Consider the following 72089-nt stretch of genomic DNA (forward strand, 5'->3'; position numbering starts at 1 on the left):
AAAGAGCCTTCCACTTACAGGTGGACGCAAATGAAAACACTTTGAGTGGCGTGTTAGCTCAGGATCATGGGGGAAAATTGGGTCCGATCGCCTATTACAGCCGAAAAAAGTCCACGATTGAACAGGGATTCGACCCATGCACTCAGCACGTGCTGGCGGTTCACTGGATGTTGACAGCAACTGAACCGATTGTAGGTTTTCAACCTATCGTTGTGCACACAGTGCACACACCAGTACAGATGTTGTTGCAGGGTCGAATAAAAGGTGTGTCGTCGCAAAGGTTAGCAAGATGGCTAGCAGACATACAGGCACGTGACATCACGACAGTTAACGACAGAATATTGCCTCACTTATTGGGAGATGTAGAGGGCCATCCACACACATGCCAACCTAAACAGGAAGCACAGAGCCCGGTTCATGACCAGGAACTTCCAAATCAGACACAGGTGTACATTGATGGTTCCCGATACTGGCATGATGGCAAATTCCACACAGGTTGTGCGGTGTGGGCTCCTCACTCTCCCAATTCAGACACTAACCAATTGCTAATCAAACTATCCGAAAACACATCTGCGCAAGAAGCTGAACTCATTGCATTACTTGAAGCGATCAGATCACATCACGAACCGCTGTGTGTATACACCGATAGTCGATACGCTTTTGGTGCTGTCCATGATTTTATGGCTCAGTGGCAGTTGAGAAAATTCCTCACGTCTGCCGGAACGCCAATAAAACATTTTAACATCATAACTTTGATTTGGCAGGAGATTAAAACACGCGATTCTTCACTCTCCGTTGTCAAAGTGCGCGCGCACATTAACAAGAATCCCGATGAGCATGAGAAAAACAACAACATTGCAGATCAATTAGCAAAATTAGCAGCACAAAAGGGAGATGTATGGCAGCTTGACAGATTGATTGTTCCTGGTGTGAGTGCGGTTCAGACTGTTCCTGTTGACTTGAAACAGTACCAACAAGAACTGTGGAGTTCTGATGGAGAGCTGACACCGCACCTGCAGCAGGACCAGCTAGTCAAGGTCACTGAAGGCATGGTTTTGAGAGACGATAAATACATTGTTCCAGAAGCCCTCCAGAAACCAGTGATAAAGTTGTACCACGAGTATGCACACGTATCCGCTCCAAAAACACAATAGCTGATACAAAATAATTTCTGGTGGCCACAAATGGCATCAGACATTCAAAGGTGGTGTGACACATGCATCGTATGTGCCATCATCAACCAAGGTAAGCCTGGCCGTACAAAGCTGTGTAGACCAGAGCCACCCAAAGGACCTTGGGAGTCACTTCAATTGGATTTTATAGGCCCACTACCCAGTGCCAAAGGGGGGTATCGTTATTGCCTTGTAATAATTGACAAATTCTCCAAATGGGTTGAAGCAATTCCTACTCGCAATAACAGTGCAAACACAGTGGCACGTGTGTTAGCGAACCAAATTCTCCCACTCTGGGGAGCACCAATCCAAATTGAATCTGACCAGGGCACACACTTCACAGGTCAGGTGATGAAAAACATATGCCAGATGCTGAACATCAAACAAAGATTCCATGTTTCATACAGGCCGCAGAGCTCTGGTATGGTGGAACGTGTTAACCGCACCATAAAAGAAAGCATCTCAAAACAGGTTGCGCAACACAGAAACCAATGGATTGATGCCCTACCCACAGTCCTAACTGTACTGCGGGCAACCCCTTCAAAAGCCACAGGTATCAGTCCATTCGAACTCATGACTGGAAGAGTCATGAAACTGCCCATTGACCCAGAAATTACCCCAGCAGACCTGGGGCCTCTCGTGATTGCAACTCAACAATCTGTGTTAAAGCAACTACGAGAGAGGCTGGAAGTGCTACATGCACACACTGCTCTGAAACAGCAGCAGTCAGACCTAACAAATGATGCACAATTCAACCCAAACTCTGAGGTGAAGTTCTCAGAGGGAGACATGGTAATGATACGTGTTTTTGTGAAGCAAGGTGCGTTCACACCCAGATGGCATGGCCCGTATGAAATTAAGGCTGTATGCAACAGCTGTGTGGCTACAACCATAAAAGGGAAACTGCGATGGTATCACATGTCTCAGTGCAAGTCATTTAAAGGTACACAGAATAAATGAATAACTGTCACTAACTTTTCTTCTTGCCTTCCAGGTCGACTGCAGCGATCCCATGGAGGCCGGATGAAAGGAAAGTGTCCGGGCCCACGTGCATCAGACTGGGCCAAAGGGTTTCACTCGCACACAACCTGAAATGTGGGAGGTGGGTGTGGAAATATTCCAAGGGGCCTTTCACACCAAAAATCACAGTCGCACCCAAAGAGACAGCTACATGGCCTCCCGGTATAGTACCGGATCCAAATTGCACACCAAAAATCTGCTGTAGTACAGGTAGCACCCACCCACCTACCGGAAACATTTCAGGATACACTAGAGCACCAAAATTCATGCACAACCTCACTGCCTGGTATCAGCTTAAAATAGATCCAGGTGACACAATAGGCAGCATGTACACTCTACACGAAAACAACAATAATGGCACAGACCCAAAATTATGCTATTATGTTAAACATTAGGAACCTGCAACATATAGGTGCACACATACAGAAACACATAATGACACACATATAAGATTCAAAGAGTTAATGTACGATCTCACATCGTGCACACCTAACGAGCCGAAGCCAAAAACTTTTGTGTGGACCAACCGAAAAGAAGGAACGTATTGTGTCGGAGAATGTACACATAGCATAGACAAGTTCACCAATCCACACAACTGTTCTTGGACTGTTATGTATTGTTTTAATTTGACCACCTGCGGGTACACTAAACCCAAAATTTGTCCAGAATTACACCCAATTCCTCCTGGCGGACTGATTAGAGGAAACATCAACAAAACTTTGTTACATGACGTAAATTTGGTAATGACACACGTAACTTACAACATTTCCAACATACTTTCTGCCTATACAAAACACTGTAATATTAATGATGAGTCATATGCATGGCTACAGTCATGAATCGATGATTTAATTTCTGATTACAAAGACAGACTTGCCGTCCAAATTCCACCTACTCGCTCAAAACGAGACCTGCTCAGCAGTATGGCCGGCTTGTTTGGATCAATTAATTCAGCAGCCAACACCTACAAAATAACGAAACAATCCCAATTCTCCACATGGTTGACAGACCAGATGGCCACTGGTTTCCAACACCTCACCAATAGCAATGATAACATTATCAAAGCGGTTCGTTCTGAGGCGCAGGCGCTTCTGACGATCAGCCACACATTGTTCAATCAGACCCGTACCATCGAACGTGACTTAGCCTGTAGATCATATGCACAAGATTTATTCACTGCCACAAGACAAGAAATTTTAGATCTTCGCCTTCACCAGACCCCTAGACATGTTTTAAATGATTTAATTGAAGTTTTAGATTTGCATAGATGGTTCTCTTCAGAAAAAATTAAAAATGTCAAATATTCAGAACTGTTATCCACAATTATGATGTATACTGGAAACGAATGTATTGGTTGCATTGGATTTTTTGCCACTTTTCCTTTAATACACCCAGATCAAGTTTATCCAAATTCCACTACTATTCGCTCTATTGGCATGGTAGTTAAAGATCAGGTAATTAAATGGGATCACCTCACGGGATATATGACTTTGAAGGGTACTGAGACCTTGTTTACCAGTCGCACTTGTTGTCATGAAACTCACAATTATGTTGTCTGTACATGTAACACATTACAGCCTTTCTCCTCCAATGATAGCAAACTCATAAATGTTGAATCGTTGCATGGCCATTCAAATGCTGTTCAGGTGTCTCATACACAGTGGTGCATCATCAGTGAGATGAATTCGTTCACATATGGAGGACTGACCTGTCCTGCTAATCACTCCTTTTGCTTGGAAGTGACAGAGGACTTTTCTATGGGCCAGATTGACATCCTCGGAAGGATGCCAAAGGACGCAGAGGTCTCTCCATGGTGGGACGACACCTTTTATGAACACGGAACACAAGCTTTGGTCGACACGATGGACTTGGTACAGAACATCGTCCTCCAAAAAGAGTACCACCTCTCTCAAGCGCAAGTGGAGACGAACTTGGCGCGAAAGACTGCACAGATCCTGTCTAGCTCATCTACTCGATCGGCACAGACTGCATACACCTGGTGGGACTGGGTACTTCGAGGTTGTGCGGTTGGAAGCGCACTCATCTTCTCCTTCACGCTATTCCAATGTTGCTACTTCCGACACCTCATCAGATCAGTAAAAGCATCCACCAACACCATCTTAACTCTCAGCCCCTTGAAGCTGCCCACCTTACAAAGACTGAAGTGACACCGCAGGAAACCCTGTGAGTGGCCCACGGTGCCAAAGGAGGGAGCTGTAAGGCTGGTGCCGGTATGTCTGATCGACCCCTCAATGTGACAAAAGGCCCTCCTAGGAATTAACACTTGAACTATCTCTTGAATATGTAACTCCCTCTTGCATATGTAACAGGAACTTTGGAGACGCAGCACACAGTGCAGTTCACACTTCACCCACACACTATCTCCCCCACATCCCCCTCCTCCTCACCTGAAATACACTGAAACCTTATGCAATGTTATGTGTGTACGAAAATGTAACTACTCATGTTTGGTGTCTTTTAATGTGTCACAATGCGCCTGGTGACATTGTCTCATTCTCCCAACTATGATGAAAAGCTAAAAGAAGTTATGAAATGTGAGAAAAGTGATGTGTCCCATAATAGCCTCATTCAAACTACCTCCTGTATGTAAAATCAGGCAGACCTCACAGTGTGAGCCCCTGAATAGACAACCAAAATCTAATTATAATGACAGACATCACCATTTGGTAACAATTGAATTATCTGGGTATATAAGGAAAACGAGCAGAAAAGTTCGGGGAGTCTGTAGGTTGACTGCCCGCACAATCGCTGTGTGTAACTCTATTGACAGGTAATAATTACTACAAATTCTGTGATTTCGGAATCATTGTGATGAAATGTTTAACTGACGATTTTATCCTTTTGAATTGGATTTTGAATTATTGCTTCATTACCTGATCAATAAATTGTAAACGTTTGATTTTATTCTGAGTGACTCTGAAAGACTGTTTATTCCCTAGATTATTGGATTCGTATATTTCCACATCTTTCGCGTCAGTTTAGCGACGGCTAATATTCCGATACCATTTTACGTGTACTTGAACGAGGGGGCAAGTTATTTCCGACTAGAATCAGCAAACGCTGTTTTAATCAACCTAGGTTTGGGTGTGTCCATATCCACTGTTTTAAGTTAGTGATTACTTTGGATAAACGTGCGTGGTTTACAGACCACGGGCTTGACCTGAAGCCATCTTAAGAGAAGTTGAGTTGATGAACTGTTTCCTTTTATGGTGGTCAATCGTCCCTACTAAAGTAATACATTAATTTAATTTCTAGAGGAGGCGTTCAAGGGGACTTGTATATATATCTTTGATTGTACGTGTGAATACGGCAGATCCTAGATATTTAGTCAAATTACCTCTGAATTGGTTATTGGAACTGACAGGAGTGTGTCGTGCGGCCTTCGGAGAAGGACTGCTGAGCGATATAGTTTCCTGATTGCGGATAAACTAAAATCAGTGTTGAAAAGAATAATCAAACATTCGCTAACGTTTAATGATGCACAGATATCATTAAAACCTATTCATTTTATGGAGTCAGATGAATTAACGAGTCAATACATATGAGAAAATATATTGCATTTAATCTTGTTGTGTTGCGTGAAAGGAAAGGCAAGAAATACGCAGAGTAACCTTCTTCCGCTGATTGGATGCCGCATTTGGACCAATCGAGCCGGACTTTACAATAGTTAGCAGATTATTGCTGACATATAAAAAAGTTAACAAAAAAAGTTATAGAAGTGTATTGTAATGAAAAATGCACAAATATACTATTTTCGATATTTATATGAAATATATATTTTCCAAAACATGTTTTACTTTAAAACTATGAGATTTTAAGTATTTTAAAATTAAATTTAAGTATTTACATAACAAGTGGCAAAACCTTTACCAAGTTTCGTACCATTCAGTCAAAAATAAGTCTTATGGGTTTGGAACAACATGAGTAATTGATGACAGTATTTCCATGTTTGGGTAAACGAACCTTTAAAGGTGCAGTGTGTGATTTTTAGCGACATCTAGCGGTTCGGTTGCGAGTTTGCACTAAGGGCTCAGCCCACTGCTCACCCCTCCCTTTCGAAGAAGCTATGGTGGCTAAAACGGGACAAACATATCGTCGTCTGAGACAGCAGAGAATAGCCAGAGTAAGCCAAGAGTGTGTAACATTGTCACTGTTTCTGTACCACAGTCCATTATAAACCACATCATGGATAAAGTTTACAAAGCCATAGTCAGGTGAGGATCAAGGGTCTTAACCCTCTGGGGACCAGAAACGCGCCGGCGCGTTTTGCCGTTTTTTTTTCACATAGCAGAAAAATAGACTTAAAATACTCTGTTGATTTTGATCGTACATATAAGTGTTATACATCAATCGATCCTGTTAATTGTCTATTATTTTTCTGTATACTCAGAATAAAAACAAAGTTTTGTGCTTTTTGTCAAATAAAGAAAAATAAACATGATGCGAGTTTTGCCTTCTCTCTGTCAGTGCAGTCCATTCTGAAACACGTCCGAAAAATTAACTCTAACTCTGCAAATACAGGCACGAGAGATTTTTCTTTATGAAGCTTGAATTCTCTTCTTTTCAATAAAGTAATTTATATAAAAAACAAATATTCTCAGTTTATGTAATCTGTATGAAAAGAGAGTGCTGTCAGAATTTTTTTCCCCTGCTCATTACACTTCATTACGCGTTAATCTGACACGCCCACGGAGGACGTGCGCTATTCAAACGCAAATGTTGAGACAAACAATGACAACGCCCACATCAGCCGTTCCACCGTGGCGGTAAAATGTGGGGTGTATTTGCTGCCTTTTACCGCTAAGAGGCGCTACAATCATAGACTCTGAAAAGTGTTCGTTTATTCTCTCTAATGCGTAATCTGCCACCGCACCGCGGCTCATTCAGAGCAATTGAAAGCTGGTAGCAGATGAATTCAACGAGTGAAACGTAGTTAAAATAATTAATAATCACAATACTGAAATTAGGCTACTGAAATGAAATTGAATAAATAATGAAAACATAAAACATTGCAATAAAAACATTTACAGACGTACAGACGGTAGCTCAGTGGTTAACGCAACAACACGAGCTTCAAGGAGCTTCAATCGACCCGAGATCGAATCTCAATGTAGCATGCATGTTGTTGGCCAACAGCGTTTATATTTTACCTTCTTGATGCTTAAATAGCTAACTGTTTATAACTGTTTACTTATTTAAAGTCAAGAGTTTTGTTTAATTATCATTACAACATATTTGCTACATTCCTGTAGAGCCGCAGCCGCTGCACAAAGGACACAAACTGATGAAGGAAGATTGTCAGCCGATTGCATCAGAAAATGAAAATGAAGAAGCTCGTCTTTAGTCTGCTAAATTATTGTGTAATGTAAAAGAACACTAAAATTACTTAAGTTTGAAACCAAGTTCGAACATTTCAAGGTTTAAATAAAGTGTCGGGACAGTTTTTTTAATTTAAAAAATTAGAGTTTAGAGTTTATTTCTTTTGCGATGCAAAATAAGAAACACTAGGCTAATCTTATTCTTGCGACATTTTAAATTTGTATTGCCAAAGAAATGACAGCTATATTAAACAATTAAAACAGTACAAAACGAAAATTGTCCAAAGCAACATAATTAAATTAAAAACATGCGTTTTTCTTTGCCTCTCTCGCGCTGAATCTCTTTTTAACAAGTTTATTTAGTCTCCCTCGGCGTTAGTGGCGTTATCCGACACTCCATATGAAAGAGAAACATTAACACCTAGGCCTATTGTCCTGCGCGCACGATACAGCACTGAACTGTCCCTCCAACCCCCCACCGGCTATCGGAGTCTGAGGCTGACTTAACACAAAGAGAAGTCGCAATTCACACTTAAATCGCTATTCTAGACAGTGTTGATAATGAAGGAATTAAATGATTTAAGTTACATGTAGCCTATGATATTTCTGTCATAAAAGTTTATTACTAAATATTTCATTATTTCAATAATTGATGAAATAAAACTGGTTTGGGCCAGCTTTTTCCAAGCAAAACTAAATATAATCTGAAAAAACGCTTGTTAATTTGTTGTCATGAACAAAATGTTCAACTCAATATTAAATTCTACAGGGATCTTTGGATCCTTACAACCAGGCATGCAATTTGTGAATTAAGTTTTTTTATTTTATTTTTTATTCAAATAAATATCGAACCACGGTGCTTCGTGGTAATGCTGCTAAATTAAATAACATGTATATAATAATTATGAACTTAAATGAAACAATATCGCAACATTTCGACAAATACATTATTTGTTCTGTTTTTACATTTTAATTCAGGGCGATTTAGCCTGCTACATTTAATTAGAGCGAGATTTTCAGCCTTGTCTTGTCATTTTCTCATTGGGAAGCGCTTACATAGGCTACATGTTTGAGTAGATCCTCTGTACCTCTCGTTTTCATATGGATTACATAATCAGATAACATTTATTAGCCTGAATATTTAGACATTTAAAGGCTTTAGACATAGCCGATTTCTTATAGTGACTGAGCTGAAGTGGCTTTCGGTTCATTTTTGTGACGCGCAGTTCCCGGAGACAGAGACGACAGATAAACTTTTGTCGTTAGCAAAAGTTCGAATAAAACCCGACTTTAGAAAAATGCATAGGGCCACTCGGCGTGGTCTGCCAAAACACTTAATTATAAACTTCAATATTTCATTCAAAATAATCTCAAAACGCTTTGTGAAAATTTAAAAGCCGTGCATGCATTAAGGCCACTTGAACTAATGAACAACTGAAACGCTGGTTTTGATTTTATTGTTTGTCGTTTAAACGTGCTTGTTCTGTTGCATATCTCTTTTTATATTTGATATGGTCTATTGGTGAAGTAGCCTATAGCATTGATTACTGTGGAGGGAGGGGTGTGGGGATTCAAATAATTCAGCAGAAGCAGGGATGTTTAGACCAGAAGGAAATCCCAGTCCCTCCTGGCAAATCACACTTTCCTTAAAACCATGTTTTTAAAAACTCTAGGTTGTAGGGAATCAAAAAATAATAATAATAGGCCTAATAAAAAAAATATATATATATAGGCTATATATAAAATTAATTTTTTTACAGAACTGCTTTTGAAATTACGATTGGTAGCCTCGTACGATTAGATGCAAAGTCGTTCTGTTGGATACTATTGTTCCTTAGTGTAAAATGGAAATGCATGGTAATTTTATTTTATAAATATAAGCACAAAACTGTATGGTGTAACAGAGTTTTAGAGCTAGACAAATCTCTCTGCATTAATAAATATAAAATTTACAGTAGACCATGTTTGATCGGGATTTGAACCCGTGTCCTCTTGATGATCGAACCGTAAGTTCTACCGCTCGGCTATGAATTTTCTCACTGAGAATTGCCCAAACGTTTGTTTCTCACATGAGCGAGAAAACGTTTTGTCGTTAGCCTGTGAGTGTAGGCCTACTTTAGCCTACATGAATAAAAGTAGACCTTTTACAGTTTTAAAAGATGATATCTTATCTGTATGACCAACAATTACGCAGTAAGTTCTTTTAGCTGTTATGAGAAAAATAAATTCAAATGAACGCGCCGCCGCGTTTGTCAAACTCTAATTCAACATGCCAGAATAAAGCCAGATTTTAGAATAATGCATAGCCACTCGGCGTGGTGTGCCAAAATACCCTAGGCCTAATTATAAACTTCAATATTTCATTCAAAACCATCTCAAAACGCTTTGTGACATTTTAAAAAGCCGTGAATGTATTAAGGCCACTGGAACCAGGATCGTAACTGAAACGCGCTGCATGTCTCAATACAGGAAGCGCTGGTTCAGATTGTATTGTTTGTTGTTTAAACGTGCATGTTGCATATTTAAAAATATTTGTTTAAAAATAAATGTTTGTTGTAGGCTTATTTGTAAATTACCATAACTTGTAGAATTTCATCCTTACTGTTAATTGACATTAGCCCCACTTACGTTTTGATAAATGTCCCTTTGCGCCACCTGGCGGTCATTTCGCGAGCGACTTTGAAATGCGACTGGTTTATTTTTATTGTATTGGTCTACTTTAAAAAATAATACTTTATAAGACATTTATGGGAAAAGACTATTTTCTTTTCAAGATGTTTCCAACTGTACTTTGAACCAATTCTGTAGAATGGCCCATAAAGCATTTGACCAGGATTTGTTTCCAGGTATGACTAAAAATGTGCTTTTGGCTTTCATTTATATTTTGATTGTTTGTATATATATATATATGTGTGTGTGTGTGTGTGTGTGTGTGTGTATATATATATATATATATATTGTCCTTGCATTCTTTCTTGTGTGACACCCCTGAATGAAAGGCTCATTATTATGCAGGGTCACTGTCTGAGAACCACTTAATTATTCATGATAGGGGTTGGGCCGTTCCGCCCATCCGCGTATTGCCTTGGCAAACAAAAAAATGTTTTTCACAATTTAAAACAATCTATTGTTTTATGTGAATGATTAGGAAGGATGATTTTCAGATCATTTTGAAGCAAAAACTCTAGGCGACAACGTACATTAGTCAAAAGTCTTGTGGACACATATTTAGTATGTTTTTTGTGTCCTTATTTCAAAAACGTTATTTTTTAGTTTTTTCAATAACCACGCATAAACAATATTCTCTCAAAAATACAAACATGTACATACATGTTGCTCACACATTATGGTAGACCTGTTTGTGCTGAGTGTAATTTCACCTGTGCCATTAATATGTTTATAAGCAACTGAAAAAAGCACAAATGTCAGAGCATGTCAAAACATCTCAAGGACCCCAAAAACACCTTGGTCCCCAGAGGGTTAATATATAATATAATAATAGTAATCAGCTGATTGTCTGACAAACGTAACCAGCACATTTCTCTCCACATAGCAAACCCATAATACAGCGAGGGAGAAGAACCACATGAAACTATGCAACTATATATTTGTTCTAACAGGGTAGTAAAAGTTTAGCTGGCTAAATATGAGCTGTTACTATGGCTGAGCTGGTTAAAGGAACACTCCGACTTTTTGGGACTTTAGCCTATTCACCTTATCCCCCAGAGTTAGACAAGTCCATACATACCTTTTTCATCTCCGTGCGTGCTATAAGTCTGTTTGACGCACCCACCGCTAGCCTAGCTTAGCACAAAGACTGGATGTAAATGGTTGCAGCTAGCATACTAATCCAAATAAGTGACAAAATAACGCAAACATTTTCTTATTTACATGTTGTGATTTGTATAGTCACAGAGTGTACAAAAAACAAAGTCACATGAGACACAGACATATTTTAACCGTATAAATACTGGGAACTATATTCTCTGAAGGCGAAGCACTGCTACTTGGGCGGAGTAATAACCGCAGCACCTGAGACGCGCCGTGGTGAGGAGCAGAGAGTTCGTTCAGAGTTTGGGTACGGTACGTCTCAGGTGCTGCGGTTATTACTCCGCCCAAGTAGCAGTGCTTCGCCAATAATCCAACAATCCAACTACATATTTTACACCACTGACAAGGGAAAAGTCACTACTCACGGTGTTTATGGCTAGCTTCTAGGTTTCTGCGGCTTCTCTTTCAGGTAGTGACGAAACGTGCTCTGTAGCGCTGTTTGTTCGCTGTCGGCTACGGTAGAAACATGACGTCACAATATGTCGACCTTCATAGAAGGGGGTGCCCACGGTTATGTAGATATTAATGTCTCATTCTAAGGTAAATAAATAAACTGTCTGCACACTTGAATCTAGGGATGGCTGCCGCGAAACAGTCGTTCCGAAGCTTTGCGAGATCCCGAAGCGCAGATGTTTCGAAACACTGATTCGAAGCGTGATTCAAAACACCCATGTCACGTGACTATGGCCAAACGAAGCCTCGAAGTGTTTCACTAGTGTTTCATCAGGTGTGATCCGCCGAATCAGCGTTTGATTGACACGGTCGGGAACAACAGACCACACAATCGCACATCTGTATAAAAGTGAAATCAACGCATATTGACCTCGTGGGTTTTTGTGAGAGGAGTTTGATTTTGAGATTGCGGATTTTTGGTGATAGTGACATTTATAGTGCGATTTGTTTAGTTATATTTAGGCTTAAATGTACACAACACATTGACTGATAGGCTAGAGACACAGAGTATAGTGACACATTAATTAATAGATACATAGATATAAATATATATAGACAGCTAGATTAATAGATAGATAGATACAGATAGATTAAAGATAGGCTACATAATATAAATACATTGATAGATTATAGATACATATTATACATATCGAATTACATAGATAGATTAGAGATCTAGATAGATTTGGATAGATAGATAAAATGGAGGCACCCCAGAAGAGATGCCGTACATCTGTGGTGTGGGAGCATTTCCATTTAGAAACCCCAAATAAAGTGAGATGTGTGTATTGTGATCGGCAGCTCGCCTGCAACAATACATCATCCAGTAGAAACACAGGACAGTTTATGGGAACTTTTTGATACTCGTATCATCAAACCCAGATGATACACAATGCTACAGCTGATGCCACAGTGGAAGTGAAAAAATACATCAACGATGCGTATTTGCCCACAACTCATGATCCACTAACTTACTGGAAAGAGAGAGCAGTAATCTTTCCTCATTTGTATGTATTAGCTAAAAAATATCTTTGCATGCCAGCAACAAGTGTCCCTTGTGAGAGGATTTTTTCAAAGGCTGGAGAAATTATCTGTAAAAAAAGAAGTAGGCTAAGTAAATAAAAATAAGTAAAAAAGTGAGACATTGTGGCTTGATTTATTTTATTAATATTCATTTTGCAGGACCAAAATAACATTATGCACAATGAGGAGTCTATAAGATAATTCACATATTAGAAAAGTAAAAAAAAAAAAAAAAAAAAAAAAAAAAATTCATGGCTTGTCAAGGTTGTTTCAGATCAACACCTGCAAGTGACCACTAGGTGTCACCGTGGAGACGGGTGTCAGATTGATTCGAAGCCTCGAAACAATATGAACCATTTGATTCAACTGTTTCATTGCTTCACGAAGCCTCGATCTGCCCATCACTACTTGAATCCTTTAAAGCAATTTTAATCGCCAAGCTTTCGGTCACAAGACCATCCTCAGGGCATACAAAAACTAAATGTCACATTCCATTTAATTGTGTTCAAAACACATCAGGACAATCAACAATAATAACCCACACCTGCAGAGGCCAGGTATGACCAGTTGTAGTCCAATAGTGGGAGTTGTAGTTTTTAGGTGATCAACACTAACTCCACATAGTGAAAAAACAAAATGGAAAAAAGACAAAGAAAAATGAAAAATCACACTACAAGAAACCGACATAAGTATACAGTGGTGTGAATAAGTTATTACCCCCATGCTAAAGTTGCCTAAAAAGAGGAATAAAAAATAATCTTTTGGAAATTGATCTTAATGCCTTAATTAGAAAAATGAGGGAAAATCCAACCTTTAAGGACACCAATTTTCTTTGTGTATGAATAATGTATCATAAATAAATAAATGTTCTTCCTTAAAATACAGGGTGCATAAGTCAGGCCCCCCCTATGTTAAATTCCCATAGAGTCAGGCAGATTTTTATTTTTAAAAGCCAGTTATTTCATGGATCCAGGATAATATGCATCCTGATAAAGTTCCCTTGGCTTTTGGAATTAAAATATCCCACATCATCACATTCCCTTCACCATACCTAGAGATTGGCATGGTGTTATTTCAGTTAGCCTAATAGCTGGTTTGATTTGCATTGAAAGATGATCTTATGGAAAGTACCCCATGCCAATCTCTAGGTATGGTGAAGGGAATGTGATGATGTGGGTCTATTTTAATTCCAAAGGCCAAGGGAACTTTATCAGGATGCATATTATCCTGGATCCATGAAATAACTGGCCTTTAAAAATAAAAATCTGCCTGACTCTATGGGAATTTAACATAGGGGGGGCCTGACTTATGCACCCTGTATTTTAAGGAAGAACAATTATTTATTTATGATACATTATTCATACACAAAGACTATTGGTGTCTTTAAAGGTTGGATTTTTCCTCATTTTTCTAATTAAGGCATTAAGATCAATTTCCAAAAGATGATTTTTTATTCCTCTTTTTAGGCAACTTTAGCATGGGGGTAATAACTTATTCACACCACTGTACATATACAAAAAATATACAAAAAATATATATAGAGGCGCATATATATATATACACACACATTCATTCATGCTTACTATATAAGTATATGGAGACTGCAAAAACATCAGTAACAACTTCATAAACTGCAGTATTCAAGACTTATAGAAAACTTATAAAAGACCGTACAACTGTGACTATAGCATGACACTCATGTCAAAGTCCACATTTAAACCTTTAGGATGCTAGGCGTCCAGAGTATGAATCCAGTAAAGTTCCCTTTGGCATAGCACTTTATCAATATTGCCACCTCTAGGTAATAAAAACATTACGGTTTATTAAGTAAGTTCTTTATACACCACTGAAAACATAGTTATGGATGTCATATTGCATTTCTGTTAATAGATACTCAAAATTTTTACACATTGCACCTTTAAGAGAACTGCAGAAACCTGATTGTAAAACGTACAAGAATGGTAAGAAGTCGTAAAAACATTTCCTTAGAAACCTCAAATGTACACTTTCCTTTACTAGTTTCCTTTACAAACACTTTATACAATAAATATATTGTAAAAAATAAACTGAAAGAAAATAACCTTTGATATTGAAAAACCCACCTATAAAAAAATACACACTCATATTTGGATATTAGAATTTACTACCTTGTGAAAATATTAAACTCTATCATATTAGCATGGCTCTATTGCACCCTTGCTTGACCTGACACATGTTCTGCCCTATGAGTTCATTGGCTAAATTAACAATCAATCATCCATATTAATTATGCCTATAAAAGTGCAAACATTTTATCAAGTCAGTTGCATGGGACCACAGTTGAGCTCAATCTTTGCGATGTCTGTCTTTCTTTACACACTCTTGCTTATCTTTCAATTTCATGCAAAGGCAGAAAAGCCTCTTTGCCGAATGATGGGAGACCCAACATACCCGCTGTTATCCAAGGATGGAGATGTAACTATTGGAGCACTTTTTTCAGTCCATGGTATAGAGTCATTACCTTCATTTGAGTTTACACAAAAACCTCTTCTTCTATCATGCTCAAGGTTTGTTACTTTGGAAACTATTTTATATAATCCTTACAGCAAATATGTAATATCAACAATATAATATAACATGTGGAATGTTAATGTATTTCAGGTGTGAACTACAAGTTAAATTTAAAAATATTTAAAAATAAAGTGTTTTGGTCTGTGTTTAACAAACTGGTTTAATGTGTTTACAGTGTGAGTCTAAGAGATTTTCGAATGGCTCAGACCATGATCTTTGCCATTGAGGAGATTAACCAAAGTCAAAGTTTGTTACCAAATGTTTCTATTGGCTACCAAATTTATGATACCTGTGGTTCAAGACTGTCTTCAATGAGTGCAACTATGGCATTGATGAATGGTCCAGAATTTACAGCAGAAAACAGATGCAATGGACAGTCTCCTATACATACTATCATAGGAGAAACAGAGTCTTCTGCTACTGTGATTCTGTCCAGAACTACAGGACCTTTTAAAATTCCAGTGGTACGGTGCAACAACATCAGAAGTTGGACATAATCACCAAACTAATGCCTTTTTAACTGTTTGCTTTTTTTCCTCAGATAAGTCCTTCAGCCTCATGTGAATGTCTCAGTAATAGGAAAGAATACCCTTCCTTCTTCAGGACTATTGCTAGTGATGGAGGAGGGAATTTGCGTGGAGTAATTCTATGTGAAATTCTATCGAACAGAACCAGAAAAATTACAAAAAGTGGTAGACACAATAAAAAAAGGCACTGCAAAAGTGATTGTTGCATTTCTTACCAGTTCTGAAATGTATAATCTACTTGAGCAGCTAAGTATTCAGAACATTACAGACCTCCAAATGATTGGAGTTGAAGGATGGATAACTGCAAAGAGTCTGATCATTCCAAACAGTTTTCGTGTGCTGGGAGGGTCATTGGGGTTTGGAGTCAGAAAAATAGATATTGGAGGTTTAGCAGATTATGTTATAAAAGCATTCTGGGAAACAAATTTTCCATGCCCACAGACTGAGGGGAATTTTTCTCAATATGCATTAAGTTGTAATAAATATCAGGATCTACTTGCACTGAAAAACTACAATGAAGATGTGCCTGAACAAAGATATTCAAGCAATGTCTACAAAGCAGTTTATGCTGTGGCTCATTCACTTCACAGTCTACTCAAGTGCAAAGAACAAGCAGGTTGTGAGAAAGGCCTGACAATACAACCACACCAGGTAAAACAAGTAAAACATAAGCGGCAGGGTAATGAAAAGTAAGAGGATAGCCCTATTTCTGTTTGAAAATCTCTTAAAATGCCTTTTTCTCAATAGGTTGTTGAGGCTCTGAAAAATGTAAATTTCACAGTAAAGATGGGAGATCGTTTGTGGTTTGACAGCACCGGTGCTGCAGTAGCGCAATATGAAGTTGTGAACTGGCAGAAAGACTCAAATGGATCAGTCCAATTTAAACCAGTGGGATACTATGATGTCTCACTTCCACCTCATCAGCGCTTTGTGCTTAACACTAAAAACATAATCTGGGCTGGAGGACAGCTAGAGGTAAAGGGCAAAAGCATGTTTGGCCTAAAGAGTTTCTTGAAACTAAAAGAACAAATTGGTAAAATACTTGCACTGTCCTATACAAATGACATAAAGGTAAGAAGAATAAATTTAAAAATAAACAATATGCACCTGTTTTATTCACAAGATAGAAAATGTGGTTTCTCTATGGTCAAAAGCAACAGCAGAGCCAGTATTAAACAAAAGGACAGTACTGTGGTGGTAATGGTGATTATTTTTTTGTAAAAGCACTTTCAAATGATTTTGTTTCCGATATCTTTGCATCATTTAAAGATTGAAATATGCAACAGTAGAGTAATTATTGCAAATGTATCTTCAATCATCATTCAGTATACATTACTAAGAGTAATGTATTTTTCTTTGTAGAAGCCAAGGTCTGTCTGCAGTGAGAGCTGTCCTCCAGGCACTAGGAAGGCTGCACAGAAAGGAAAACCTGTCTGCTGTTATGACTGTATTCCATGTGCAGAAGGAGAAATCAGTAATGAGACAGGTAATCTTTAGCACATTTCACAATTTTTAAGTAAACCATTCCTTTTTATGTTTCCCCTCTTGGATTGCAGTTTCTGAATGCAGTTTCTTAACTGTCACCGTCCCGCTAGCACTGTTTTAGCACTGTATTTTGATACAAATTATGTAGGAACAGTAATAGATGAATTTATGACAAGACTGCACCTCAAAAAATCTACATCATAACAGGAGTTCAATAAAAAATTATAAAATAATATTATCCTCTAAAAAGTATAATATATATATATATATATATATATTATCCTCTAAAATATAATATTATCTTTTTTATCGCCTTTTTATTACATAACATATTTTAGTAGTTATCATAAATTAGGTATCATTTGAAAGCTTACGAACTCAGAATTCATCCTGTGAAAACTGTTTTGAAATTGGACGTTGCGTTACCATAGAAACGGTACTCTAAATTATTTAATTGGGCTCCTCCCCTTTTGGGCGTCATCATGTTTCATAATTTATGTTCAAAACCTTTTCTAATCTTGACAAAACATATTGTCAGAAAGGTCTGAGTCTCAAGGTTCCATATTTTGTGACAGAAGTGATATTTGGACAGAAATTTATTAATTTGTTACGGCAGAATGTATGTCACCCGGTGGCTATTTTTGGTATTACGCCTAAACAAAATCTCATGGAAACGTCTCAGGTTACGTATGTAACCCTGGTTCCCTGAGAGGGAACGAGACGCTGCGTCGAGACGCGGTGGGAACGTCCCTGCGTGATTGCATCGTGAAGCACGTGTATAATCAGTCCAATGGAGAGACGAGACGTCATAGGCGGGTGACGTCATCGACCAGGAAACTATAAAGCACACCTGAAAACAGACCGCGCTAGCTTCTGATAGGCCGAAGCAAGTCGATCACAGGCATGCAGGGAGTATGGCAGGGCGACGCAGCGTCTTGTTCCCTCTCAGGGAACCAGGGCTACATACGTAACCTGAGACGTTCCCTTTCAAGGGAACTCGAGCTGCGTCGAGACGCGGTGGGAACCCTATACCCACAACGCCATATAGACAAATGCCTGTTCTGTGTGAAGTCCTTGCGCACACTAAGAAGCAAGCACCCTAGACCCCGGAGTGGAGCCTAGATCAAGTCATAGCCTTTGAGGCAGCCATACTCCTAGTATCTTGGTCAGACGCCTCACAGTGCCGCGAAGGAAACGTACTACAGGGTGTCTCCCCAAGGATACACCACTTAAAGGGACATGGTAAGCAGCTAAGGCTGCCATGTACACCTTTAGTGTGGAGGGGGATAGACCTGCGGAGAAACGCTCCTGCAGGAACTCCAGCACTGCAACCACAGGGCAGATAACTGGGTCCAGCTGGTGCTCTCCGCACCAGGAAGTAAACAATTTCCACTTCAAGGTGTAGAGTTCCTCGTGGAGGGAGCTCTGGAGTTGAGGATGGTCTCAACAACCTCAGTTGAGAGACCTGAACTTATGAGCTGGGGCCCCTCAGAAGCCAAGCCCAAAGTTTCCACAATTCTGGGCGGGGGGAAGGATCAACCCGCTCGACTGAGAGAAAAAGTCCCCCCGAGCGGAATCTCCAGAGGAGAGCCGTCAAGGAGAGACTCTAGGTCCGAGAACCATACTCGGGCCTGCCAACACGGGGCTAATAACAGAAGAAGGGCCCCGTCCCGGCGAACTCTCTCCAGAACTCCCTGGAGCAGAGAGATCGGGGGAAATGCGTACAGATGTGACCTCGGCCATGTCTGCATCATAGCGTCCAGCCCCAGAGGAGCTGGCTGACTGAGTGAGAACCATAGTGGACAGTGTGTGTTCTCTAAGATGCAAAGAGGTCTACTTCTGCTCGACCAAAATTTTTCATAGGAGTTCCACCACCTCGGGGTGGAGTCTCCATTCCCCGGGCCTCGGCCCCTGCCTCGACAGGATGTCTGCTCCTGGATTATGTAAGAGACCACCGACGTGTTGTCTGTGCAGACAAGCACATGGTGACCTCTCAGGTCTGGCAGGAAGTGCTTGAGAGAGAGAGATCGAAACACCGCCATAATTTCTAGCCGATTTATGTGGCAAAAAGGTAGATGGTCCTGCCAAAGACCTTTCGCCGAGCGACCACTCATGATCGCCCCCCAACCTGTGAGGGAAGCATCCGTCGATAGCTACGCGTCGACAAGAAGCCCCCAGCACTGGGCCTAGGGCGAGGAACCAAGGTTTCTTCCACATGACTAAGGCACGTAGGCATCGCCGCGGGACCTTGATCATGCGAAACGGATTTCCCCTCGGAGAAACCCCTTGGTCCTGAGCCACCACTGCAGGGTGTCCACCAGTCTCTGAAACTGTTTCGCAGTGAGTGACTGGCCTAGTTTTACCTAGGCCGTAGAGAAGAACCCGATATTGGTACACTACGCGTTCTTCCATCTATCGTGACAAACCAGTCCTCGGACTGAATCTGTGACACAATCTGTTTGAAATGTAAGCATCCAACCTTCTTTGGAACAATGAAGTAACGGCTGTAAACCCCTGACTCCCTACTGGGAGGAGGAACCCTTTCTATAGCCTCCTTTCGCAGAAGAGTCTGTACTTCTTGCTCCATAGCCAGAGCCTGCTCGGAGTCCACCACATAGGGAGGACCCCTAGAAATCTAGACGGAAGAACCGAACTGGATTCTGAAACCATTTCTATAGTGAGCAGGACCCAATGAGATATATTTGGCAGTAGCTTACACGCTGCCAGAAAATCTACTAAGGGGACCAGTCTCTCGAGACTGGCCTCTGGATTTAACCGAACAGTCACTTCGGTGCCCTGAAGCGAATAACCGGCAGGGAACGACCGACTTGACTGTTCCACGACCCTCCTCAGAGGATCGTTTGGGAACGCTGACACCTCGGTGCCCTGAAACGGATAACCGGCAGGGAACAACCGAACTGGCAGTGCTGCGACCCTCCTCAGAGAGTCGCTTCCCAGGAATGATAACATAACCAGAGCCTGCTCGGGGTCCACCACCGTAGGGAGGACCCCTAGAAATATGCGTGGATGAGAACCGAACTGAGTTCTGTAACCCTTTTCTATAGTGAGCAGGACCCAACGAGATATATTTGGCAGTAGCTTCCACGCTGCCAGAAAATCTACTAAGGGGACCAGTCTCTTAAGACTGGCCTCTGGTATTGGTCGAACAGCCACTTCGGTGCCCTGTTACGGCGAACCGGCAGGGAAAACCGAACTGACTGTTCTACGACCCTCCTCGGAGTTTGGGGACGCTGACACCTCGGTGCCCTGAACGGCGAACCAGCAGGGAACAACCGAACTGGCAGCGCTGCGACCCTCCTCAGAGAGTCGCCCCCCCAGAGGGCGCCGAGGAGACACGGATTCTCGAACCCGTCTCTGCCCGGAGGGGGCCCCCCTTAGAAGCCTGATAGCCTCGGCATCAGGACTTCTTCTTAGTCGAAGCCTACTTCGAGATAACGACTATCCTCAGATATGTCTTATCCAAAAATGACTATGGCTGAGACTACTAAAAGGAACCAGCCTCTCGAGACTGGTCTCTAGTATAGCTTGAGAAGCCAATCCGGCGTCCTGAAACGGATGACCAGCAGGAAATAACCGAACTGACCCCTCTTAAACCCCCCTTCTGCGAGTCAGACACTGAGACTAGAACTCGCTGGAGGGCACCGAAGGGAGATGTGCACCATATAATGAGGTGTTATCCATTTCCTCTTGGGAACAACCATTTATTTCCTCAGAAATAAATGACTCCTCAAAGATCAGATGAGTACATATTTAATTTTCTCAATTAAATACAGCCAAATATCAACCAGACAAGTAAACACGGTCTGGATGAAAAAGCTGAGTAGTATATTAATACAGACATTTAACTCCAGGATAAGATGAATACATATTTAATTTTCTCAAAAATTAAATGCAGCCAAATATCAACCAGACAAGTAGAAACGGTCTGGATGAAAAAGCTTAAAGCTGAATAGTATATTAATATAGACATCTAACTCCAAGGATAAGATGAGTAGCTATATATTTAATTTTCTCAAAAATTAAATGCAGCCAAATATCAACCAGACAAGTAGAAACGGTCTGAATGAAAAAGCTGAATAGTAGCCTATAAAAACAGACATTTAACTCAAAGATTAGATGAGTAGGCCTACATATTTAATTTTCTCAAATTAAATGCAGCCAAATATCAACCAGACAAGTAGAAACGGTCTAGTTTAAAGGCTGAATATAGTGTATTAATATAGACCTCATATTATAATCTCAAACAATAAAGAATACAAAATTAGTTTTCAAACAATCATAAGAGAACGAGGGAAAGGGAAATTTCCCGTCTACTCAGTTCCCTGTGCATATTGGCTACCATTTATCTACACGTTGCCTCGGCAAACGTGAGAAGAGCCACCTTATTATGCAGATATGCAGACCCATAAATTATAATCACGCGCTGCCTCGGCAAGCGCGCGATCTGAGCCATAGATTCTTATTGTAGAGATGCAGACCCATTATCTACGCGCTGCCTCGGCAAACGCGAGATCTGAGCCAATAGATTCTTATTGCAAACCCGTAATCTACGCGCTGCCTCAGCAAACGCGAGATCCGAGCCACGGCTCTTATGCAGCCCGTAATCTATGCGCTGCCTCGGCACACGTGAGATCTGAGATCGAGTCACAGAATCTTTATTGCAGACCCGTAATCTACACGCTGCCTCGGCAAACGCGTAGATCCGAGCCAAATCTTTATTGACTTTCTTCCCTCGAGAAGAAAGCCAACAAGAGCAGAGCTAAAACTCTCGATAGTGCATATGTGACCGATCACGGAAACTAGGGACACAAGTCGGTTCTTCGGCATTTTGAGTTATTCATAGATTCTGAAAGTGTAGTCTCCAAGCTTTCCAACGATGTGTAACACGTGGAAATCTGATAATATTTGGAGAAGTTGTGGCCATTTGAAGGTAGGAACTCAAAAAAGGTAAAATGGGAGAAAACGGCCTCAAAAGATTGTGCATTCTCACCTCTCTCTCCTGCTGGGAGTGACAATAGGGCTCATTTACATCTCATTTAGATAAGCCATACCCCCTGTAAAGCTCCCCCTGTGCTTTACAGCTTTTTTTTCTTTCCTGAGCTAGCTAATAACAATAGGTAGGTATGGGAAGGTCTAAACAGACTAAACATGAGATAACATGTACGTGTTCTTAGAATTAAAACAAAACGACAAACTTTAATGCTTAATGCAAACTCACCCCCAGGACCGGCGAATGCACTTCTGCCGCTCTAGGCGAAAAACAATTGTGCTGCCCCTCTATTTGCAACGTTTACCAGCAACAACACACAAAGACCAATATGCCATATACATATAACGCAAAACCAGCAACAACACACAAAGACCAATAAGCCATAGGCCTACATATAACGCAAATAGTGCGCAACGCGCGTGTGCCCAAAATGTCAACAATATTAAAGTTTATGCAGGAGGTAAATGCCTGCTGGCATTTTTCTTTAAGCAGTCATGACAGGAATTTTCCAAATAATCATATTTCCTCCTCAGATTACTGTTGCAAATCTCTTTACACCACTTTCTTATGTGCGTATACACACACAAATGAAATGTCCGCAAGCACATTATATCATCAGCAGGTTCAGCATCTTAAATAACGACTAGAGAGCAAATGAAGCTTAACTTACGTTTCAGAAACGCGCACGGCAGGCCTTCATCGCAGCAAAGGTCTTAACTGCATCCTCTATTTCGATTCTCTGTGCCAGTTCATGTTCTATGGAGATTGTTGCCAGTCCATTAAGTCTGTTCCCTGTTCACAAAACGTTCCCCATTCAAAGCAATCGGGACATCACATATGAAACAGTTAGCCACCGCTGTCAGCGAGCCGAGCCGCCGTATTCAAGCACCGAGGGCGCGCGCGCCGCGCCCATACCTCCGGTTCAGTTTCCCGAGCCCACAAAGTGCGGCGAAAACATTTTCGGTGTAACTGCCACGCTTCAGCTCGTCTGCGACAATCTTTGCGGCGTCCATCTTCATTGAATTTTGATATCAGATAGAGCCGGCCAGAGCGCTGCATATTAAGTAGCCACGCTGTTGGGGGGCGGGGGCAAAAGCGCCGGCGGCTATTCAGTATGGAAATACAGACAGACAATGACACGCCCCTACTGCATGCTAGAATCTCCGAAAAACAAGCCGATTTCAACCTCAAAATGTACGCTTTTAAATATACCAATACTGTTATCTCAAACATGTAGAGGCTTCTTCATGATCTCAACTAACAGATTCTGCAAAAAAGCGGAAATCACCAATTTTGGAAAAAAACGCTTCTTTCTCATTTTGCTCGCAAGTTGTGCTGCCGACTTGTGTCCCTGGTTTCCGTGACGGGTCACATATGTTACACGTCGGGAATTTATGAATGAACACAGTCAGACCCAATTTACTATAGCTGACCGTGCATGCTCCACTCCCAAACAGACAACACATGAATCGCGTGTGTCCCCACTCGTAATGAAGCGAGGGCAGGGACGAACACAAGATCCAAGGCTGTTTGCTCTCCATACTCATGTCTAATATATATATATATATATGCTTGTGGACAAACAACAATAAATAGACAGAGACAAGATCACACAGAGCGCTTGCTGAAGGCACAGAAGCTAGCGCGGTCTGTTTTCAGGTGTGCTTTATAGTTTCCTGGTCGATGACGTCACCCACCTATGACGTCTCGTCTCTCCATTGGACTGATTATACACGTGCTTCACGACGCAATCACGCAGGGGCGTCCCCACCGCGTCTCGACGCAGCTCGAGTTCCCTTGATAGGGAACTTCAATTTTTGTGATATCAACTTCAAATTTGGAACACAACTTGGTTAGATAAATGGCTTTGATTCTATAGTAATTTTAGAGTAAAAAATATTTTGTAAAATATATATTTTATATAAAAGAAAAAATGATAAGTACAGTATATTTGATTTACTGTAAATTTTAACTTCCATAACTTTTGTATACTTTCATTTTCAAGTGCTTTCACTTCAGCAATGATCTGCTGAGTGTTTCCTTTAAAACAAGACCAAACTTAGATCTATATTCCAAAACATACTTGAATTACAACCATTTAAGGTTGAATAGTGCATTTTAATGTCCATTCTCAAAAAGGGGGGTGACAGTAATTTTTGTTTCTAACTACAAGTATCATTACTTTCTTTCCAGATTCAAATAACTGCAAGCAGTGTCCAGGGGAATACTGGTCTAATGCTCAGAAAAATAAATGTGTGTTAAAGGCTGTAGAGTTTCTGTCATTCAGTGAAGTTATGGGTATAGTGCTAGTCTTTTTCTCACTGTTTGGAGTAGGATTAACTGTGCTTATGGCAATTCTTTTTTACAGTAAGAAGGACACCCCCATAGTAAAAGCCAACAACTCAGAGCTGAGCTTCCTGCTGCTCTTCTCATTGATTCTTTGTTTCCTTTGTTCACTTACTTTCATTGGTCGGCCCACTGAGTGGTCTTGTATGTTGCGTCACACAGCATTTGGGATCACTTTTGTCCTCTGTATATCCTGTGTTCTGGGGAAAACAATAGTAGTGTTAATGGCCTTCAAGGCTACACTTCCAGGAAGTAATGTCATGAAATGGTTTGGGCCTCCTCAACAAAGACTCAGTGTTCTTGCCTTTACACTTATACAAGTTCTTATCTGTGTCCTTTGGCTAACAAAATCACCCCCATTTCCCTACAAAAATTTGAAATATTATCATGAAAAGATTGTTCTTGAGTGCAGTCTGGGTTCTAATATAGGTTTTTGGGCTGTTCTAGGTTATATTGGCCTGCTGGCTGTCTTGTGCTTCATTCTGGCTTTTCTGGCTCGCAAACTGCCTGATAACTTTAATGAAGCTAAATTCATCACATTCAGTATGCTTATATTCTGTACAGTATGGATCACATTTATCCCATCTTATGTCAGTCCTCCTGGGAAATTTACTGTAGCTGTGGAGATATTTGCCATTTTAGCTTCAAGCTTTGGTTTACTTTTCTGCATATTTGCACCTAAATGTTATATAATTTTGTGTAAGCCTGAACAAAATACAAAGCAACATCTGATGGGAAAAGTTTCCGTATAGATTGTATTAAAAAATAAACGGACATATATTAACTTTGCTTATTTTGGTGTTTATTCTGTAACATAAATAATGTTAAAGCATGTACAAACAAACAGATTAACAATCAACCCTGAAACTTTTACATCACATAATTTATTCAATAACAAAAAGCCAAATCAATGTAATGTCATAGGTATTTGAGTGTATATTAGGTAAAATGTTGTTCAACCACGTTTGCATAGACACTAAAACGTACAACATTAATGTATTACCTGCATCTAAAAGGTTAATCATTTATGTATGAACCTTACAGAACTTTATTATGTATCCTTATTTAATCTCTGAATTTTTAATTAATGGAATTAATCAGTTGATTCTATTGTATTTATGATCAATGAGATTGTTTCCAATCACATTTATTAAATGAAGTTCGCTCATTTAATTAATTTGAAATTATAACATTTCATTCTGTTCTGTATGTCATCTCATGTCACATCATTTCAAAGGGTTACATAATTCTGAACATGACTACACTATAAAATCGTAAAATTAATTCAAGTTCAATAATCATTTAATCATTACATCATGTAATTTTTATTTTGTTTTCTGTGGAAAATAAAAATACACCACAAACGCACCATAAAAATCATCATGAAAGTAAAACATTTTCCAATCCATGGTCCAAATCTTAAAGGTACACTGTGTAGTTTTTAAGTATGTTATTAGCTAAAATCAATGTCTTTATTCATAAATATGTCCTCATTGGTGTAAAATTACCTCTGCCAATGATCTGACTTATCCTCGTAAGCGAAGAATATCTTAGCTTTAATTACAAAACACTGATCACCATAATGATGACTTACATATTACTCCTTCAGTGATTCTGCTTATTAACATCAGGTGTCTTCAATAATGCTCAATCATCACTCAATTATTCACTTAATTATCTCATCAACTTTAACACTGCTTCAGTGTTACTTATAACACTCTGAGTGTGGACTCATATAAACACTGAGCAGTGTTAATTTAACACGGGATTTTTCTGTGTACTTAAGTTTTACTCTGAACCTGACACAAAACTATTGTGTGCCGTGAGAAAGCACTAAGAGTGCAACACATCATTTGGACTACTTAGCAATTTTTGGAATAAGAATATTACAATCACGTGGTTATAACAGGGGCTGTGAATGCTCTGCATACCTAAGCTATTTGTGGACTAATTAACCCTTGTGCAACCTTATGAACATTTTTGTCTTTTTCAGTTTAGTTTTTTTATCATTTTGCCTGTGTTAATGCCAACTGCGTAAATTTTGGCACAGGTGTGTATTTTTATTGGAATTTTACTATTTCATTTCCTTTAATAAATCTATTTTGCACTAAGTACACAAAATAGTTCCTCTCAGGACCTTTTGGACAAAAATTATGATGACATAAAATAGTGTGATCAAAAGTACAGGTAATACAAAAACTAATTTATTACCTCATCCGTGAACATGATTTGTGAATTCCATACATCTCTGGATGGTGAAAATGACATCTCCCATCGTTTCACTCTCCTTCATAGTATCATCAAGCTTCGTCTTTGTTATTGTTTTGAAAATGCGACCTCTGGTGGCAAAAACGTACATTTTGTACCTTTAACAACATTAACTTACAATAGTGAAAGACGACCTCGCTTTTTGATCACTTCTTCCCTCAGGGAGATTGCATGTCTTCTTGCGTGGCTGAATGTTGTTGGACTCGTGAACAATAATCACTTTGTTTGGATTCGCTCAAACTGATTTTCCGGAATCAAAACGCCGACAGTGAAAGAAGGGATTTGCCATTAGTGTGATTCCCATTTGCTGTGAAGCGGAAGAGACCAGCTGGCAGAGGATTCTGCTGGTTCTTAAAGCCTTCCGCGAACGGCTATGTTTGCAAATCGAATGATTTCGTGAAACAATGATTTGTCTCACATTAATGATAAATTCTCAATTTAGAGCGTATGCCTGGGAATACGGGACAAACTGTGTTCCGTATGGCTTTCATACGGAACGCTTCATTGATGCCTTAAAATACGGGATGATTCCGTATTATACAGAACGGTTAGCAACCCTAGTTAACCGCATCGGCCCGCGAGCGGGCCGTCGAGGGCGTGGCTATACTTTTATTACCTTTTTTAAGCTTTGTTTTATAACAAATATTCATCTGACTATCATAAACTATGCATCATTTGAAAGCTAAAACACTCAAGAACCATGTTCTAGACTTGTTTTTGCAATCAATACACCAGAGAGGAAAGGGTTAAATAAAATGCAAAAGGACTGCTCATTTGAAAATGAGAAAAATGAACCGCTATACTCATCTTTCATCTCGTATGGTTCAGATCAGTTCGGAAGAATCCAAGAAACAACAGCATACATTTCAATGTAAGGGTCCACTCTTCAAAATGCATCCCACTTTTTAATCCAAAACAACGAAAAATAGGGGAAAAAAATGAAATATCCTCCTTTGTTTTCATGAGCGTTTTCGAGATAGAGTTCGCATCATGTTCATTTTCAAAGAAATATCGATTCTAATCCATATTCCAACACTCAAAAGCCATCTCACCCCCGCAGTTTAGACTCTTCCGGATCGAATGATACATCCTACTTCTCTGTCCTTCAATCACAGGCTCTGTTACAGACCAAAACAGTAAGAGAGTCCCTGACAGGCTGAGCGCGCTGTCCATCGCGCAGCTGGGCTTTCGACTGGATAAAAGCCTGGATAATGCTATCCAATGTCCTTTGAGCTACGTTTTGATTGATGGGAGTATTAGCCAACTAAAATCGATTGCAGTGATAGACAGTTCATGCAAGCACATTCGTCAAATTCAACTGCGCAAAGTTTTCATTCACATGTGCGCTTTCGCCACGCGCGCAGCACGCACACACATAGTAAGCCGACCAGAATGTAAACAGACACATAAACGCGATGTTTTGACACATGGAGCTTGCATAAATGCACGGATTTACTCTAAAGCTTATATCTGAGCATCTGTATCATGGATCGTCGACTACAGAAGAGATTTGAAGGTTTTTTTGCAGAAAATGACGAAGAGCAACAGGAAGTAATAGGATATTCATTATAAGTATCAGTTTATTGCAATTTATTTGGGTAAAAACCACGTTTGTAATTACAAATGTTCTAAAACATTTATGTTTTTCTTTTTATATATTTTATACATTAGTTGGAAAATGAACACTTCTGCAATGTCTATACATGTAGTGAGAAATCACTGTTTTTGCTATTAGAATTGTTCAAAATAAAGATAATTTTGGTAAAATGTTCAAATGTTGTGCTGAAATCGTTTTTTTCTTGTGTGGTTTGAAGGGCATAACAGTTCTGAATTGTTGTTGCAGACCTATAGTGTTTACTCCCTATGTAAAGTGTTTGGGTGCCAGGTGTCCATTTGGAGTCTCCAAATTGCATTTTGGAAAGGACGCCTATACTTTTCTTGAATAAAAGCTTACAGAAGCTACATTTTTGGGAGTATCATCCTCAAATTTGAATCTAAACATGGTCAGACATTCAATTTTATCTTTATGGTGTTTTCAGGCCCTTAACATAAAAGTCTGATCATTTTTTCCCTAAGTGAAGTTAATTAAAAGAAATCGTGAGTCACATTCATGTAAATTTTACCTTGTTTTACTCTGTTCCTATGCTACTTTGAGTAATAATGACTCTTGGGTAACAAAGTTTCAAGTGTCTAGTTTAAAAAAAGATCAGAGTTATGAATGTGGACCATAGGGTTTAAGAGCTACAGACATTTGTATTTGGGTATGTCATTTTCAGAAAATTCTCAAAAAATGGGGCGCTGGTTAAGAGGTTAAGGGGGTAGTCCACCCCCCCAAAGAAAACTCATCTTTTACTCATCCCAAATGCATATGACTGTCTTCAGAAAAACAAGAATGAAGATGATCCATCTCTGAGTCCATGGAATGCAAATTAATAGGTATTTAGTTTACGCTTTAAAAACTACACACAGTGACTGTGATGTACCCTGTGGAGTGAGTGAGACACAGACAGGAAGAATTGGGCAATCTTTATACTGCTCTTCAAGGTCCTTTTCCCTGCAGAGCTTCCCAGTAGTTTTCCACAGACAAAAGGCCCTTTACTGCTAGCTTTGATTTAACTAACCCTTTAAGCCCCCCTTAACTAGATGACCTTCTGACCTCAGAGGTCAGAGGTCCTTGCCCATCTGGTGTAGAGTGTCTTGCTCCTGCACTTCAGGTGTATAAACATACATACATTTCAGAGAAGTTCCTCCTTCTCACATCAGACTGCAAATGATAAAACCATATGACATTCCTTTGTAATGTCCACTGAACATAAAGGTCCTACCACTCAGAGGTCCTACCACTTCGGTTAGGACCTCTTTCCCCGAAGCCCTCTTCGCCTGAATGACGGCCCTCAGGTCACCCTTCTGGTTGGAGGACTTCGAGTGAGAGCGTTTCCTCTGTTGCCAAGCTCCCGCAGGAGGGGCTCTAGAGGCAACACTCTCTTTCTGCTCTTGGCGATGGGAGGAGCTGGTTGACGGCTGAGGCTGGCCACTTGGACCAGCCCTCCTAGACCCAGATTTAGAGCAATGAGGGAGATACTGTTGGAACGCTGCTGACTGCTTTTTCGCCTCCTGAAACCTGTCGACGACAGTAGTAACTGCGTCGCCGAACAGGCCAGAAGGCGATAGCGGAGCGTCCAACAGAAAAGATTTGTCCTTATCCTTTATACCAGACAAATTCAGCCACAGATGTCCCTCTGTGGCCACCATAGCTGACATAGAGCGGCCGGTAGCGCGTGCCGTCTCTTTAGTGGCCCGGAGAGACAAATCTGTGGCTCTTCTCAACTCAGTAATGTCTTTTTATGAAGATCCGGGAAAAACGATAAGCCCTGGCGCTGAGGTTGCGAATGGTGCTGCAGGAATCTCTCGTCTAGCTTGCTTTGACGAGGATCATTCTGCTTATTTTGTGGCCAGCTGATCCACAGCACGCGTCACAACCTCCACCTGCTCCTCATAAGCGGGAACATGAGCCGGCGAGTGTGACGAATGTTCCTCACTCCCGATGCTGAGCACATCCACTTCCTCAGAAGCAGATAACTCGAGCATCGGGCACTCGTCACGGCAGAAGAAGCCGCAGCGCGGGCTTCTGTGCCGTGAGCAAGCGTTATAGAATCTGCGGACGATGAACAAGAAAGTGCCTCGGTAGTCTCGTTCTCAACCGCAAGATCCTTCTGCGATCCCCACGATCTAAGTCGCCTCACCGCCTCAATGGACACGGGACCCGAACTGCGGGGATCGCGAGCTTGGCCGTCATCATTGAAGACAGCCCAGCGGGAGCACAGCACTCTTAGAGGGAGTGCTTCACAGTGATCACAGGCAGCCCCCTCGAGAGCTGCCTGTGTGTGCTGCGCTCCCAAACAATATACACACAACTGATGCGTGTCCCCACCCGTGATGAATCTAGGGCAGGGGTGCACACATTTCGTATATTGTTCACTCGCCATGATAATATATAGTACTGAGATCAGACAGACAACATCAAATATGACAGACAACAACAGAGAGCGCTTGCTGAAGAGCGAAAGCTAATGTGTGTGTGCCGGCGTCACTTTTATGCATCCGGTTATGCCGTCACATGTTACGTCATGACGCAACACCAATCAGGATTGGATTAGTTTCATTCATACTTTAGAGGCGCACGCTAAGGGAGCGTCCCCAAAGAGTCGTTTTCAACGACGCAGTGTTGAGTTCCCTACGATAGGGAGCCTATGGCTGAATCACAGCCATGCAGATATAAAGCCATATCACACGGCTACGAGTGTGATATTGCTCATATAACACTACACAATGCACACATATAGTTTGATGTTGCAGTCTAGATAATTGTCTTCAAAACATGCACAAATTATGATGGTCCTAGCAGTGGTAATGTAGGGCCCCTCTGAATGTTAAGCAAGGAAAATGCATTTCAGCTAGTGATGGGATGGTCATGAACGATTCGTTCATTTTGAATGAATCTTTAATATGACTCGGGAATACCAAGTTGTCTCAGAGAGTGATTCGTTCATCCAGAAAGATAAATGATTAGTTCACCTCTCGAGTCTATGTAGGTATCTTTGCTTCATCAAAGTGATTTTCCCTATCATTTCCCATTTCCCAAAATCATCACCAATTCTTTATTACCACATTCAATGCTATGGAAAAGAACCATCATGACAGAAATTATTAAAAAAATTCTAAATTGTAAGAAATTAAAAAGCTACAATTTGGGACCTGAAACGCAGCATGTAATTTTAAAAGTAAAAAAACTTACTACGTGCTTGTTTGTAAGGAAGTTTGGGAATTATTAACTAATTTCTGTGTCCAATAGGCTACGCTGTCACGTCACATGACAAAAGAACGAAAGACTGATGTTATGAAAGACTGAGAACTCATGTTACATATAATAACAACATATAGTTTCGTGACAAAAGACCGAACGAATTGAACACGAAGACTCGAGAGGTGAACTAATCAATTCTGTATCCGGTACCGACTGCATAGCCTTATAGCCTATGGGGCTGTCACGTGATGACAGAACAACTCAAACCCAAAGACTCAAGACATGAACTAATCAATTTTGTATCCAGTACTACAGACTGCATAGCTTGGTTTATTAGGATGTAACGTGAGAAATGAACGGCTTAGATCAGGAGGTGAGGTAAACTAACAGACTGCATAGCTCAGTTTATGAGGATGTCACGGGATGAACGAATGGCTTAGATCGGGAGTTGAGGTAAACTACCGTAATTCCTCAAATAAAAACCGGGGCCATTCTTTACCTGAACTGCAGAAGGTAACAGGCTTTTATTTGAAGCAGGCTTTTGTTTGAGGCAGGCCTTTATTTCTAATTCCATCTGTTTGATAAATAATAGGGTTGGGCCGATAGACAATGCAATCGAGCTGGCATAGCGATCTATGTTATAGATTGTTATTGCTGCATCCATAGACACCATTGTGTATTTTACAAACAAACTATAAATGTGTTGTTTTGCTATAAATTATATGTATTTAAATGTCTGAAACCTAAAATAAACATTATGTGGTTAAAAACACTGAATTGTTGTGATATAATATGACAAGCGCTGAGCGTGTCCGTCTTTGGCTCAATACCAGCCATAGCACAAAAGTACAGTTTGAATCTGGCAGTTATGTCACGTCACTGTACATCCGCTCCTTAGTGGTCAGCTGCTGCAGAGCATGCCAAAATCGAAATTGCTGATGAGATGTAGAGGAAAATATCTAGTGGAAAATGAGAATGTTACGTTACGTCATTATATGAAAGGCACTTAGGAGATTACCCGGTAATGCTTTAGATTACAGCCTGGAAAGTACTGCGTAATTAAAGGGATACCCTTGTGAAAAAGAAGTGTGCTTAATTGTATTGAAAGCGTACTTTTTGTGTGCTTAAACTAATAAAAGTATACTTTTTGAAAAGTGTACTTGCAGATAATATAATATAATTAAAATTAAAGACCACTTAAGTGTACTTAAAGGGAATACACTTTAATGACAATATTTATTAACTCACTTAAGTGCACTTTTTACAAATGCACTTTGTAATAATATCTAATTAAGTTTAACTTAAAGTAAGTACACTTTCATCACAATATTTATAAACACACTTAAGTGCACTTTTAAAAATGCACTTTGTAATAATATGTAATTAATTTTAGCTTAAAGTAAGTACACTTTCATGACAATATTTCTAAACACACTTAAGTGTACTTTTTAAAAATGCACGTTGTAATAATGTCTAATTAAGTTTTACTTAAAGAAAGTACACTTTCATGATCATATTTGTAAACACACTTAAGTGCACTTTTTACAAATGCACTTTGTAATAATATCTAATTAAGCTTAACTTAAAGTACACTTTCATCACAATATTTCTTCTAAACACACTTAAGTGCATGTTTTAAAACAATCACTTTTTAATTGTGTCTACTTAAGTTTTACTTAAACATACATTTTAAATAATTATGATTTTATAGTGTTTTAAATTTATTAAAGTTACAAGTTATTAAATGAAATTTATTTTGATGTATTGACTAATATACTAAATAAAATAATAATTTTAATGGAAAACATGGAAAGTAATTCACTTTAATTTCAACTCAAGTGTGTTGTCCAAAAATAATTTGTTCATGTATTTTAAATGTGTTTAGTCTAAATATACTGTGTGCATTAATATTGAACAAAAATATTGACTTTTAGTTAGGTGAAAGAGTAAAGTTTTGTGAACTTACAGTCTAACAACACAATGAGTTAGAACAAATTCAACTTAAACAGAAAAGCTGAAATAAAAATATACTCGATACGAACATGGTGTTTAATGCGCATGCGCCAGAAATACTACGTCATGATGACGCACTACTTCACTAGAGTTTGAAAAATGCGCTGTTATGTTTCTGTAATGGCGGTGCATGAGGAAACTGCCCAGGTAGCAAACAGACGATGGCCCAACGTTGGCCCAACGTCTGTTGTTGTGTTGGGCCAACGTTGGGTGCTGACGTTGGCCCAACGTAATTTTGTCCGTTGGGCCAACGTTGGGCCAACCATGTCATTGGACGGCCAGCAGACCTTCTGCCAACCTAAAAGCCACTAAAACAACATTGGGCCAACGTTGGGCCAACCATGTCATTGGACGGCCAGCAGACCTTCTGCCAACCTAAAAATACCTTACCAACCTTCTGCCAACTTAAAAACAACCAAAACAACATTGGGCCAACGTTGGGCCAACCATGTCATTGGACAACCAGCAGACCTTCAAACAAATTTAAAAATATAGCCTATTTTAACCATCTGCCAACTTCATAAATAGTAAATAAATAAATAAATAGGCTTTACCTACCTTAAACTAAAATTTTAAGATTGTGCCATGCATGGCCTATTCAGTGTTGAATTGCATTAAGAGAAGGCACAACAGACAAACTGAATTGTTTATAAAAAATTAACCTATTTATTGGTTAAAACATCTCCACAGTCCATTATATAGACATTTTATACAGATACATTCTGCAGATTTTCATTCTGGATTTGCAACGATGAGTCGATCGACAAAAAAGTAGAAAAAAAAACTACCCAAAGGCAGCGGCAAAAAAAGTAAAACATAAAGTCAAAGAAATCAACAAGGAACCAAAAAGTCACAAAAAAGGCGGCAAAGAAAATGCGGAAGAAGAGCAAAAAAAAAAAAAACCTGCTGAAAACTGAGAAAATGTGCAGATTCTCTTCCGTATTCTGCAGATTTGAAGCGAATTAGAGATTGTGTGTGGCTCTGATGATGAAGACGGAGCGGAGGAGGAGAAGTAGCAGCATACACTCCTGTAAAAAACAACAAACATACAAACAACTTTTTAGAACATTTAAGATGTGTCGTTCTATTTTAATTACACAACCCAAAACAGAAAAAAAAGTTGGGGTGTTGTGTAAAATATACAAACAGCAAACAGAAAAGCAGAATGTGATCATTTGCGAAAAGGACATAGTCAACATATCAAACGTTGAAAATTACACATTTGACTCTTAGAACTTACCTCAAAATGCCCATTAAAATACCATAATTTTCTTTTCTGGTGCATTATGGATTTTAACCATTAATTTAGTGATTTAGTGTATGTTGTGTGTTTTTTTTTTTGTGTGTTTTTTTAGACCTAAGGTATATATTGTGTAACTGAAAAAATATGGTGTTAGTAGTTGAGTGTATAGTTTTATGGGGGAACAGTAGTATGTATTTCCCACCTGCAAGAGATTTTCATCATGTTGGGGTAGCAAATTAAATATACATCTTAATGCAGTGTACGCCTAGTAAAGATGAAATACACCTCTGTTTAGTGGTGGGGTTAGACAGAGGAAGAAAAAACAATCATTGGAAGACACTTACATTCACTTTCACAGCTGCTGGAATCTGCTTGAGGGGGAGGCATCTGCTTTTCTGTGTTAAAGAAAAAATATAGTAATTATCAAAATGTAAATTACTTACAACTTATATATTAATATATATAATAATTAATAACATATTTGATCAGCCTTAAAAAGGCCTTGTGTACCTTTTTCTGTTGCTCTTTTTTTTCTTCCTCCATTTCGGTCTCCACTATACTTCAGCCAGGTTTTTATTTTTTCCTCGGCTTCCACCACTTTTGCTCCTTGTTTTTTGGCTGCATCTGTCAGCATGAAATTAAAGAAAATTAAACAGAGAAAGGGTAAGCAGAAAGATCATATCTGACTGAGGTGTATTTTGTAGAGTTCTGTATGATTAGTGGATTAATTGGCATTCTTTCATTGACTTGCATTGTATTTCATTCAATGACACATTATGTGAAACTGTAAGGGGTTGTTTCCTCTTTTGCTATTTCAAAGTTTATGTCTAAGTTTTGAATGTTTTTTAAAACATATCACCTATGACAACTTTTGCTAGCAATATTATTATATTATTTCACAATATTATTGTTTTTAATGCTGTCTTGGTGAACATAAGAAACTTCTTTAAAAACATTAAAATTTGTACCAACACAATTAGTGTATGTTTGACATTAGTGTATGTTTGAAGTTTTATTTACTAGTCAAATGGTTCATAGCGTCTTAGAGATGATGATCCGGGGCCGTATTCACAAAGAATTTTAAGGCTAAAAGTAGCTCCTAACTGGCGAATTTAGGAGCAACTCCTAAAAATAATGGGCGTGTCACTCCTAACTTTAGGACTCCTAATTTTTTTCACTAAGAGTAATTCACGAAGCATTTTAGCCCTAAAAGTAGCACCTAAGTCTGGGACAGCTTAAAAGAAGTCGAGAGGACTCCTAACTCACTAAGACCTATTCACAAAGGATTGTAGCGCACACCACCGCCTCTCGCAGTCGTCCGGGGTCCGCGACACAAGCGGGAAATTCTGCATCGTTCTGCGAACAAATCCTCTCCCATTCTCACGCTTAGTTTTGCTTGATATCCCAGTGCCGAATTTCACTTGTATCATTATTACTTTTTTTGAGCACCAAGCCACCAACTGGGCCAGCAGCAGTAACTGATCCTGCGTCCAGTTGGGCTTTCTTTTAAGTTTTGGCAAGTTCATAATCCACCGTAAATCAACTATTACATTACTTCAATAGGAGCAACATTTCCTTGCTTTAAGTTTATTTTTCTATTTAGGCTAATAGGATGTCAATTAACCAAGCAAGTGTTAATGCAAGTGTCGTTTTTTCATTATTAGGCAAGTGGCGGTTTTCATTAGGGTATTACCTTGATTTAATTGAATTCACGACTTTTCTCTCTCTCTCTCTGCCTTTTTAGAATTACACTTCACTGGGGCCTGCACAAACATGTCATTATATATGCATTTCGATGTCATTACTATTATTATTTTGTGTAGGACACAGACATATTTAGATGTCGTAATTCCATGATTTGTTGCGTCTGTGTTATGCTCCGCATGATGGCCCTGTCATCTAACAACCAATCACCATGATCATTGCGAGGAAGCTCGTGCATGAGAAGTGACGTCATCTATAGCAACGAAGACTCACTCTTAGTTTAGGAGTTGTCATTTTTCCTTACTAAGAGTAGGTCTGAAAGGCGTTGTGAATAACTTTTAAGAGAAAACTCCTAGCTAAAATATTTGAGTGCGATTTAGGAGTACTCCTAGTGGTAAGACACAATTCTTTGTGAATACGGCCCCAGGACAACAACTCATCTGCTACGGTGCAGGGCATCAACATTGAAGGATCTAGGAACCATTTGTCACAGAGCCAACAATATTATTATACAATGCCAGGTTTATTAAAAGGAAAGAAATTACAGCAGAGGGGAAATGCAGAAAAGAGAAAGAATATAAAGAAAATATTTTTTTTAATTAGGATAACAGGATAAATTAGGATAAATGTGTTTTTAGGTTTGCTAATCATTTAATATTGCTCATACAGTGTCACTTACCTGTGGATGTCAAAACCTTCTTAAAATAAATTAAAAATGTAAATTTGAGAAATTAAAAAAAGAAAAGAAAATGACAGATGCGTGATATAGGCTAGGTGAAAAATATTGTGACAAAATGGATATGAAGTTATATGAGCTTCCTCGGTTCACCTGTGTTTTCTACATCTCTGGCAGCAGCTGTCTTCAGAAATGTTGAGCTCGTGGAGCTTTCCCTGTTTTAGAGGGGTTATTTTGTTGCTGCTGAAATCACAGAACATTTTTTTATCAATATTTGTTTACCATTGCGCAGCTCCATGTAAGTGACGTCACCGATTAAAAGTAGGCCTACACACGTTTATGTTAAATAAATTAGCTCACTTCCAAGTAAAATCTTTACAAAAACTCTCATCTACACATAAGAGGTGATTAAAATCCCAAACTTTCATAAACAAACGCTCAACCGAGTTAAAAAGTTAAGTTAGCTTAATTTAACGTTAGCTGCTAACGTTAACTTACCTCTTCTGAAAACGGTTGAGATGCTAACGGACTTTTTCCGAAGACACTAAACCATGTCTATAAAGTAAATATTCAACAGAAGCGTGTCAATTACAAGTAAGAGAAGTGTCAAGAACAGTTGTGTGTATTATTCGTGTGATTTTAGAGACTAATCTCACCTGAAAGCAGTGAAAACAACAGCGAGAAGAGATAGTTTTGCTGCTTGTCAGTCGCAGTGGTCCCGCGCCGTTTCCATGGCACTCTGCGCCGCTCCAGTAGTGTTTGAAAGCGACTCGAAAGTTCACGCGCACGGCCATTCATTGATTAAACCACGTTAAAAGCATAGGTAAAAAGCATGCAGCATTTACAAATATAAACATCTAGAATTAGAATATTACTTAAATAAAAATCTCATAAATATTAAATTACGAATTCAAAACTAATTTTGGAGATCTATGATCCGTTCATAGGTGCAATCGCATTACATTTAATGGCCTATGCCCACACATAATATAACAAACGCAGTCACAATAATAAAATAAAAAAATAAAAAAACTTTTGACATTAGTCAATAGTTATTTTTGCTAAAGCCTAGCCTACTCCTGGTAAGTGTAAATTGCTTTTACCCCTAGCTTAAAGTAAAAAGATGTCTGTGAAAAATAGTAGTATAATTTAATTAAATGCATTTATGGTAGGCCTATGGTTGGAAACAACGTCATAAAAAGGAGCCAGACACTCTTTTCCCCATGTTTACTGGGAAGAATGGTAAAACATGAAATGCTGCATGCTTCTATTTGAGGGAAGTGTGGGCCATTGCAGCTGACCATGCCAATGTTGGCCCAACGTTGTATTTCGGGCGTATAGGTTGGGCCATCGCAGCTGACCATGCCAATGTTGGCCCAACGTTGTATTTCGGTCGTATAGGTTGGGCCAACGTAACCAACCGATATTGACGTTGGCCCAACGTCTGTTTGCTACCTGGGTGAAGCTTCCCAAACAAGAAGAGAACAAAAGGAGCGCCACGTTTGGCTGTTTGCAGATGAGATGTTATACTGCAAATAATCAGTCAAGTAAGTATATCTTGATGCTTTCTTTATTGAATTTTTTTTCACCGCAGTTGATATTGCGATTAAGAGTGCTTTTTAATCGCAGATAGTAACGTTATACGCAATAGATTCGGGAGGTAAATTAATCATGTTTCCAATAATGTATCTATGATTGCATTCAAATAATGTCTTACATCGTAATGTGCTCGGGTGTGTGGGCGTGTTCGAGGAATTTGTCTACTGAAATGTGTTTTTTTAAAATATATTTATTCATTTATTTATTTTTACTAAACCGACTTTTTAAATAATTTTAAACAAACTAAATGAGTATGACTTAAAGTTAAATTTGCATGCTGAATGCTGATCCAATATTGTAACTCTCGAAGACATTTATATTAATCAATCTTAACCACCATACATATTTAATATATCACCCACCTCTAGAAATAATGCTTGTAACGTTAATGTATTTAATTTCGTTTTGCATTTGAAGAGTGAGTTGTTCAGTTACTATTTGTTTTGGAATATGTAATATTTTTGTGGTTATCTGGATTAAAGATTTATTTTGCAGGATGAGTTGACATTTGTTATTGGAGATACAGGGCAAGCGGTGTGGAATCACAGACCTGTATTGATGAGGTGATGTTACAAGATTTATTATGAATTTTTGCCCAGCCAGCACACCAAGCTAAAAAACTGCTATCAAGTCCCTAACTATCCCTATAGCTTTTAATGCTTTGAATCTTTTCCATTTGCAAGTAATACATTCCCACCTGTGCATTTACATAATATGCCCCTATAATCATCATATATTTTACAGGTAACAAACCAAATGAAGAAGGCTGCCGCATTACTGTGTCAACCGTGGTAAATACAGGAACATCCTTCATGAAGATACTAAGATGCAAGCTTAAAATTCAAGATTACCTTTCTCAATTTGCATGGGTCTTGGGTTTGCATGGGTCATTAACCTATATTTGTGTAATTGATAAAGTTATGTTTAATTCCTTTTAAAGTAGCAAAATAAATGTTCTCTATTTTTAATGACTTTAAGCCCAGTGTCAGTGAAGATGGCGTGGTCAGTGCAATCCTGGTGTTTGTGGGGAAATAGAGGAACCTTGCCCAGCTTTCTACTACGGTGTGACCCTGATGAGGTAATTCATCACATCACACATTCATCAACAGTTAGCAGTCAAAAGTTTACGTACACCTTGCAGAATAAACTGTTTCATCAGGGTAGTACTAAATAAAAAGACAACATATACATTTTTGTGTTCCCTCTTATTGCTAAAATAAAGACTAAAATACTGCAAGGTGTATATAAACTTTAACGGGAAAATATCTATCACTTTCTTTCATTTGAGCCAAATATAATAATGGACTGGATATGTTTTATAAACAAATGTTTTCCTTCACTTTTTTTTCCCTCAAGGTATTTTTTCTGACTTTCCTGCCTCTTTGGAACAAATCCATTCACATTTACTTTGGAGAGCACCGGGACATTGACATAAACAGCACTTTCCAACTACTTCAAAACATTTGGTGACAAATGATTTTGGTTTTCTTGTTTTTGTGCCTTTAGATTTCTTCAGTTTTAGTTTTTTTGTTTTTAGACAAACTTGAAAAGGTTTAAGAGCTAAAATTAACAAGGTTCGGTAACACTTTAATTAGGTCTCATTTGTTAATATTAGTTTATGTATTAGCCAACATGATCTAAAAATGTGCATATTTTTACAGTATTTATGAATCTTTGTTAATATTAGTTAATTAAAATATAGTTTGTTAAAGTTAGTTAATACAATTTATAGTCATTGTTCATGTGAGTTCACAGTGCATTATCATTTTAATACACAACTTTTGAATATAATAATGCATTATTAAATGTTTAAATTAACATTAACTAAGACTAATAAATGCTTAAAGTATTATTCATTTTTAGTTCATGTCAACTGAAGGAGTTAACTAATAATACCTTGTTGTAAAGCATTACCCGTTTGAATCTTAGTGTTCACATTTTGCAGTAGAACGTCACATCACATTTTGTTTGTATTAATTCATGGGTTGTGTGTTTGATGTACTGTGTGTTTGCTTCTAAAATGATGTTTGTACTGGTAATCCCTAGGTTATGGGGACCAAATTACCCCAAAAGTATAGTAATACCAGTAAATTACATGGAAAGAATCTTATAAATCATACAGAATGATGTTTTCTGAAAATGTAAAAACACAAAAATGTTTTCTGTGATGATAGGTTTAGGTTTAGGTACCTTTGTATGAGGGAGAACATGATTGTGCATATAAGCATCATTGCCCTCCAGACTCTTTCTAAATTAGAGTTAAAGGGATAGTTAGCTTTAAAATGATAATTCTGTCATCATATACTCACCCTCAACTTACACTTAAAGGTTCAATACCTAAGATTTTTGCATTCAATTATCTCAAAATCACAAGGCCAGTGTTATATATTTAGTTAAGGTGATAACTTACAATATTCCAAATGTTTCAAACAATGTTTAAATCGCGAGAAAATTGAGATTTTAACCAAGGAAACGGGGCGTGTGAGCAGGGGTGAGCTGGGAGTCGCCAGTCAATCGCGTCATATCCGCGTTACCCTCGGTTTCCGCTCGTACTGCGTGGAGTCCTGGACAAATGCGGAAGTTGTTTTCAGTTCCCGTCTGACTGATTTATCCACGGTGGACTTGAAAACAACAGTTCCCATCATTCCACGCTCCTTCACGTCGTCATCAAGCAAAGCCGTTGTTGTTGTTTTGAATGTAGCGCCCTCTAGCGGCATAAAATCTTAGGTATTGTACCTTTAAGTGATCTTATGAATCACTGACAACTCTTAAATAACGGGTTTGTAAATAATGCTATACTTAATTTAGAAATTATTAATTGATCATTAACAAAGTATGAAAATATAATTATTAAACACATTATAGATATGCTTATAAATCAAGAAAAAGCATTTATAGCTGTATTTATAAACTTCTTATTAATGTCTGTTAATGCTTTATAAATGATGAATTAACTGTTAACTCATGCTTAACTAATGATTAATAGTGTGCAGTTATTATAAAGTGTTACCTTTCTTTCTTCTGCTGAACACAACGAAGATATTTTGAAGAATGTCAGTAACCAAACAGTTAACTGGTCCCATTGACTTCCATAGTAGGAAACAAAATACCATGGAAGTCAATGGGACCAGTTAACTATTTGGTTACTGACATTTTTCAAAATATCTTCGTTGTGTTCAGCAGAAGAAAAATTCATACAGGTTTGAAACAACTTGAGGGTGAGTATATAATGACAGAATGTGTCATATGTGTCAAAGTGAACTATCCCTTTAAAGTGTTGTAACTGTTTATGTATAGTGTTTCTTGGGTTTTTTCTTGTGCACCAACAGAAAGGTTTTTATGTATTTATTTTAGAGATTGTTTTGTCAGTAAATGTAGAGGGTTTTAAATTGAATTTGTGTTGATTGTAGCTAGGTTAAGACTTTTTTTGTCCAAATTTGAAAATATTTGGAACAATTATTTTATTTTTAATTACAAATGTATTTAATTATATAAAAGTGTACATGTATATTACATTAAAGTATATTTTAGTTCACATTAATTGCTTGTCAGTATATTTGGAAGTACACTTTTACCATATTTCAAAGTTCATATACAAATGTATTAAAATCTTAATTTGTTCCAAAAAATCACTCTTAATATCAACTAATAGGCTCTATGCACGATCGCTTCCGGGTTTGTCTCAGCCCGCTCACTCACTTCCGGTGCTGCGCTGTGTTTACATTCTGTGGCGATAATGGCAAACTACACCCGCTGTTTACAAGAACTGCCTAAGGTTAACGTGAATGATGTTAACACCATTGTGAGGAAGTTTGCGGTTACACCTAGGAGCAAGAAAGAGAAGGGCTTTAAATTATATATTTCAAGCTATATTGACAACTTTGAGGGTGAGTAAAGTTATTCTCTCATATCATGCGAAATTCGACTAACGTTAGTGAACCGGCTTCTAAAATCGTTGTCTCCGTTTCTGACAAGTTCATACCGGTCTTTATATTATTTTATTTATTATTTGGATTATTTGATATTGTTCAAATATTATTTGATATTTATCATTGTTACTGACTATGAGTAATTTCTCAGTTTCTAGTAAAGATCAGTTCTCAGGAGAGATCAGCGTGAGGGCGACATGTTTCAGGTCGATGAGGAAGTCAGAGGAGCCCCATAGATTAAGAGTAGGAGGAAATAAAAGACACCTGATATTTAAATGAAATGCATGTTTTAAACAGAAGTTGTTTGTGGGTTCTACATCTTTTCAAAGACAGGCATAGTCAGTAAATGGGTTCATAAGTGTTTTAAATAATTTAGAAATAACATTAACAATTTAATTATCTCCACAGATTGTATTAAAGGACTCTCGTCCTGTAACACTGTCACAGAGTAGTTGTTCTTGTGTTGCTGGGACAGCACTGTGCAACCACATTGTTGCACTACTCTACCAAACAGCCCACTACTCTCAGCTAGGCATCAGTGCAGTTCCTCCAGTCCAAAGCTGTACTGAAACGGAGCAGAGCTGGCACAAACCTAGAACAATGGTAATTTTAAATAAATTTGCACAAAAAATTTTTATATAAAAAATACAACTACTGGAAATGCAAAAAATAAATAAATAATAATATATACAATGTGCATTATTTGAGTTTAATGTTCTATTAGCTTAGGATACATACTTTATCTAGATGACTAGTGAGTAACAGCAGTTTTGTGGACAGTGCTAATTATTCAGAAAAAATAAATTGTGTGATTAAGTGATGAATTGACTGCTGTATACTGTAATCTAGCATTGAACATTTTGCTGTATTAATATTAACATTGCCCTGGGTATTTTCTAGGGAGTCAAGCCAGGCCCTGTCAATAAAATGGTAGTTCTGTCTGCAAGACCCAAAGAGAGGAAGCTTGCTGAGGGTTTAAGGTACAACCTAAACATTTCATACTAAACATGAATGTAGTTTAAAATGAAAAGTTATGAAAAATTAGACAGACTAAAAACTAGAAAAATGCTTTTTGTTTAATACTTTTCATTTCAGGAGTACCCTTTACAAGGGTGTCGCTAGTGAGCTGCCTGACCTCTCAGTCCTCCAGGTAGCAGAGGCATATAAGGACTACGCCAGTGCTGTAGCTCCTCCAGTGACCACTATCAGGATGTCACATAAGGATTCTTTGGTGGATTCTGCCTTTGGTAAAGTTCAGTATGGAAGTGTGCTGTCATACCAACAGCCAGCAGCAGCAACAAGCAACATCACTCACCATCAAGATGCCCCACCACCGCCACCTCTGCCACTAGTTGGTTACAGCCTTGACACATCTGTTTGCTTGTTTGTCCATAGCGAACATGGACAACCACACATGATGTCACTGGCAGTAACCTTCGATATGGCTCACAAAATAGAGCAGGCCACCAAAGAACAGAGTGCATCACATGCTTGGCACTCTATCCGAAAACCCCGGGTAACAGCGTCACGTTTTAGGGAGGTTTGTCATGTGCGTGGACAGAGCTCGGCTGAACACCTGGCAGAAAGAATCTACAAGGGAACTCGCCAGACAGCAGACATGAAGAGAGGTCTTGAAATGGAATCTGCTGCAATTGAGGAATACTGTCTGCTGCGAGAGGTAAACTACCACACCTGTGGTTTCTTAATTCACCCCGATGCACCTTGGCTGGGGGCCTCTCCTGATGGGATTATTTTTGACCCTAAAGAGGACCATGTTTTTGGACTTTTGGAGATAAAATGTCCCAATGTCAACAGTTATGTGGACTGTCCGTACCTTAAATTTAACACTGGCACACCAGAACTGAAACAACAGCATGCATACTTCTGGCAAGTTCAAGGACAAATGCTGATCTCAGGATTGGACTGGTGTGATTTTGTCGTTTATGCTCAGGATGACATGATGATCCAGCGCATACACAAAGACATCAAAATGTTTCAGACCATTCGAGAGAAAGCTGACCATTTCTTTCTTTACTTTTACCTGCCAAGATGCCTACAAAAGTAGAAAGACAAATAATAATTTGATATTGGATCAAAGTTGTTTTATTTTATTTACTCAACATCACTGTACACTTTACATTCCTGCAGTGCTACTGTACAAAGTTATTTATATTTACATGTTTTCATTCCTGCAGTGCTACTGTACAAAGTTATTTATATTTACATGTTTTCATTCCTGCAGTGCTACTGTACAAAGTTATTTATATTTACATGTTTTCATTCCTGCAGTGCTACTGTACAAAGTTATTTATATTTACATGTTTTCATTCCTGCAGTGCTACTGTACAATGTTATTTATATTTACATGTTTTCATTCCTGCAGTGCTACTGTACAAAGTTATTTATATTTACATGTTTTCATTCCTGCAGTGCTACTGTACAAAGTTATTTATATTTACATGTTTTCATTCCTGCAGTGCTACTGTACAAAGTTATTTATATTTACATGTTTTCATTCCTGCAGTGCTACTGTACAAAGTTATTTATATTTACATGTTTACATTCCTGCAGTGCTACTGTACAAAGTTATTTATATTTACATGTTTTCATTCCTGCAGTGCTACTGTACAAAGTTATTTATATTTACATGTTTACATTCCTGCAGTGCTACTGTACAAAGTTATTTATATTTACATGTTTTCATTCCTGCAGTGCTACTGTACAAAGTTATTTATATTTACATGTTTACATTCCTGCAGTGCTACTGTACAGTTATTTATATTTACATGTTTACATTCCTGCAGTGCTACTGTACAGTTATTTATATTTACATGTTTTCATTCCTGCAGTGCTACTGTACAAAGTTATTTATATATACATGTTTACATTATTTCTGTTTGGACAAAAATAAATACAAATTCATCAATCCCCAAACAAAGTTATCTTGTCTTTAATCCTTTGCCCATGCTTTTACTAAGGGGCCATTCTGGTAATTTACAAGGAGGCAAGCAACAGTGTACAGCTGGTTGATGCTCCCTGTGATGGAAAGAGGGATTTCTGTGTCGAACAGCTTGTGTTCCTTCACCCTGCGGATGAGACGCTCGACGTGGACCCTTAGCCGAGCAATGGACTGTGTCTTCTTTACCTCATCAGCCGTCAGTTGTTTCCTTTTTGACAGGAAAGCAGGTCTGTAGACTTTGCATGGCACGCAGTCATCAACAAGAAAACCTTTGTCGACCATTATTGCCATCCCAGGTTTCAACAGAGACACAATCCCAGACTGCTTAAAAAGCTCCTTGTCACTGACAGATCCTGCATACAGGGAAGACACAAAGGTGACCACACCATGTGGTGCCATGCCGATTAACCCCTTGAAGGTGCAATGAGACTTGTAATTTGAGAAAACTTCACTTTGAAGCAGGAGAGAGGATGGAGTTTGGCAACGTAGTTCCGTGCAGTCGATCACCACTTGTGTGTCTGGGTAGTCCTGGAACTCATTGGGTAGATGCGCCTTGACTTCCTCCTCAGACATCCATATGCGGACAGAGCCAAGAATGGTGTACAAAAAATTGGCCCAGGTTGTAATAATTCGGCTAACTGTAGACTGATGAATGTTGAATCTGTGGGACAGATCCCGCTGTGTTGGTCCAACTGAGAGGTGGACCATGAAGAGGAAAAACTCATCAATGGGCTGCAGGGACTGACCCTATAAAAATAACAAGGTTTGCAATTATGTACATATAATGTGTTGGTTACGCTTTCACTGAAAATGCTAAATTAGTATTTTTTTTCTTGCTATTTTTTTATTTACCCATGTACTGCCTCTTGTTTCAGCTTCACTCCTCATTGTAGTTGCTCTTGCTCTGGTCACACGAATCATTTTGTGGGATGCAGGTTCAATGAGTTTCCAGAAAGTCATTAAATGCCTGTAAGTCATGAACCTAAATGAGATGTAAGACATGTTTATTTACATATACACACACACACACACATCCATAGACAATGTTAAACACTGTTTGTGTGTGTATATATATATATATATGTGTATGTATGTATGTATATATATATATATAAACGCACACATGTACACTTATATACACACACACACACATAAATATATATATATATATATGTTTGTATGTATGTATGTATGCACACATACAAATATTTTAAAAACGTACCTAGTGTAGAACCTTATATCATCATCGGAAGCAGCAAATCGCCCCAAACTAAATCTTTGACCGACTGACAACTCCTCCACCTGTCTCATTAGTTGTTCCACCTTTTTATGGAGATCTTCGCTCTGGTCCAGTGCATTATCAACTGCCGCGGGTTCTGGAACTGAACAATAATCATGCTCCAGATAATGGGCATCCATTGGCACAGGAACTTCATCAACTTGAGTGTCCCGTCTTTGCCATACCCCGGAGCGCCTTGGTTCAGCCACGGAGTACTCGTTCCACTGGAATAAGGTTGGTGCAGCTCCCTTTCGCAGCAAGCGACGCCCTTTAGAGGTCGAGGGCTCAATCACATCATCACTTTTAAAGTGGCGACTGCAGACCCTTGTATGAGATGTGATGTTAAATCTCTCACGTCGAATGTTGTGAATCCACTTTCTGCGTGTTTCTTCGTCCACAGGAAAAGTGTGGAAACTCAGAATAGAATTAAACTTTGACGAGGCCTCACATAACGGGACACAACAATGTTCAGCCGAAGTACTGTCTTGCCGCCGTTGATATTTATATTTCCTGGAAGCCATCACTAAAATATTTAAATATTTAAATATATAATACTATATATATATAATACTTATATTATCTATATAATACTATATATTATAAATCGCTGTGTAAATGTTATTAAAGTTTTGCCGTTAGTAGCCTACACTTCTTCACTATAGAACGCTCTATACGGAAGTAAAGACGCTGACTGAGATTTTACCGGAAATACGTCAGCAGCGTTCGTGCATAGAGGCTATAGCATTTAATTTGAGCTTAATCTGTGATACATTTGAAATCAATTACATATAATATGCAATAAGTTTGTCGAAAACATTACACTTAATTCACATTTAAGTGTATTGTTAACTAACATTAAAGTACATTTTAGTTTACATTAATTGCTTGTCAGTGCATTGTGTAGTGCACTTTAAATACATTTTAAATAGACTAGAAGCAATTATGAAAGTAAATATAAAGTTGTATTAAAGTCCCACTTAAGTGGTACCAAAAAATCACTCTTAATGACAACTTATTGCATTTTATTTGAACTTAATATGTGATATATTTGAAATCAATTACACTTAATGTGCATTCAATGCGGCGAAAACATTGCATTTAATTCACACTTAAGTGTATTGTTAACTGACATTATAGTATATTTTAAATCACATTAATTGCGTGTCATTATATTGTGTAGTGCACTTTAAATATATTTTAAATACACTCGAAGCAATTATGAAAGTAAATATAAAGTTGTATTAAAGTACCAATTAAGTTGTACCAAAAAATCACTCTTAATGACAACTTATTGCATTTTATTTGAACTTAATATATGATATATTTTAAATTAATTATACTTAATGTGCATTCAGTGTGGCCAAAAAATTGCATTTAACTCACAATTAAGTGTATACCTTTAAAGTATATTATTTGTGTAATAAGTACACTTTATAAAAGTACACTAAAGTGCACTTTTTTTTCACAAGGGTACTCCACCCAAAAATGAAAATTCTGTCATCATTTACTCACCCTCAAGTTGTTGCAAACTTGTATGAGTTTCTTTCTTCTGCTGAACACAAAGGAAGATATTTTGAAGAACGATTGGAACTTTGGAACCATTGACTTCCATAGTATTTTTTTTTTTCTACTATGGAAGTCAATGGTGCCAAACAACTGTTTGGTTACAATCGGTCTTCAAAATATCTTCCTTTGTGTTGAGCAGAAGAAAGAAACTCATACAGGTTTGCAACAACTTGAGGGTGAGTAAATGATGACAGAATTTTCATTTTTGGGTGGAGTATCCCTTTAAGACAAATTTACAGCGTAAATTTGGGTAATTATAGTGTACCTTTGAAGTACTTGCATGTAAGTATAAGGGAACAATATGTAAAGTTTGGGGAATAAAGGGGTAACAACCAGGAGAATTAAAAAAATATTTTAAGTATTATAGAACTAGAGGGTACTTGTTCTACTATTATGATACAATTACATTTGGGAGAATGTGTATCTTTTTGTAATAATTTTGTGCCAATACAAACTTTATAGGCTTTTTAAAAATTACAGGGTACATATCTATACATTTATACAGGTTTTCTTTTTTGATAGCAAAAGTGCAGATGTTTAAGTTTAGGGCTTACATGGCAAGTAAAGCTAAAACTATTGCAATTTTTTTAAATACTTGGAAATATACTCTTGTTCCATGTAGTTACAGGGTAAAGGCGGGCGTACACGGTGCGAATTCTGACGGTCGGAAGATCGTATGTCCATGCACACTTCACGAGCGAGTTTATCCGAAAATCGTATGGACGCAGTGATATACGACACGATTTTACGACCTGCCGAATTCTGAAAAAAACGCACGAAGTTGCGCGCCAAATGGATTCAGAGGAAGAGATTGCTTTCTTTGTTGCAGCAATAGCTTGCGAAGGAATAAAAAAGAAAAGAAAAAGGAGGGAATGGCAAAGGGTTTGGTTGAAGAGCAGAGAACAGCATGGACTTTCTGTTCTCCAAAAACAACTTGAGGTGAGTGTATTTCTGTGTATGCATCTCTGATGTGTTCGTGGAACGGGAAAGTATAGACTACAACCATAGTGTGTCACGCAAGTTTGGGCGATTTGTAACGTCGTTCTTATATTTATACCAATGTAAATGCTGGATAGTTGGGTATTATTGTATACGTTCTTTAATTGTTGGCCAAATGATTCTATACGGAATAGCCTGCATACGTATATGAGACACACACACACACACACACACACACATTATATATATATATATATATATATATATATAATATATATATATATATATATATATATATATATATATATATATATATATATAAATAAAAACATGTATAATATGCAATATGCTTATATTACTACAATGTGAATGGACTTGCATAAAATGCAATATGTGTAATTGACGAACTTATTCTACAGATGAATGATATGCGGGGCTTCAGGGAGATGTTACGGGTGACTGTAGTAGATGATTTCTACGAGTTACTGTCCCTGGTTGAGCCTTTCATTACGAAAACAAACACAGTCATGAGGAGGAGCATTAGTGCCAGAGACAGATTGTCAGTGACATTGAGGTTTCTGGCCACAGGTAAGTTTGTAACATGTACAAAAAGTATATTATTATATATATATATATATATATATATATATACACTACCGTTCAAAAGTTTGGGGTCAGTGAGAATTTTATTTTTATTTTTTGGAGGAAAGAAATCAATACTTTTATTTATCAAGGAATAATTAATTTGATCGAAAGTGACAGTAAAGACATTTATAATGTTACAAAAGTCTTTTGAACTTCCTATTCATCAAAGAATCCTAAAAAAAAAAAAAAAAACTGTACAACTGACAGACCAACAACTGTTTCAACATTGATAATAATAATAAATGTTTCTTGAGCATCAAATCCTCATATTATACTGATTTGTGAAGGATCATTTGACACTGAAGACACTGACACTGGTGATGCTGAAAATTCAGTTTTGATCACAGGAATAAATTACACTTTACTATATATTCACACAGAAAACAGCTGATTTACACTGGATGGAATAATATTTAATACTATAACTGATTTTTGTTGTATTTTTAATCAAATAAGCGCAGCCATGGTTAGCAGAAGAGAATTCTTTTAAAAGTATTTAAAATCGTACCGACCCCAAACTTTTGAACGGTAGTGTATATGTAGATAGATCAATACAATCTTATTTTTTTATAATTTACCATTTTCTTTATCAGTATGTGTATGAAATGTGTTGTACAAATGAATTACCTTAGCTTTGCCCCATATACAAATAAATGTTCTTTACTCCTGTTTATTTATTTTAGGAGAGTCCTTTAAGTCACTTGGCTTTCAGTTTCGGATGGGAAGCACGACTGTTGGTCGAATTGTAGAAGGAACATGTGACGCTCTACACCGCACTATGAAGAAGGATTATTTGAAGGTTTGCAATCATATGCAAACAAATTTAAATTATATTAATATTTGTAACAGAAAAATATTTAAAATAACACTATTACACTTTTTTTAAGGGTAACACTTTTACATTAAAGTTTCATTTGTTAACAGTAGTTAAAAATGCTTTAATGTTAACAAAACATTAGATTAAGCATCGTCATTTGCATTGATGTTGGGAATTGGGATCATACAGATTATGCAATTTTAAACTAGCATCTCAAAGTAGCTGTGTGTTGATAATCTGATAATGTCATGTTTACAGACACCAACTTCTGAAGACGAGTGGAGGAAAATTGCTGAGGGGTTTGACCTGAAGTGGCAATTCCCTAATTGCCTTGGCGCAATAGATGGAAAACACATCTTTATTCAGCCCCCAGCCAACAGCGGCAGCACATTCTACAACTACAAGTCAAGGTTTTCCATCCTGTTGATGGCTGTAGTGGATTCAAACTACAAATTTATTTACACAAATGTGGGAGTTCAAGGCAGAGTTTCAGATGCAGGTTTGTTTGCGCAGTCTGATTTGCGAGCTGCCTTAGATGAAAGAAAATTAAATCTTCCTGCTGCTGAGGCTCTACCCAACACCAACATCATCATGCCATATGCTTTTGTGGGAGATGAAGCTTACCCTCTGAGGAATGACCTGCTGAAGCCGTACCCACACAGACGACTACAGCCAGAACAACGCATTTTCAATTATAGGCTATCACGTGAGAGACGTGTTGTGGAAAATGCTTTCGGAATTCTTGCTAACCGACTCAGGGTGTTCCGCACAACCATCTGCCTTGATCCTGACAAAGCAGTGACAATCACCTTGGCAGCACTGTGCCTTCACAATTTCTTGTGCAACAAGCAATCAGATGCCTACCTTCCACCTGGCCTGACTGACTGGGTGGACGAGAACCATCAGCTACACGATGGGGCATGGAGACAAGAGAGAACCCTGCAGTCTGTGAGATTGGAAGGAGCAAAAAATCCAACAATAGCTGCCAAAGAGCAACGTGACTGTCTTAAAGGTTACTTTGTTTCCCCAGCTGGCTGTGTACCATGGCAAGACCAGTATGTCTAATGGATAAACTGAAAACACTTCACTGTCAAATATTTGTTTTTATTTTATTTTTTGTTAGCAACATGTTGTATAAAACAAACATTTTACAAAACATTAAAACGTCAAAAGTTTTGATTTGTGAAACAAAAACAAAACTGTATGAAAGTTCACATTCAAAATAATTCAAACCCAAACAAAACTTTGTGGCAAATAAAATAAAGTTACATTTTTTATAAAAAAAATAAGCATTCTGTGTTTCTATACAGAAAAACATTGTTGTTTTGGTATTAATACTTTTTCTGTATGTTTCTGTTTTTTTCTCAAAGTATGTCAATTGCTCATTCCAGTAGTAGAACTATATAATAACACAACATTCAAAATATGTAAAGTACTAACAGCTCTTTTAAACGACCAGCCAAAATAGTTGCAAAAAAACAACAACATTTTTTTTAAAGCTCTAGCTGATTGCACCCTGTGTCATCATTCTACATGATGCATTAAAGTGTAATTCGGCTGGGACAGTAAAGGCCGTGGGGGTGGTGTTGGTGTGGGTGGTGTAATGTATGTTGGATGGGAAGAATAGTAACTTCCAGACATAGGGAAGCCTGGGTGAGTTTGCATTTGAGGCACTGAAATTTCACTTTCTTGTGCATCATAAATCTGCGACATTATTGCCCTTTTTAATCTCAATACTAGGGCCGGATTTTTAATTCGACCAAGTTCCTCCCCAACCTGTTTCCCAAAGGAATACTCCCCTTTGTCCTCTCTATTAGAAATTCGGTCTGCAACCTTGTTGAGTATTGCGATTTTTTGTAGCTCAATGTTTTCATTTTTTTTACTCCTGTGCTTGGCCCGACACAAAGGATATCCAGGGGCAGGCGGTCCAGAAGCAGGTTGGCCATTTTCACGAGGTGTGTCACAAGAACTCTGCTCTAAACCAGGTGACAGATCAGTTTCATTTTCCATATCACTGTCTTCTCCTCCTGGAGCAGCAGTGTTGTCTTCAAGCTGTAAAAGATGCAAAAAATTTAGCCAAACAATGTAAGCTGGGAAAATGACAACTGCCTTCCCACTATCTTAATTTTTCACACTTTCTCCTCCTGTTACCCTCATCTACATACATAATATATATAAATATATATATATATATATATATATATATATATATATATATTCCTTGCTACTTCTTTTTCCCTCCCATGTTTTTCTCTCTCCCTAATAAATCTACTTACTTCCAAACTACTTTGACTTGGTCTTTGCAAAAGAAAGGGCTTCAGGAACTGCAAGTGTTGTAATATCCATTTCTGCCTTGCTGTTGGCTGTTTAAAGCCACTACCACTTGCTTTTTCCTTGATTAGATTTCCAAACTGTGTCCTGAGAGTGGCCATTCTTGTTTGGACATCGTGTACTATATAAACAATACCAGAAAACAAAACAGCAACGTTAAATGATTCTGTCTTTAGGCTCTCTATTTATTTAGGGTGACCAGATTATTTTTTTAATCCTTAGAAGGCAGTGTTTAATAAACTGTATGTAATACAGTTAAATATAACTGCTCTCTCCCTCATAAACTATATAAAAATATATAATTTTCTGCATCCATGTATTTATTTATTTATTTGAGCCATTCACAATCATGTTCGTTACAGAAGTCTTAAGATTAGACAATAATGGAAGCTCAAAAGGGGTAGGCTGAAGCAAGGAAGCTTATGTGCGCCTACCCCTAAGTTCAATACTCTCAATACTCATAAGAAGATTTACGCCTGATGTTAGCAAAAACAAAAAAAAAAAAAGAAAAAAAAAAAAAAAGAAAAAAAAAACAGAAACAATCATATCTGACACAACTGACATGACCAGTCTCCATATAGTTTGTTTCTTTCAAATATTGTTTTTATTATTATTATTATTATAATTTTTGGGTAACCATATGTTTATTTTATTTTTTATCCATTCTATTATGCCAGTATTAGATTCAGAAGTATCATCATTGTTAACAGTAATGTGTAAAAATAAAATAAATTTACCTTATACACATTATTTCTTGTTATTACCTTGTTGTCATTACTATTGTCTACATCAACTGGGTATACATTTGCAACATTCATTTTAATTATGAGGTGTATCCTATCTTGTGTTGTGCATTAAAAAGCCAGGGTGTGGGCCAGTTGGAGAGTGGGTCTTAGCCCCCATCCAACAGGCTCGCCCAGCTACCCTAAATAATTGTCTAGGCGGGTGATGTTTGCAACCTTTGCTGTGTGATGCGTTTAAAAGACGGTGTTTCATGAGCCAGTCTGGAGAAGGGGGCCCTTCACCCGACAGGTCCATGTCTCGTCTGCCCTAATTCTCTTTTGTTTATTGTGTGTTGCAATAGTAATGACAATGGTAATAAATAGCGTTAGTTTAACTAGTTTCCTAATTTTAAATATGATAGATCATATGGAGATATTGGTGACAGTAGCTGTGTCAGCATGATTTGATATATTTTACTCATTATAATAGACAGTGACAGAAATCCTGCTTAGTGGTTACATTTGACATATTGCGTTTAACATTATATATTCATTTTAATAGACAGTGACAGAAATACTGCTTAGTGGTTACATGTGACATACTGCGTTAAGATACTTTTCTTATATATTTTTTTGAAATGATGGAAATTTACAGCATTCTTTAATTCATCCTTTAAGCCATTCCATAAGTTCACACCTCTCCGAGTGACACATTGGCTCCTAAGGGTAGTACGAGCACGTTGCACCTTAAAATTGAGCGTTCCCCGCAAATTATATCCGCCTTGTCTGTTGATGAATAATTGCTGGATGTTGCTAGGAAGTTGGTTCGCTCTAGCTTTAAATACAATTAAAAGCACTTTTAGCCTTATTAAATCTTCAAGTTTTAGAAGGTTAGATTTTATAAACAGTGTATTAGTATGGTCCCTGTACCCAGCATTGTGCACTATCCTGATAGCTTTCTTTTGTAATTTAAATAAAGTCACTAGATGGCTACTGTAGGTAATTCCCCAGATCTCCGTGCAGTAACTGAGATAAGGAAGTATGAGCGAATAGTACAAGATAAGGAGAGCTTGTTGGTTTAGTAGATATCTACACTTATTCATAATAGCAATATTTTTTGCTAATTTAGTACGTATGCTGTTTATTTGTGGTCTCCAGCTAATATTGTGTCTAAGAATCACTCCTAGGAATTTATACTCTTTTACTCTTTCTATTTCGGTTTCGTTAATTTTGATTTGGAACTGTACATCCTCCTTATGTTTACCAAATAACATCACTTTTGTTTTCATTATATTTAATGATAATTTGTTTTGATTAAACCATTTTTTAAGTTTCTCTAACTCCGCTGTGATCTCATTCACAAGTAGCTGAAGATTTTTGCCCGAGTATAATATTGTTGTGTCGTCTGCAAATAATATAAGTTTAAGTTTAGATGATACATAACATAGATCATTTATGTACAACAGAAACAATATTGGTCCCAAAACCGAACCTTGAGGGACTCCACAAGTGATGCTTCTCAAGTGAAAGATTGTAAAAGATTGAGACAAGCCATGACTACTTTGCTACACATGCTGGCTCGTTTTCAGCACCTAGAAACAGGGACGTCTGGTCACCCTTTTGTGTGTGTGTGTGTGTGTGTGTGACAGAGAGAAACGTAGTTACACCATAGACTGTAAAAAATAGAGTTATACACTATAGCTAGCTATAGCTAACAATGGGTAGCTACCTTTAAGTATTACATCTCACCTGTTAACTGTAGCTCTTGGGCGATCCGCTGTAAAATATCATCTCGGACGACCCTGTCATGGTACACACTGCATGACACATCATAAAGTTCTCGCTGTTCCTGCCAGAGTTCAGCAAGTTTGTCTTCCTTTTCAATAGTCCAAATTCGGCGTGGCGCTGCCATTTTCGTCTTTCTTCTTCTGTGGTTTTCCTCAGCTCCTGATTGGTCAAATTCAGATAGATCGACAAATTCGACATGCTTAAAAATTATCGGGAGGTCGAGAGGGGCTCGGCTCGGCTCGTAGTTTCATCGCACACGATACGAGCCGCGACATTCGAGCATAACCGATTTCCACGCGATTACTCCCGAGTGAAAAAAATCATCTGCGAGCTCGTAAAACAGCAAAAAATCGCACCATGTACGCCCGCCTTAAGTGTGACATTGCGGGCCGTAAATTAAAGTGGTGCTTGTTACCCTCTTGTTCCATGTAGTTACAGGGTAAGTACAATAAAAATACATACACACACGATCCAATATCACTGACTCGGAAACCTTTATTTGAAAAACAACTTATTACAGTTGGTCTGAAGCGATTGTCTACAGTTTAAAAAGTGTAAAATATTGTGATTTTTCTTACAAAGACTTATCGTTTCACTTCAGAAGACATTGATCCATCCCTTGGGGTCGTATGGATTACTACAGTATGTGCTGTTTGATGCTCTAACTTTTAGGAACACATGAGCTTGCATTATATGTATTCCCAGAGATGAATTTTTTTTTCTAAAAACCTTCATTTGTGTTAATCTGAAGAATGAAAGTCATATACATCTTGGATGGCATGAGGGTAAAAGATGAGTAAATGGTGAGGATGTATTTCTGGGTGTACTGCTTTTTCTTTTAATAAATAATACAGAATGGCAAGAGACATCATTTCTTCTTCAGATTCGTCAGTGGAAAGAAAGAAAAAGAAGAGGAACAAAAGGAAGAAGCCAAGCAAGAGAAAAAAGGGTGGACAAAACGTGCTACTTTCTGTCAAGTCTTAAGCATTTGAAATGAATTGCTGATTTAAAAAAGCAGTTTTAAACGAAAAAGTGTTGTAAATCTGTTTTTAAGTTGTTTTTCAAATAAAGGTTTCTGAGTCAGTGATATTAGATTGTGTAACAATGTAACTACATGGAACAAGAGGGTAACAAGCACCACTTTAATTTACGGCCCGCAATGTCACACTTACCCTGTAACTACATGGAACAAGAGGGTAACAAGCACCACTACATGAACCAAGAGTATCTTTCCCCAATATTTAAGCAAAAGTTGCAATTGTTTTAGGTTTCAATGCACTTTTGTTAAAAAGATTACTGTACAAATGCATAGATATGTACCCTACAGTATTACAGTATGCATTATTACAAAAAGGTACGGAGTGTATGTTCTTGCTAAATTGCTCCCAAATGTAAGATTTTTGTATCATAATAGTAGAATGAGTACCCCTTAGTTCTATAATACTCACAGTATAAATAATTGTTTTAATTTTCCTGGTTGTTACCCCTTTATTCCCCAAACTTTACATATTGTTTCCTTATACTTACATGTAAGTACTTTAATAGGTACACTATAATCAGTGTCGGGTAAGTTACTTTAAAAAAGTAATTAGTTATAGTTACTACAGGGTTTCCGCGGGGCATTAAAAAGCATTAAAAGTCCTTAAATGGATTTTGTGAAAATTAAGGCCTTAAAAGGCATTAAAAAGCATTAAATTTGATTCTTACAGGCATTACATTTTTTTTATAGTTTTGAAGAGAATTTTATGTAAATTTATTTGAATATGCAGTTTGGTAATTGCTTCCGGCCGGAGCAAAAGTGCCGTGATGCGAAGGTGACGCGGGTCTGTTGTACAGCGGTGGACAGGTCTGAACCTTGGAAAAATGGGAAAGTGCAAATTCCAGCCAAAGTGGCTGGAAAACAAAACTTTTAAGACATGGCTGCAGCCCGTTAGTGGTAAAAATGATGAAGGCTTTTGCGGCGTTTGTAAAAAAGCATTTAAAGTTGGGGACAAAGGGAATCAGCGCCGTAAAATCCCATATGCAGTGTGACGGCCACACATCGGCGTTAGATTGAAATAGTACATTGTGTTTAATTTGTCGTTTAATGAGATCTAATATATGTTGCTAGTAGCGAGAATAGACCCGACTGTTACACGCATGCACTTTAATGGTCCAGTAGCAGAACTTTTGCCAAGTATGTCAGAGGTTTTGGGTTCTTCTAATCTGCAGTAAGAAGTATATTTTTTTTTCCTCATCAAAACCGATTGTTTATTAGTGGTTGTATATCAAGCACTGACATGTTTGTGTGCATTATGTTTTGTGATTTCACCGTAACAAAAAGAGTCTCTCCGCAACGGATTGAAGCGCGCGTCCAAGAAAAGTGTTGTGCACGAGCCACAACAGAACGCAGGCAAAGAACGTATATTGTTGTTCTATACTCTTTGACGCAGGGCTCTCAAGTGTCACGCATTGAGCGTGACAGTCACTCATTTCGGTCTTTTGTCACGCATTCCCGCCACACATTGTATTTCTCACGCTGAAAAACTATTTATAATATATTGAATATGCCGCAGCGCCCCAAATGTCTCTGGCCGCGCCGCTATCACTATGGAACCGACAGGAATCATGCGCGTCTCCCCTGGAGTTCTTAATAGTTACTTCTCACAAAAAGTAACTGAGTTACATTATTTCATAAGTAACTAATTACCTGGGAAAGTAACTATTGCATTCCTTTAAATTTTTTTTTTTAAATATGTGAAATAACTTGGATACCCCCAATATTAAATATGTTAAATGAATGAAATGGACAGTAAATAGAAAAAAATATTATTATAAAACATTGTACACTAATCCACCATATTTTAATGTTGCTGTGGGACAATGTGAGAGAAACCTATTAACTTAAATATTAAAATAGTATCATTACTATAGTGGAACAACAAAACACAATTGATGGTTTAGAACTTTTAATATTTATTGCACACCACAACTGGCCAACAAATAAGTCTAAAAAAAATATGCTTCTTAAAGTCGGCATGAAACGGAAGTTGAGATTGTCATTTTTTCCTTGTTGTGACGTATATCCGAGTGAAACGGCTTCTGAAATTAGAAAAAAATGTAGGGCGGGGCTTGATTTCGTCCTTCGGGAATTGATTGGATTGTTGGAGGTTGGGCGTTGCAAACAAAATGGAGGCAGATTTGAATGGCAGTTTACATTCAGTTGTGGAGGATTTCTCTCCACCGGACTCCCCACCGTTACTGACACTGACAGGTTCTCTGAGAGGCGGTGTACCGATAGCCGCACCCTAATCGGCTCTGGCCGCACCCTTTCGCCATGACACGTGACCGAAAGAGAAGAGAGGTCGTTTCGAGGGGGGAGGGAAGGGTAATGTATTTGATTAAAGATTATAAGGCTACATGAATTTTAAAAAAAATAATGAAGTGCACAGATAAATCATTTATAATAAACACTACAATATTACATATAAAAAGAAGATTTGTCAAATTTGATTTCATGCCGACTTTAAGAAATGTATAAAAAATAAATAAATAGTAATAAAAAATATACATACACATAAACCCAAATTAAATTAAAAATTTAATATAAAACTCACCTTTACAACTGGTAGACATACTGTATAGCCTACTTGAAGTATTTTCTTCCTCACAAAAGTAAACAGTTTAACAAAAAAGTGCTCTCAAAATAATACTGAACAATGTACCAACATAAATAATAATAATAAAATATAATATTTTGGGGTTTTAATTTTATAACCTACAGAGAACGTCATCATCAGTGGTTATTTAAGCCAAATTCTAGTCGTGTTTGCCGCAGGTGTTCACAACCGGTCAAGCAAAGATGTTTTCTGGGAACGTTCCCTGCAGGATATTCTTGTTTTATTTTATAACCATGCAAACGAATTAAAACGTTGCAGATGATACCAATATGCTACAGAGATTATTCTAATGCTGAAATGTGTACTTTATTTATAAACAATTATGCTCGGACACACTCGGTCTCTCTCGCGCACTATCGAGCGCGCTCTCGGACACACTCGGTCTCTTGCGCGCACTATCGAGCACGCTCTCGGACACACTTGGGGCCCTATCTTGCACCCAGCGCAATTGACTTTGTAACAGACCGACGCATGTATCATTCGTATTTAGCATCCGTGCAAAGCGGACTTTTCCCTCCACAGACGCACGCCGGCAAACTAGGGAATGAACTTGCGCTCCCTGGGCGGTTCAGCGCAAAAAAAGTAGGCTTGTTCCGGCGCAAACAATCCCTGGTGCTATTTTGCAGTTCCAGAAAACAATCGCGCCACTGACCAGAAAAAAACCTAGTCTAATTTGCGCCATTTGCGCCATTTAGAATTTCAGCCGCCGCCAACCAATAATTTCGTAAGCCAAATTGAGCCGCCATCTGATAAAGTTTGGCTGAGCCGGCTAGAATTATTTGCATCAAATAATAATTCTATCACATAGAGACATACACACACGAAATATATCAACAATACACGAGATCTATTTTCCCACTGGATTCATAACAGCACAGTCTTGTGCTCGTTGCTACGATACACAGACTCACAGTGAATTGACGACCAATTAAAATTGCTCGTTTTCCGTACAGAAGAAGTGATGCATTTTTTTCTCGCACTGAGGTGAAATGGCGGAAAGAAGCAAGCAAGGTAATTTTGATCTCACTTCTCACATACTTTCCTAATTCCTACTTACTTTTTTTTTAACTTAGGCCTACCCAGACTTTTGTTAAATCTTCAGGGCACGGTTGCACAAACACCTGAATCCAAGATTGATGTTATGAACCAAATATTCTGGAACGGAGAGATTTGTGACCCGTTACAGGAACCAGGGACACAAGTCGGCAGCACAACTTGCGAGCAAAATGAGAAACAAGCGTTTTTTTTCAAAATTTGTGATTTCCGCTTTTTTGCAGAATCTGTTAGTTGAGATCATGAAGAAGCCTCTCCATGTTTGAGATAACAGTATTGGTATATTTAAAAGCGTACATTTTGAGGTTGAAATCGGCTTGTTTTTCTGGGATTCTAGCATGCAGTAGGGGCGTGTCTGTTGTCTGTGTGTATTTGCATACTGAATAGCCGCCCGCGCCTTTGCCCCCGCCCCCCAACAGCATGGCTACTTATTATGCAGCGCTCTGCTCCTGCTCTATCTCTGATATCAAAATTCAATGAAGATGGACGCCGCAAAGATGGTCACAGACGAGCTGAACCGTGGCCGTTACAACGAAAATGTTTTGAAGTACTTCTTCGACAAGCCGGATGCTTATGAACACGCGTTCACTGATTCTGAAGACGATCTGAGCGACGATGAAAGTGGCATGATACGACTGAATAATATCCCTAATCTACAACTGAGCGAAGATGAAGACGAGGAAGAATGTATCGGACTGGCGTCAGACGAGTTAGACCGTAAGATATCAGAGGCTATATCGATAGTAACATTTGATGAGGATATAGATAGAGAAATGGGGAAAATCCGTAACTTTGACTGTAAATGTTACACGAGGAGAAAAGAGAACTCTCTGCATGGGAGACAGTCTTGTAGCCAGAAGCTTTCTCCAGACATTATGTACAACATACGGCTGGATTCTTTAGCTGCGGAAAAAGAGTGGCAGGACATGCGAATTATTGGACATTTAGAGGCAAACAGACGCACATTGCAAACTTCGGAGATGGTTACATCTACAAAGAAGACCCAGACAAAGAGAAAGTGTGCCCGAACGACTTATTTCATTGGAGGCAACGAGATCTGCAAGAATACTTTTCTGTTTCTTATGGGGTGAGTTTCCATAAACATCAAAGTTTGTCGTTTTTTGTTCATTCTAAGAACACGTACACGTTATCTCATGTTTAGTCCATGTTTAGACCTTCCAATACCTACCTATTGTTTTTAGCTAGCTCAGGACTGTTGTTTTAATTGTAACGTTAGCTGCTAATCGTTAGCATCATATCACTTGCCAAAACCCCCATTAGGCCTACTATAATGAGCTTTAAGATGATAATGTGAGCTTCTGCTATTAATTTGAATAATGCTTCAATTGCTTGAATTGACTGGTGATAATGACTTAACTTAGCCCACGTAAACCTGCCTGTTGTTCATTCTAAGAACACGTACACGTTATCTCATGTTTAGTCCATGTTTAGACCTTCCAATACCTACCTATTGTTTTTAGCTAGCTCAGGACTGTTGTTTTAATTGTAACGTTAGCTGCTAATCGTTAGCATCATATCACTTGCCAAAACCCCCATTAGGCCTACTATAATGAGCTTTAAGATGATAATGTGAGCTTCTGCTATTAATTTGAATAATGCTTCAATTGCTTGAATTGACTGGTGATAATGACTTAACTTAGCCCACGTAAACCTGCCTGTTGTTCATTCTAAGAACACGTACACGTTATCTCATGTTTAGTCCATGTTTAGACCTTCCAATACCTACCTATTGTTTTTAGCTAGCTCAGGACTGTTGTTTTAATTGTAACGTTAGCTGCTAATCGTTAGCATCATATCACTTGCCAAAACCCCCATTAGGCCTACTATAATGAGCTTTAAGATGATAATGTGAGCTTCTGCTATTAATTTGAATAATGCTTCAATTGCTTGAATTGACTGGTGATAATGACTTAACTTAGCCCACGTAAACCTGCCTGTTGTTCATTCTAAGAACACGTACACGTTATCTCATGTTTAGTCCATGTTTAGACCTTCCAATACCTACCTATTGTTTTTAGCTAGCTCAGGACTGTTGTTTTAATTGTAACGTTAGCTGCTAATCGTTAGCATCATATCACTTGCCAAAACCCCCATTAGGCCTACTATAATGAGCTTTAAGATGATAATGTGAGCTTCTGCTATTAATTTGAATAATGCTTCAATTGCTTGAATTGACTGGTGTTAATGACTTAACTTAGCCCACGTAAACCTGCCTGTTAGCATTCTTGAATTGATTGTGATGCTAATAATTTTAGCCAGTGGTGGAGGAAGTACTACTTAATATTCTTACCAAGGATTTACTAACGTAATCGTAAATGTATCAGATTAAATTCCTACTTAAGTAAAAGTATAAAGTATACGTAGCCGTAAAATGTGCGTAATAAGTCAAAAGTAAAAGTATTTATGAAGAGTTTAATGTACAGGATTTTTTTAATCCTTTGACTCAAACCAGGTCTAACCACTAACTGAGGTCTAAACCAGGACTAAAACAAGACTAAACCAGGAAGTACAGATACAAACTCTAAAGTAAGTAAAAGTAAAAAGTATTCATCATAAAATTTACTTCAGTAAAGTAAAAGTACCTATAATGTGTACAATACATTTTGATATAGGTGACAAGATGCCTGTTAGCAAGACCATGATGTTAAACGTCTTTTTCTCCCCCCCAGCATTGGCAGAGACACCCTGGCTGATATAGTCAAACACTATGAGGAGAATGGGGCAAGACCACGTTTGAGGAAGAAGCACTCACTGCCACGTCCACCAGCCAGGTTCATCAGCCCTGAGGATATCAACAGAGTTGTGGACTTCATAAAAAACTATGCAGAAGACAATGCCATCATGCTGCCTGGCCGACAGCCTGGGCATAAGGATTGGCATGTGAAGTTGCTGCCAACTCATGTGTCCAAGGCCTCAGTGTGGCGTCTCTACGTGAAGTCTGCTAAGGAGCTTGGTATGTGTAAACATTGATTTAGAATTGAGTGCTTATAAAGTGAAATAATGTTATTTATTATTGCTACACTATTAGCAATTACAATACAATTAACCATAAGCAATATCTGTTTTTCAGGTGAGCGTGCAGTTTGTAAAACCAGCTTCAAAGCACTGTGGAACCGACTTCTCCCACACATCAAAAGTTGCCGGCCGCGCACAGATCTCTGCTGGCAGTGCCAAAGCAATAACGAGCAGCTGATACGAAGTGCAAACCTCCCAGATGATAGAAAGTCTGAAGCAGTAAAGAAGCAACAAGATCATCTTTCCCTTGTGCAGAAAGAGAGGGCTGTGTACAACGACATGACTGCTGCCTGCAGAAAGACTTGCTCTGGCTCTGACCTGTCTTTTGGACCATCCCTACCAGCAAGCAAGAAGATTAGGATGCATTACAGTTTTGATTTTGCTCAGCAGGTAATATTTCACACACATTTACTTCCCTTTACTTTATTAATGTCCCTTAACCCTCTGGGGTCCAAGGTGTTTTTGGGGTCCTTGAGATGTTTTGACATACTCTGACATTTGTGCTTTTTTCAGTTGCTTATAAACATATTACTGGCAAAGGTGTAATTACACTCTATTTAGCACACACAGGGCTACCATAATGTGTTATCAACATGTATGTACATTTTTGTATTTTTGAGAGAATATTGTTTATGCGTGGTTATTGAAAAAACTAAAACTTAAAGTTTCTGAAATTAGGCCACAAAACACATACTAAATATGTGTCCACAAGACTTTTGACTAATGGATGTTGTGGCCTAGAGTTTTTTCTTCAAAATGATCTGAAAATCATCCTGCCTTATCATTCACATAACACAATAGATTGTTTTAAATTGTGAAAAACATTTTTTTGTTTGCAAAGGCAATATGCGGATGGGCGGATCGGCCCAACCCCCTCATGAATAATTAGGCAGTTCTCACCTGAGCAGACTGCATACTAATGAGCCTTTCATTCAGGGGTGTCACACAAGAAAGAATGCAAGGACAATATATATATAAATAAATAAATATTTATATACACACACACACACACACACATATATATATATATATATATATATATATGTGTGTGTGTGTGTGTGTGTGTGTATATAAATATTTATTTATTTATATATATATATTGTCCTTGCATTCTTTCTTGTGTGACACCCCTGAATGAAAGGCTCATTAGTATATATATATATATATATACATATATACATATATATATATATATATATATACAAACAATCAAAATATAAATGAAAGCCAAAAGCACATTTTTAGTCACACCTTTTAGCCATCCACATACCATTTTTAGCCATCCACCGCGGTAAAAATAAACCAGTCGCATTTCAAAGTCGTACGCGAAATGACCGCCAGGTGGCGCAAAGGGACATTTAGCAAAACGTAAGTGGGGCTAATGTCTATTAACAGTAGCCTAAGGATGAAATATTACAAGTTATGGTAATTTCCAAATAAGCCTACAACAAATTGTTGGTCATACAGATAAGATATAATCTTTTAAAACTGTAAAAGGCTAAAGTAGGCCTACACTCACAGGCTAAACACAAAACGTTTTCTCGCTCATGTGAGAATCAAACGTTTGGTTATTTCTCAGTAACAAAATTCATAGCCGAGCGGTAGAACTGACGGTTCATCATCAAGATGACACAGGTTCAAATCCCGCACAAACATGGTCTGCTGTATATTTTATATTTATTATTGCAGAGAGATTTGTCTAGCTCTAAAACTCTGTTACACCATACAGTTTTGTTTTATATAGGCTATATATATTTTTTATTTATTTATTCCAGGCTCTCACGCCACACCCCCGATTTCTCACGCTGAAGTGTCAACCCGGTCGGTCAAATTCCTGAAAGATATAGTTTATCTATAGATCTAACTGTTGAGCCACTCGTGATCGACTAGTTATACCGCAAATTAGTTAAAATATCCCGTAATCTATTTAGAGCGAGCGTGCATGCGAGACAGATATTGTGCTCCAAACCGTGCGCGCGCATGGCAGAGAGGTCTGTTCCCTACAACCTAGAGTTTTTAAAAACATGGTTTTAAGTAAAGTGTGATTTGCCAGGGGGGACTGGGATTTCCTTCTGGTCTAAACATCCCTACTTCTGCTGAATTATTTTAATCCCCACACCCCTCCCTCCACAGCTAATCAATGCTATAGGCTACTTCACCAATATCAAATATATAAAATAGAGATATGCAACAGGCACGTTTAAACGACAAACAATAAAATCAAAACCAGCGTTTCAGTTGTTCATTAGTTCCAGTGGCCTTAATGCATGCACGGCTTTTCAAAATTTCACAAAGCGTGTTGAGATTATTTTGAATGAAATATTGAAGTTTATAATTAAGTGTTTTGGCACACCACGCCGAGTGGCCCTATGCATTTTTCTAAAGTCGGGTTTTATTCTGGCATGGTGAGTTAGTGTTCGACAAACGCGGCGGCGCGTTCATTTAGATTAATTTATTTATCTCATTATTACAGCTAAAATAACTTAATAGGCGACTCCGTAATTTTTTGGTCATACAGATAAGAGTAGAGTAGCTTACATCGTCCAAAACTGTAAACTTGTATTCATATTAGGCTAACGACATAAACAGTATATCTGTCCTCTCTGTCTCCGGGAACTGCGCGTCACAAAAATGAACCGAAAGCCACTTCAGCTCAGTCACGATAAGAAATCGGCTATGTCTAAAGCCTTTAAATGTCTAAATATTTAGGCTAATAAATGTTATCTGATTATGTAGGCTAATCCATATGAAAACGAGAGGTACAGAGGATCTACTCAAACATGCGCTTCCCAATGAGAAAATGACAAGACATGGGTGAAAAACTCGCCCTAATTAAATGTAGGCTAAATCGCCCTGAATTAAAATGTAAAAACATAATAATGTATTTGTCGAAATGTTGCGATATTGTTTCATTTAAGTTCATAATTATTCTATAAATGTTATTTAATTTAGCAGCATTACCACGAAGCACCGTGTTTCGATATTTATTTGAATAATACAAAATAAAATAAAAACTTAATTCACAAATTGCATGCCTGGTTGTAAGGATCATAAGATCCCTGTAGACTTTAATATTAAGTTGAACATTTTGTTCATGACAACAAATTAACAAGCGTTTTTTCAGATTATATTTAGTTTTGCTTGGAAAAAGCTGCCCCAAACCAGTTTTATTTCATCAATTATTGAAATAATGAAATATTTAGTAATAAACTTTTATGACAGAAATATCACTAGGCTACATGTAACTTAAATAATTTAATTCCTTCATTATCAACACTGTCTAGAATGGCGATTTAAGTGTAAATTGCGACTTCTCTTTGTGTTAAGTCAGCCTCAGACTCCGATAGCCTGTGGGGGGTTGGAGGGACAGTTGCTGGACAAAGGTGTTAATGTTCCTCTTTCATATGGAGAGTGTCGGATAGCCAGCCTGATGAGCAGGCAAAATTATTGTAAGGATAAATCTGTGTCCAAATGTAGGCCCCATATCTTATTAAACTATAAATATTGCAGTTTATTTATTGTAGCCTATTTAAAGTTTTTTTCACACAAAATTTCAATTGAAGTTATTGTAAGGTGAATTCAACAAGGCATGCTGTGTCTTTGAAGCAACAATTAAAGGTTAAATAATTTTTTCGTGATTTGTATGGCTGACACGCAGCGACATATACAGTATTATCAGCTGTATGATGTGTTTTTACCCTGAAATGATTAATTTCGAGAGAGAGACCCGCGCGCGCAGCGAGGGAGACTAAATAAACTTGTTAAAAAGAGATCCAGCGCGAGAGAGGCAAAGAGAAACGCTTGTTTTTAATTTAATTATGTTTCTTTGGACAATTTTCGTTTTGTAGGCCTACTGTTTTAATTGTTTAATTTAGCTGTAATTTCTTTGGCAATACAAAAATTTAAAATGTCGCAAGAATAAGATTAGCCTAGTGTTTCTTATTTTGCATCGCAAAAGAAATAAACTCTAAACAAGATGCAACCCTGTTTTAAATTAAAAAATTTAAACCTTGAAATGTTCGAACTTGGTTTCAAACTTAAGTAATTTTAGTGTTCTTTTACATTACACAATAATTTAGCAGACTAAAGACGAGCTTCTTCATTTTCATTTTCTGATGCAATCGGCTGACAATCTTCCTTCATCAGTTTTTGTCGTTTGTGCAGCGGCTGCGGTTCTACAGGAATGTAGCAAATTTATGTTGTAATGATAATCAAACAAAACTCTTGACTTTAAATAAGTAAACAGATATAAACAGTTACCTATTTAAGCATCAAGGTGGGAAAATATAAACGTAGGACAACATCGGTTAACAACATGTATGCTACATTGAGATTCGATCTCGGGTCTATTGAAGCTCCTCAAAGCTCATGTTGTTGCGTTGATCACTGAGCTACCGTCTGTACGCTGATAAAGTTGTAAAGCCTGATTCATGTAGCCTAAATGTTTTTATTGCAATGTTTTATGTTGAAATGTTTTCATTATTTATTCAATTACATTTCAGTAGCCTAATTTCAGTATTGTGATTATGAATTATTTTAACTACATTTCACTTGTTGAATTCTTCTGCTACCAGCTTTCAATCGCTCTGAATCAGCGCGGTGCGGCAGCAGATTACGCATTAGAGAGAATAAACCGGAATAAACGAACACTTTTCGTGTCTATGATTGTAGCGCCTCTTAGCGGTAAAAGGCAGCAAATACACCACACATTTTACCGCCGCGGTGGAACGGCTGATGTGGGCATTGTCATGGCTTGCCTCGACATTTGCGTTTGAATAGCGCGCGTCCTCCGTGGGCGTGTCAGATTAACGAGTAATGAAGTGTAATGAGCTGGGGAAAAAAATACTGACAGCACTCTCTTTTCATACAGATTGCATAAACTGAGAATATTTGTTTTTTATATAAATTACTTCATTTAAAAGAAGATAATTTAAGCTTCATAAAGAAAAACCTCTCGTGCCTGTGTGACAAGTAATCGCGGAGTTACAGTTAATCTTAGGACGCGTTTCAGAATGGACTTCACTGACAGAGAGAACGCAGAACTCGCATCATGTTTGTTTTTCTTTATTTGGTGAAAAGCACAACACTTTGTTTTTATTGTGAGTATCCACAAAAAAAATAGAAACTTAACAGGATCTAATGATGTACAACACTTATATGTAAGATCAAAATTAACCAAGTATTTTGAGTCTCTTTTACACTGATAAGAAAAAAAGCGAGACAATCGCGCCGGCGCGATAGCCGACCCCAGGGGGTTAAAGGGCGATTTGGTGCATGAGAATAAATAGTGCAAATGCAGAATAGCATCGATATAGTAAGTTTTATCTTTATTAGACAGTTATGAACAGATGCAAATTTAATTTAATCTAATCCAAGTTCCCTCTCTCCCTCTGTCTCCTACAGTTACACTTTCCCTCAAACCCTCTCCAGCCAGGACCAATGTACTTCCTGACCCCACGGAAATGTGGCCTATTTGGTGTTTCATGTGAAGGGCTGCAGAAACAGGTGAATTACCTGATTGATGAAGGCATGTCATCTACTAAGGGAAGCAATGAAGTCATCAGCTACATGCATCATTTCTTCGGCAACTTTGGAGTTGGAGAAACAGAGGTGGATCTTCATTGTGACAACTGCAGTGGGCAGAACAAGAACAACTTCATGCTCTGGTACCTTGCCTGGCGGGTTGGACACAAGCTTCACGATAAAATTGAAATCCACTTCCTTATTGCTGGCCACACCAAGTTTTCCCCTGACTGTGGCTTTGGACTCATCAAGCAAGCCTACATGAAGACAAGAGTCAACACTTTGGCAGACATCGCTGAGGTACTTTAACTTTACTTTGCTTTAATGACTTCAGTGCTGTTTTCTGTTCTGCTTCAATGAAACATTTAACTGAAGATCTTTTTTTTCTTCCTCTCTTCTCTTTTTTGTCATCAGGTTGTGGAAAACAGCTCTCCTGTGAGTCACCTCAATATCCCACAGCTTGTTGGAACGGCAGAGGGAAAAGTTTTAGTCCAGACCTTCGACTGGCAGCAGCATCTGACTCGCCACTTCCGTAGACTCCCACAGGTCAAGAGTTATCAGCACTTCAGGTAATTGAAACTTTCACATTGTGTACATACAATATAACATAGCAACAAGATACACATGACCGTTTTTTATAAGAAAATACTTTGCCATGTTTAAAATGTCTTATGTGCTTTTTCTGTCACAGCTTTGACGCCAAGAGACCAGGTGTGGTGCTTGCAAAAAGTCACCGTGATGCACAACCTGTCGAATATCAGCTACTGCGCGACGGAGCAGATCTGCCCCCTGTCGACGGTCTTCCTGTCCTGGCCCCACCTGGACTGAAAATTGACAGGCAGACCTATCTATATGAAAAAATAAGGCCATTCTGTGCTGACGAGGCAAGAGACATCACATGCCCAGCGCCAAGGTTCACAACACAGAAGAGTCCACAGAAGAGGATGCGAATGTAATTTCATTGGACTGTGTCACAAAGACCTTTTTTCTTGTTTACAACACCTGCAATGTCACTTTATCAACCAACCACCTGAATTTAGTTTTACATTCTTGTATGAAAAGCACTCTAAACAATGTGTGATTGATTTGATTATGGAAAATAAAAAAAGAATATATCAATCAACCAGTTTATTGCTTATTTTTTATCATTAGCAAAAGTTTGTGTTTCATGTTGCATGAGTACACCGAAGAAAATTCCTAGTCTCTAAAACCTTTCATTGACAATGGCAATAAAATCTATTCTGATTCATACTCCTATACTGTATGTATATAATTTATTAAAATGTTTAAGAAAAATATTGTCCTATGAAATGTATTTTATTCAGAAAATTTATGTTTCTTTTTATGATTTAATCCAAATATATTATCAAAAACGGTTGTAATCAAATGAAAATTTAAAATTGTGTCCTTTTATTTTTTTGGGGAAGCGCTGCAAAAACAGATGAACTAAATTAAACCATGGACAAAAAATATATTCCTTTAAATAATGTTTAAATAAAATGTATTATTATTGTTGTTATTATTATTATTTAGAGAAGTAGGCTACGTTCTATTGTATGCCTATAATAGTAATATATTGTAAAAGTAAAAGCACAACATATTTCTTAACATTCTAGAGTTTATCTTATTTTTTATTCAGTGTACATAAGAGTTGCATATACAGTTTTATCGGTAGATGCTAAGAGACATTTATTTATTACCTGTTTGCAAACTTTTTCTTTTCTTTGATGGCACATTATCCTGACCCCCCCCCCCCCCCCCCCCCCTGTGCTTTACAGGGAGAGCTTTACAGGGGGTATGGCTTATCTAAATGAGATGTAAATGAGCCCTATTGTCACTCCCAGCAGCAGAGAGAGGTGAGAACTGCACATCTTTCGAGGCGGTTTTCTCCACTTTTAGTTTTTTTGAGTGCCTAACTTCAAATGGCTACAACTTCTCCAAATATTATCAGATTTCCATGTGTTACACATCGTTGGAAAGCTTGGAGACCACACTTTCAGAATCTGTGAATAACTCAAAATGCCCCAGAACCGACTTGTGTCCCTAGTTTCCGTAACTGGTCACATTTATAGCACTGAACGTGATATTACTGCAGTAACAAACCACCGTTTCCACATTGCTAATCCACGACGCATGCTTCAGTGTACATTGAAGTGAAATGTGCAAAACTTTGTCCAAAATAATACTGATAACAGTGTGTGTTTATATTAAGGCGAGACACGGCAGGCAAAAACATTGTTTTTTTTTTACTGGTCAATTTTGAGATTTTTGGATATTTGTCTTCAATAACATGTCTTCTTTCAGACTTGTGGTGAAAAAAAGTCCAAAATACACATTTAGGTCTTTATTTTACTACACTTCGTCTGTTTGCGTCTGTAGATTTCTCATAAATTCAACAAAAGTTTGCGTTCTTAATCAACATACTTCTCCGCGATCTCTGCCGTCACCCTCTCATCACATGCACCGTTAGGAAGCTCTCTCTCTTCTGTACAATCCTGTTGGATCCAAATATGGTCATTTCCTTTTTATCAGCAACCAATCGTGAAAGTAAAAAGACTGACATCAGCCATTTGCAGCTATGAAAAGTTTGGCGGCTGCAGCAGCCATTTAGGTTTTGGCTGAGCCGGCTAGCCAGCCAATAACTTCATCAGCCAGCCATTACTCTCAAAACAAATGGCTTCGGGCTCTAGTTGCGCGTACATTCAGATGCTATTTTAAGCGCGCATGCTTGGCCATAATACAGAGTGTGAACAACGTGCATACACTGTAGAGGATTCTC

The 72089-nt window shown here is 38.1% G+C and overlaps 4 protein-coding genes and 1 long non-coding RNA gene across 5 annotated transcripts; 3 read left to right on the plus strand and 2 right to left on the minus strand.

Moving 5' to 3' along the window:
• The first annotated feature begins 2999 nt into the window (after positions 1 to 2999).
• Positions 3000 to 5123, plus strand: LOC130071489 (uncharacterized). The gene has a single exon (XM_056236337.1). The coding sequence runs from the start codon at positions 3116 to 3118 to the stop codon at positions 4358 to 4360; it is 1245 nt and encodes a 414-aa protein (XP_056092312.1). The 5' UTR covers positions 3000 to 3115; the 3' UTR covers positions 4361 to 5123.
• A 3346-nt stretch (positions 5124 to 8469) lies between these two features.
• On the plus strand, positions 8470 to 25509 carry LOC130071487 (extracellular calcium-sensing receptor-like). Its single transcript, XM_056236335.1, is given in 8 exon segments — positions 8470 to 8489; positions 15163 to 15384; positions 15564 to 15852; positions 15930 to 16006; positions 16008 to 16566; positions 16663 to 16890; positions 17278 to 17401; positions 24605 to 25509. Coding segments are annotated over 7 exon segments (2391 nt in total). The 5' UTR covers positions 8470 to 8489; positions 15163 to 15175.
• A 9305-nt stretch (positions 25510 to 34814) lies between these two features.
• On the minus strand, positions 34815 to 35729 carry LOC130071495 (uncharacterized). Its single transcript, XR_008804009.1, has 3 exons — positions 35596 to 35729; positions 35430 to 35480; positions 34815 to 34867 (listed from the first exon to the last, which is right to left on the minus strand). It is a non-coding gene; the product is annotated as an uncharacterized LOC130071495 (long non-coding RNA).
• Positions 35730 to 45900: 10171 nt separating this feature from the next.
• On the minus strand, positions 45901 to 47768 carry LOC130071488 (uncharacterized). Its single transcript, XM_056236336.1, has 4 exons — positions 47394 to 47768; positions 47175 to 47357; positions 46805 to 46934; positions 45901 to 46699 (listed from the first exon to the last, which is right to left on the minus strand). Exons 1-4 carry the CDS (start codon positions 47750 to 47752, stop codon positions 45944 to 45946), a joined length of 1428 nt encoding a protein of 475 aa, XP_056092311.1. The 5' UTR covers positions 47753 to 47768; the 3' UTR covers positions 45901 to 45943.
• A 2387-nt stretch (positions 47769 to 50155) lies between these two features.
• LOC130071472 (uncharacterized) lies at positions 50156 to 52322 on the plus strand. The gene is made up of 3 exons (XM_056236320.1): positions 50156 to 50324; positions 51065 to 51180; positions 51457 to 52322. Exons 1-3 carry the CDS (start codon positions 50156 to 50158, stop codon positions 52261 to 52263), a joined length of 1092 nt encoding a protein of 363 aa, XP_056092295.1. The 3' UTR covers positions 52264 to 52322.
• Positions 52323 to 72089: the final 19767 nt, after the last annotated feature.

The sequence above is a fragment of the Rhinichthys klamathensis genome, unplaced genomic scaffold (assembly GCF_029890125.1).
Source record: "Rhinichthys klamathensis goyatoka isolate OS25496 unplaced genomic scaffold, OSU_Roscu_1.1 h1tg000445l_1, whole genome shotgun sequence".
Classification (NCBI taxonomy): Eukaryota; Metazoa; Chordata; class Actinopteri; order Cypriniformes; family Leuciscidae; genus Rhinichthys; species Rhinichthys klamathensis.

Bases quoted from the DNA above. Each gene is read 5' to 3' on its own strand.
- LOC130071488 (XM_056236336.1), bottom strand. From the start codon at position 47,752: ATGGCTTCCAGGAAATATAAATATCAACGGCGGCAAGACAGTACTTCG. The intron at 47,358-47,393 runs AGTTGATGAAGT...GGATGCCCATTA, and splicing joins TGGCAAAGACGGGACACTCA to TCTGGAGCATGATTATTGTT. The intron at 46,700-46,804 runs GTAAATAAAAAA...TTATTTTTATAG, and splicing joins AAACAAGAGGCAGTACATGG to GGTCAGTCCCTGCAGCCCAT.
- LOC130071489 (XM_056236337.1), top strand. From the start codon at position 3,116: ATGGCCGGCTTGTTTGGATCAATTAATTCAGCAGCCAACACCTACAAA.
- LOC130071472 (XM_056236320.1), top strand. From the start codon at position 50,156: ATGAATGATATGCGGGGCTTCAGGGAGATGTTACGGGTGACTGTAGTA. The intron at 50,325-51,064 runs GTAAGTTTGTAA...TATTTATTTTAG, and splicing joins ATTGAGGTTTCTGGCCACAG to GAGAGTCCTTTAAGTCACTT. The intron at 51,181-51,456 runs GTTTGCAATCAT...TCATGTTTACAG, and splicing joins TGAAGAAGGATTATTTGAAG to ACACCAACTTCTGAAGACGA.